General features: G+C 39.6%; 11 protein-coding genes across 11 annotated transcripts in view; 5 read left to right on the top strand and 6 right to left on the bottom strand.

Moving 5' to 3' along the window:
- Positions 1-3,926, bottom strand: part of N7483_001750 (inositol polyphosphate kinase VIP1) — a gene marked incomplete at both ends in the record, with an annotated part of 3,948 nt that extends 22 nt beyond the window's left edge. Inside the window, 4 exons of the mRNA XM_057085187.1 lie at positions 1-78; positions 144-1,458; positions 1,545-3,325; positions 3,370-3,926. The exon at positions 1-78 is cut by the window's left edge and continues 22 nt beyond it. Coding sequence (XP_056951336.1) covers positions 1-78; positions 144-1,458; positions 1,545-3,325; positions 3,370-3,926 — 3,731 coding nt within the window. The remainder of the gene's footprint in view (positions 79-143; positions 1,459-1,544; positions 3,326-3,369) is intronic.
- Positions 3,927-4,636: 710 nt separating this feature from the next.
- Positions 4,637-8,004, top strand: N7483_001749 (rRNA-processing protein UTP21; the record flags this gene model as incomplete). Its single annotated transcript, XM_057085186.1, has 5 exons — positions 4,637-4,759; positions 4,846-6,333; positions 6,396-6,641; positions 6,704-7,342; positions 7,405-8,004. 5 exons carry the CDS (start codon positions 4,637-4,639, stop codon positions 8,002-8,004), a joined length of 3,096 nt encoding a protein of 1,031 aa, XP_056951335.1.
- A 452-nt stretch (positions 8,005-8,456) lies between these two features.
- N7483_001748 (PIN and XPG domain-containing protein) lies at positions 8,457-10,225 on the top strand (the record flags this gene model as incomplete). The annotated part of the gene is made up of 2 exons (XM_057085185.1): positions 8,457-8,719; positions 8,770-10,225. 2 exons carry the CDS (start codon positions 8,457-8,459, stop codon positions 10,223-10,225), a joined length of 1,719 nt encoding a protein of 572 aa, XP_056951334.1.
- A 588-nt stretch (positions 10,226-10,813) lies between these two features.
- On the bottom strand, positions 10,814-11,617 carry N7483_001747 (rRNA-processing FCF1 family protein; the record flags this gene model as incomplete). Its single annotated transcript, XM_057085184.1, has 3 exons — positions 10,814-10,895; positions 11,005-11,367; positions 11,433-11,617. 3 exons carry the CDS (start codon positions 11,615-11,617, stop codon positions 10,814-10,816), a joined length of 630 nt encoding a protein of 209 aa, XP_056951333.1.
- A 1,077-nt stretch (positions 11,618-12,694) lies between these two features.
- N7483_001746 (uncharacterized protein) lies at positions 12,695-16,382 on the bottom strand (the record flags this gene model as incomplete). Its single annotated transcript, XM_057085183.1, has 6 exons — positions 12,695-13,362; positions 13,411-14,012; positions 14,077-14,220; positions 15,208-15,302; positions 15,351-15,991; positions 16,052-16,382. 6 exons carry the CDS (start codon positions 16,380-16,382, stop codon positions 12,695-12,697), a joined length of 2,481 nt encoding a protein of 826 aa, XP_056951332.1.
- Positions 16,383-17,236: 854 nt separating this feature from the next.
- N7483_001745 (uncharacterized protein) lies at positions 17,237-17,515 on the bottom strand (the record flags this gene model as incomplete). Its single annotated transcript, XM_057085182.1, has 1 exon — positions 17,237-17,515. One exon carries the CDS (start codon positions 17,513-17,515, stop codon positions 17,237-17,239), a length of 279 nt encoding a protein of 92 aa, XP_056951331.1.
- A 9,044-nt stretch (positions 17,516-26,559) lies between these two features.
- Positions 26,560-29,888, top strand: N7483_001744 (GAG-pre-integrase domain-containing protein; the record flags this gene model as incomplete). The annotated part of the gene is made up of 3 exons (XM_057085181.1): positions 26,560-27,457; positions 27,583-28,485; positions 28,573-29,888. 3 exons carry the CDS (start codon positions 26,560-26,562, stop codon positions 29,886-29,888), a joined length of 3,117 nt encoding a protein of 1,038 aa, XP_056951330.1.
- A 6,691-nt stretch (positions 29,889-36,579) lies between these two features.
- On the top strand, positions 36,580-37,167 carry N7483_001743 (Ty1/Copia family ribonuclease HI; the record flags this gene model as incomplete). The annotated part of the gene is made up of 1 exon (XM_057085180.1): positions 36,580-37,167. One exon carries the CDS (start codon positions 36,580-36,582, stop codon positions 37,165-37,167), a length of 588 nt encoding a protein of 195 aa, XP_056951329.1.
- Positions 37,168-39,683: 2,516 nt separating this feature from the next.
- On the bottom strand, positions 39,684-42,357 carry N7483_001742 (uncharacterized protein; the record flags this gene model as incomplete). Its single annotated transcript, XM_057085179.1, has 2 exons — positions 39,684-41,629; positions 41,700-42,357. 2 exons carry the CDS (start codon positions 42,355-42,357, stop codon positions 39,684-39,686), a joined length of 2,604 nt encoding a protein of 867 aa, XP_056951328.1.
- A 612-nt stretch (positions 42,358-42,969) lies between these two features.
- N7483_001741 (uncharacterized protein) lies at positions 42,970-45,718 on the bottom strand (the record flags this gene model as incomplete). Its single annotated transcript, XM_057085178.1, has 4 exons — positions 42,970-43,481; positions 43,553-44,525; positions 44,634-45,128; positions 45,293-45,718. Coding segments are annotated over 4 exons (2,406 nt in total), but the record flags the coding sequence as incomplete, so codon positions are not given.
- A 1,421-nt stretch (positions 45,719-47,139) lies between these two features.
- On the top strand, positions 47,140-47,421 carry N7483_001740 (uncharacterized protein; the record flags this gene model as incomplete). Its single annotated transcript, XM_057085177.1, has 1 exon — positions 47,140-47,421. One exon carries the CDS (start codon positions 47,140-47,142, stop codon positions 47,419-47,421), a length of 282 nt encoding a protein of 93 aa, XP_056951326.1.
- Between the last annotated feature and the right edge of the window lie 24,668 nt (positions 47,422-72,089).

Genomic DNA, 72,089 nt, shown 5'->3' with positions numbered 1-72,089 from the left:
GGCTGAGGTTCCTCTGGTTGAGGTGCAACATGCTTCTCACTTAGGTTCACAGCAATAAAAGTCTTGGGTAGTTTGACCCTATATGAGACAATTAGAATCGGAATCATCGTCTCCAGAGAGAAAGTCTGTAGGAGAGTACTCACGTGTCAAATTTCGCTTTCAGTGTTTCAATCACCTCTTTCCAATCTTGATGAGCAGTCAAGCTACGGCGAGGAGCGCACCCGATCGCGTGTCGGGAGTCCAGTTGCACATCTAGTGGATCAAATGCATGACAACCGGGACTAATGGAGATGCGAATCGAGTAGGAATTGATCTCCGACTCACTATCCCGGGCCTCATAAAGCTCGAAGCAGATTTGGGACAGGTAGTCAAGCTCGGGAATGGTGCTGCGAGCAATCTTGGTTTGAATACCACCTTCAAGAATGCAGTTCAAAAGGGTGTAGATATGCGACTCCTTCGTGAAGTAGAAGAATGACTTGGCATCGGGGGAAGCCTGCACCTCCTCCAGATCTCGCACAATTTCTTGGAGAAGTGGCAGAGAAGTGAGAAGTCCGATTTCAAGCTTCTCGCTATCTGTGATACCATACTCTTGGGGCGTGACATAATCAAACAAGACCTTGGCCAGTTTGTAGAGCTCCCGCAGTTTTGCAAGGCGCTCATCGACCTTGCATTTGTTGGAACTGGATCCAGGATAGAGCTTGAAGTAATGATCGTAGGAATCGTCTAGTGCACGAAGGTGTTGCAATGATTCGGGGGACTGAAATCGTCGCTTCAAGCCAAAACGCTGTGCAAATGACTGATTTTCGGTCCGTTCCTCATGTTTGTCGTTTCCATTCTCGATGCCATTCTTATGCTCGGAGATTGATTCTGACTTGGTGGAGGGGCTCCAGCCTTTGACACTATCTTCTTTGTCCTCATCCCTGTCGCTGTCAGGTGGCATGAAAACCCATTCCAGGAATTGTCGATTATGAAGGGCATCGAATTTCATGCTATCGTAGAGCTCCGACAATTTACTGGGGTCTACCTTCTCGGTGTCACAGAATTCCGCAAAGAGCTTCTCCCATCGCTCCTTGAAAAGACGCGGGTCTTCGCCAGCACACCATCGGCCTTGCACATTAGATAACTGTGGTTGGTCGGGTGACTCCGACTGACTGGGATTATCAGCCTTCTCTAATGAGCCTTCCAGTTTGCTGAAGTTATGGCGCATCACATTGCGATGGAACTTCATCAGTTCTACCACAGTGGAAAGAACGACAGACGGCTCTGGAATATTGGTATCCTTAGGCCATGCAAATTGCGAAGGAGCTGATCCCTCTCTCAGGAGAAGCTTCAGCTTCTTCTTAACCTTGTCCATCACATCCTTCGCCGCATTCGAATCATCTAGCAAGTCTTTCCGGACTTGAATCAAATCAGCAGGGATCTCCTTCTGGTCCAGGAACGAGCAAGCCCAGATTTGTGCTAAGAGATTGATTAGTGGCGGAGAAAAGATAAAGGAAGAAGATATATGGTTATTGAACAATGAGAATTAGAAAGAGTTCACTTACCACTTGTACTGACGCGACGCTCGGAGCTGGTAAACAGACGAACATTATTGAGAGCCTCTTTATTCATCAACTTGAGATCATCCCGCATATTTAAACCAAGGTCTTGCGACTGATAGCGTGCGGCGTGAGTAGGCTCTCCACCCCATTTGATAATCAGCTGCAGTTTATCCAAGATAAGATCATTCTCCGCCGCAGAGAAGCGAGAAAAGGTAGGACCTGAGATGGAGTCGCTTCGTGTCTGAGACCTGCGCAACGCTTCATCCTTCTCACCCTCACTTGGGCTCGGGACAGGAGAGAGTGGTTTGGAAGGCTCAGTCTCCCCTGGTGGGACTGTAGAGGCTGGGTCTGAACTCTGTTCTCGCATCTCTTCTGGCTTGCGTTTACGGAACATGGGTTTGATTTGCACTTTGGTACCAGGCCAGCCACCCTTCTTCTCCAATGAAGTACGAAGTAGCTTCAACTTATCCATATCTTCAAGCCCTTCATTCATGGCGCGCTTGACCGCATCAGAGACACTGGACAGGGCTGCTGCACCCTTAATGACAACCTCCTCCTGGTGTCCCTTCAAAAGGTCCACAAAAGGCTGGCTGTGAAAGGTGAATTTAAATTTCTGTTTGGGTGTGCGATCGGCATGTCGGATGACTGCTACCATTCCTTTAAGCTTCCAAGAGTGCTTTGAGGCGGGGAGTGGTGGCTGAGCCCCATCACCGCCATGGTGAAGAGAAACGGCTGGTGATTTGGTATTAGACGGACTATAGCCACGAGAATCAGAGTGACCCTCACGTGAGTTTAGGCCACTGATATTCCCCTGGGGGTCAGTACAGTCAATCCCTGAGGATGATGCCAGTGATGGGACGCCTGTGGATGCATCTGAGGCAGGTGCATCATGGGTTTTAGACGCCTGCTGACTGTTGTAGAGACGAGAGGTGCTAGGAGACTTCAGCAATGTCTTCAGAGGATGTCTGTGTGAACCGGCTGTGCTTCTTCTGGATTGACCTAGATCTGGCGAAGGTGGCTCAGAGAGCTCCATTGATCCTTCGCACTTGCGCATCTCAGTCAGGAAGGTTTCCCGCAAGATATAGGCACACTTGTCATAATAATCATTGTTATCCTTGACGAAGCTCCAGCCATTCACGTCGATCACATAGCTCTTGTCCCCAACCCGGAGCATATCGAATCCACAGATCCGTTGTCCAAATCCGTTTGATATCTTCGAGGCGATTGCAGCTTCTTCTTTGCTTAACTGGGTGATATACCGTAACTCCTTGCCATGTGTGTTTCGTCGTACAAGCCCGTCTACTACAGGTGACTTACGTGTCTCAGCGTGACAGAAGTCTGGACCCACGGTATATGCCTTGACATCTTCAGCATTATCCACTCGCAAAAACCGCTCATACAGATAGCTTGTTCCGGTTTCCGTGATCGAGCGAGGTACGGTGAGATTGGGATCGTATTCGGAGCTTTTGTTGCCGACTTTGCGGAATAGTTTACGGCCACCACCGCCGTATTGTTGGTCATTGGGGAAATAAATGTGAATATTATGGTCTTCACCGTTGACTGGTTTCTCCACAAATGGTTTCCGGAAAACTTTGCCATCCACTATCAGGGATTCTCCATCCTCTGACATTGAGACATGCTGGGTTCTTGACGCACCACCTCCTGTGCCATCTTCCGGACCATCTAACTTCACTCCAGTCAAACGATGAATATGTTCAGCAACCTCTGGTGACTCCAGAACCGGTCCACCATCACGATTCACTTCAACTCTCTTTGGGTGGGGACTCCCATATTATCCAAAATCATCAAGCACAAGCGTCGGTCCCACAACACTTTCTGCATCGGCAAGTCATTCACACAGAATGGTTTGCGGAGTTGAGCATAAGCAATGGCTTTGTCCAAAGGGAACCCATCTGAGAAAAAGGCAATCAGGAAATCGCATACAGGCCAATTTTCCACCGCTTCATCCAGAATCACTTTGTCCCCAAACACGATCACCTCAAATTCACCTTTCGCCTGGAGACGAGTAAGGATATTCTGGCTAGGCTTGCTGCGCGCCTTAATATCTAGAGCACAGACACCAATCCGCCATGGTTTAGGACCATTGTGCTCCAACTCACTAATGGAGCTGGCGGCTGTACTCCCACTAAAACGTCGGGGTGCACGACTTGATTCGCGGTTGGAATGACCAATACGGGGTGCTGAACGAGAATCCGATACACTCTCCATTCGATTTGACTTCATTGGTAATTGTTGGCCGGAGAGACGATTTGATGTCAACGGTTCGGAGGAAGGAATTTCTTTCTGCTCAGAATCACCGAGAGCTTGGTGTGGCGGTGAGCCCGAACCTAGGATCTGTTCAAAGACACCCTTGGAGGATTCCATATTGGCAGAAGAGCTATGATTCTGAGAATTATCCTCATCCATTGCACCGAAGGACCGGAACGTAGGAAACGCGGGATTGGGGAAGTAGAGAACGATGTCGAGGCGGTGATAGAGGGGTTTAGTGGGGGGGACTCTATCCAGATAATCAAAAATCTTGCAGTGGGGATAGATAAGCAAGCATGCTTAAGTGGAGCAGAGTAATTTCTTTAAGGAGATGTTTTATCCTTGAGAGGGAGAATGAGGTCAAGAATGAAGGAATTAAAATTTGAAGAGACTGAGGGAAGAATAAGAAACAAGGTTGCAGCACTGACATTGGACGAAAACGATCAGCCCCATTAACCTGCACAAGCTTCAAGTTTTCATACTGTATGGTATGAGAATACTAGTATTAAATATAACCTTGGAAGTATATAGAGTACAATTCTAGGATGATAAGAGAAATATACTCTTTTTTTTCTAAGGAATACATAATATCAAGCTCCTATCTTCTAATTGCTTTTTTTTATTTTTTTTTATTTTTATATCTAAATTTTCTTTTCTTTTTCTTAATCCCGTATTAGAGTAATCACATTATAGTCAACTGGTCAGTACTTCTGTACCCTGGTGTAGATCCCTCTCAAGGCGGTGTGCAGCTCCCAAGGCGGAGAAGAAAAAAAAATCTCCATTCTTCGTACAATTCATCTTGTTGAAGAGGTTGAAGATACTCCAACATGCCAGCTATGGCCAGTGATCCTTTTGATTTGCCTCTGGCAAAAAGGCAGAAGAGAACTCTTGCTGAAAAGGAGAAGGTCATCAATCAACGGGGAGGCTCTAAAGTCTTTGCGCCCTTCCGGGTAAGTTTGCAGTGATATATTATTTTTTTTTGGCTTTTGGCTTCCCTTAGAGAAATGTTTCTTACTGATCAATTTCAATATTTCAGACTCTAGGATTGGTTTCGCCGACTCCTGTCCCATTTACCAGTGTTCGTCTAGGAAAGTCCACTTTTCAAATCACTACTTCCGTGGGCCATACGCTACAAACCTACGATCTGCAACGAGGATTGAATCTGATCTTCTTGAGTCGACCACAAACCCCGGAAATAATTACGGCGACATGCGCGTGGCAGGATAAGGTATTCGCCGCTTGGGGCTCTCTTCGTCCCCGTGCGCCTGGAGGTATTTGGGTGTTCAAACGTGGAAAGCGAGTCGCAGCTTTGGAGGCTCCCGGCTTAGAAGGACCCATTACCCAATTGCTAGTATTTGGATCATGGCTGGTTGGTTGCTGGGCAGGTGGTTTGGAAGTGTGGAAGACTGGGACTTACGAGCACTACACCAGTCTGCGTCCCCAGTCGAACCCTAGCGTATCTGCGGGGGAACAGATCTATGGCGGAATCATGTGTAACATGCCGACGTATGTTAACAAGGTCTTTGTGGGTCGAATGGATGGTGCTGTTGATATCTGGAATGTACGCACTGGCAAATTGGTTTACACCTTGCCTTCCTCTTCGCCTAACGCAGGACCTGTGACTGCAATGCACCCAACTCCTGTCCTATCACTTCTCGCAATCGCCCACAAGAGTGGATCCTTGGCAATCTTGAATATTGAATCCTGTCAATTGGTATTATCACTGCGAACCCCCTCCGCGCGAGCCCTTCCTGTGACATCAATCACCTTCCGAAGCGACGGTCTTGGAGCAGGCCATGATGGCCGACAGGCCGGCGTCATGGCCACAGCCTCGAGCGGCAGTGGTGATATTACCATGTGGGACTTGAATGAGGGTGGCCGCGTGGCCGGAGTCCTACGAGGTGCCCACCGAGTTTCGAATCGTGATAGTAGTATAGGCGTCAGTGGAGTGGAGTTTCTGGATGCGCAGCCTGTGCTCGTTTCTACCGGTGATGACAATACCTTGAAAACATGGATCTTCGACGAGACCCCCTTCTCTACCACTCCTCGGTCGCTCCACTCTCGAGGTGGACACTCTGCAGCCGTCAGCACTCTCGAATTCTTACCAGCAGCTTCTGATGGATCTGATTCGGGCGGGAAGTGGCTGCTCAGCGCAAGCAAGGATTCCAGTCTCTGGGGACTTAGTCTACGCAAGGACAGTCAACATACTGAGATTTCGCAAGGTAGCGTGGAGCGCAAGTCCAAGAAGATGGACCCCTCCGATTCATCTGTGGTAGACTCTCTCAAGGCCCCTGAGGTCACCTGTATCGCATGTTCTCTGAACCGCGATGGCGGCATGGGTGTCGCGACGTCTGGTCCCATTTGGTCCAATCCGAAGTTTACAAACACCGAATCGACGAACTCTACAGGATGGGAAAGTGTTGTCACTGGCCATCGTGGCGATAAATATGCTCGAACTTGGTTCTGGGGCAAGAAGAAGGCCGGTCGCTGGGCATTCCCGACCAGCGATGGAACAGAAGTCAAGGTATGTTTTGTTCTCATATAGGGGAGATGATTTATATCATAGCTAATCATGAGTTACAACAGAGTGTGGCTGTTTCACCTTGTGGAACTTTTGCTGTTGTTGGATCTGCAGGTGGTTTCATTGATATGTTCAATCTCCAATCTGGCTTGCATCGCCAGAGCTTTCCACCACGAGCGAAATCTCGAGCCATGAAAGGACATGCAATTGATCAGACACAAGGCTCAAGGCATACAAAGTCAGTGACTGGCTTAATGGTTGATAATTTGAACCGGACTGTCATTAGCTGTAGTCTGGATGGCAAGGTTAAGGTATGCTTCCAGATTCCTTTATGCTTTCTCTCTCTGTACTGACCTGATTTTTTCTTTTGTAGTTCTGGGATCTTCTCACCGGTTCGTTAATCGATGAACTGGATTGGTACCCCATGGCTGCTCCAACTGGAATCCGATATAGTAAGACGAGCGAGCTGGCTGCCTTTAGCTGCGATGACTTGTCCATTCGCGTTGTTGATCTCGAGACCCGAAAATTGGTCCGTGAATTCTGGGGATGCGTGGGTCAAGTTAACGACTTCATTTTCTCTGACGATGGAAGATGGGTCATTGCGGCATCCATGGATTCGGTAATTCGAGTCTGGGATTTGCCCACTGGGCATCTGATCGATATCTTCCGGGTGTCTAAAACTTGTGTTTCTCTTGCCATGTCATCCACTGGCGAGTTTCTCGCTACAGCACATGCAGGAAGCATCGGCATTAGCCTGTGGAGCAACCGCAGCCTATTCATGCCCGTGTCCACCAAGAACCTTGATGAGGACCTTATTGAGGATGTTGGTGTTCCCACTACATCTGGGGAGAGTGGTGCAGGCCTTGTTGAGGCGGCCTTCATGGAAGTCGACGATTCGGACGAGACAGACGGTCCCGTCTTGATGAATGAGCAACTGCAAAAGGACATGGTCACTCTCAGTCTGGTCCCGAAGAGCAAGTGGCAAGCCCTTGTGCATCTGGATTCGATCAAGGTACGTAATAATTAGCCTCGTCCATCTATTCTCGTTTGGAAAATCTTACTGACACCACCTAGGAACGCAATCGTCCCAAGGAAGCCCCCAAGGCCCCCGAGAAGGCTCCGTTCTTCCTCCCCTCTATGCTGCAACCTCAGTCAGCTCAGGACTCTGCCGCCAGTTCCCTTGCTGCTGAAAACGGTTCTCTCACTCAGAACATGGAGGCAGAACGATCTCGACTATCTAAGACATCCACCGGGATCAGTGGATTCGATTCCACTACAAGCCGACACCTGCTATCTGGTCATGAATCCGGTGATTTCGACCCACTCGTCGAGCATCTCAAGACTCTTTCGCCTGCTCTGGCCGATCTAGAGATTCGCTCTCTTGATCCTCGGGCGCGTAATGGCTTCTCGGAATTGTCAGCCTTTGTTAACGCTCTCACTATTCGCCTCAAATTGCGAAGGGATTTCGAGCTAGTCAATGCCTGGATGGCAGTCTTCTTGAAGATTCATGCTGACACAGTCGCGCTGTGTTCCCACCAGGAAGAGCCTGAAAACCGCCTCCTCCGTGACGCTCTGACGTCTTGGGCTCATGAACAACAGCAGGAAGGCAAGCGTCTTGCTGAGCTTGTCGGATACTGCCGTGGAGTTGTTGGATTTTTGAGATCTGCCCGGTAAATGAAACTTGCAAGATTTTCAAATGTTCTACTGTAATGTATATATTTAACAAATTTGTATACTCGTTCAAAATTTTGGGTTAGCGAGTAGATATGGAAAGATTATGTCCCCTGAACCTTCGACAGTGCACAAGTAGCATTCACCACATGAGGCGGTAATAACAGTAGTTTCAAAAAATTCCAAGGTTGAAGTGAAAATTAGATCTGTACACAGCTGAATGGATAGAAATTCAATTATATGGGTTATCACCCGGGCAGCCCTGGAGGCGATGATATGTTCTGACTAAGGAGGGGAGAAATTCCCAACCTGGAGGTCACAACCTCACCTAGGCAAATATTTGAAGAACTACACTCCCGTCATCTCAGGCTACTTTGGCAAACATTTGAACTTTTACCCCCTTCTCTTTCTCCCTCATATTTTTTCTCCAAATTTCCCTAAAATCACACTCAGCAATGGGAATCCCATCTCTGACCAAACATCTCTTTCCTTATGGGGAAACCGTGGTGCTTGGCGACAGTTCATCTCAGGAAGATGGTCCACCCACCGTACGATCTGTGGTTATTGACGGACCCAGTCTAGTCTATCACGTAAACTATCGACTACTGGCATCTACGAGGATATCGAATGGCACACTTGACCCTCAACCCACCTGTGACGAGGTCAGTCGGGGGTTTGCCAGCTGTCTGTTACAGCTCGTCCAGCGCGGTGTTCAAATGTAAACTCCCTTCAAGCTCTTACTTTGAGCAATTCTGACTAAACTTATAGTCAACGAATATGCTTTGATGGTGCATTGCCAGTTGCCAAACGAGAGACACGCCTGGGCCGAATTGAAAGGTCTAGACAGCGCTTGGAGATTTCCCGACGTCAACCACTCGTTGCACCATCAAGTGAGCAGCGCCAAAGAAGTCCCATGAGGCCAGCCCAGTTCTGGTCAACCCGAAACCTCCCGTCATGCTTCAGGAACTTACCTGAAAACCCATTTATGGTTTCGGCGGTATTCGAGGACCTCAAGCGTCGGTGGACCAAGCCCCAGCTGGCCACAGAGCTCGAGCAAGAAGTCGATTCCCTTGAACTGGGAGCTGGCGAATATCCCTGGGCTGATATCACTGTTATGGTAGCCGGAGAAGCGGATCCCGAGTGTGCTAGAGTTGCAAACCTCACTGGTGCTGCGGTGTTGACAAACGACTCAGACCTAGTCGTCCATGACTTAGGTTCCCACGGAGCGGTTGTTATGCTCAATTCCCTACACTTAATTGAGGGTGCTGTTGATAAAGATAAGTCGGAGATTCGAGGCTTGCAACTATTCCCAAAAAAGATCTGTGAAAGAATTGGAATCCCAAATATACAACGGTTTGCTTATGAGTTGGAGCAAGACCCCCAGCTTGGCTTATCGGATCTTATACGACGGGCAAAAAAGAGTTTCGAGACCGAGGGAAATAATGACTATGACCGATTCTTGAATGAATATCGTACTCGTACAGAGGAAGAATTAAAGTCACAGGATCGATTCCGCAATCTAGTGTTAGACCCCAGAGTGTCTGAACTAGTTTGGCAATATGAGCTGCCTGGTATCTACTTTTCAGATCAACCACACATCTACCTGGGAATTTTGCACGAGGATCCTTCTCGGCGGTGTGCTTGGGAACGAGGCCGCGTATTCAGGACTACAGCGTACTCTCTTCTCAACTTATCATACCCTACTGAGCGTCAATCCCCTTCTGTTTATGAGTTTGTTCGCAGAGGTAGACGCATTGTCGCGGGGGAAGTCTTTCTCTATGAGCCCCTTCAATCCCCCAAAGCCTTAAAACTCATCGGCGCGCGTCTTAAACTTGCATCATTAGTCCTGGGGAACCCGTCGCAGCATTACTTTTGGGTCATGTTTGCTTTAGCTGAGATCTTCCAAGAAGATCACGACAGTCCCATGTTTCCCGGGTTTACAGGGTTGAAGCAATTTCTGGAAAGTGGTAGGATGGGGGAAATGGGTGACTGGGTTGATATTCATTTCCTAGCTTCCATACACGCGGTGCTCTACTCGCTTCGAATTCTGAAGCAAGTTTTGCCTATGATCGATGAAAAAATTTGGAAGGAGCACTTATCCCTTCTTGATGAGCTCCCCCCTGCACATATACTTCTAGGTTCTCGACATGACTTGACACAGGGATTCCAAGGAGAGTTTTTTGCTCACCAATCGCTGTGCCAATTGTTTCAGACTTACGAATGATATGGATTATGCTATCAAGCTCTGTCCTATCCACTTTAGAGACTTAAGGAATACAGAAATAAATCCATCTCGATGCTGAAAAACGGCTATAACAAAAATAAATTTCGTAGTGAAGCCAGATAGACCAGAATTGGACACTTGTTCTTAAAAGGAATCTTGCCCTAACTTTTATATTCTTAGAAGGCAATAAAACAATTCAAGGTATCTCCGAACCATGAAAATCAATATCAAAATCAGTAGTTCAACGCCTGTATCGCTATTTCACAGCCTAGAACCTTGGAACCAGTATCCGTTTCACCGAATATACCTGTTGCCAGGTATCATGAATGTCATTGCATGGATGCTTGTTTGGTCCCACGAGGCCTGTGGGGATCAATGAGAGCGAGGCAAAGACAGGTTAAATTCGGAGACTAAGAGGGCAAATTGTTGGTGACTCCAGTTCAAGCAGCTCCTGGAAAAGTGTCGTTCGGGGTATTTTGTTGCTCAACCTTGGCAATACTTGGCAATTTCAAAGAGCCGTGTCGAAACAAGAGGGTATAGATGAGGAATTATGAATATCGGGAGGCATTGAAAATCCATATTATGCCCTCACTTCTCGGGGGCATCTGGCAACCTTTCAATGACATATTTTCCACGGGCGACACTCATGATAGGGGCACCAGGAATTTTTCTAGGCTTGAGTTAGACTTGGATAAAAAAAAGACCAGTGATTTGTGCTCCTATTTCCTCAGAGGAAGAAAAGAGAGAAAGCGGCAAATTGTAGAAGGAGGAGCACGTACCGAATTCGCCTCTTGAGGTCACGATCGTTGGTTGCCACAATATACACACGATGCTTTATGAGACGATCCACCAGGCAATCATCGGCATATGTTCCTTTGTGATCACATTTGATGCGCTCAAACCGAGGATCTTTAGCAACCCGCAAGGCTAGTCGGTATTTCTGGCCCAACTTCTCTAACTCTGCCAAGACACAGTCCGTAATAACAGGGATACATTTCGCATACAGACAGTCCATCATGGTGGGGATAATGTCGAGCTTGTGCTGAATGGTATGGGATATGAAGTTGGTGTCAACGAGAACGGAGTACGGAGGTGTAAGCGCAGTGTTGTACTGGAAGAACATAGATGAAGGAGCTTGAGGCCTATATTTTTTTTGTTGTCAGCCCACCAAATTTTATTGGGGTTCGCTAGTCAAGGAGAAACATACGCTTCTCGAATCACATCATCCTTGGGTTTGGGCTTATCTTTCTGGTCATTTTCTTTGCTGGAGAGAGGGATCTGGTTAGTATGGTAACTGAAAACAAGGGAAGGGGAAACAAACAGGCGATTATCGCGGAGCGTGATTGCTCTTTTTGTTTGCGCAAATTTGCGCGTTCTTCTTTGGACACCCATGGCGAAGAGAATATGGTGATGGAATAGTTGGTGGATGAGATGAAGAAATTTGGATTCCGATAACCAGATAATGCGGCTTATCTGGGATGACTCAGCATGTATAACACGTGACTAACTATATATCGATCTATAAACCAGATGAAACTCCATTCTGTTAATATACTAGAATATGTAGTAGAAAGATATCAGAAATTTACGAAAGAATCATTAAAATTTAGTAATATCACCTTCATATATCATCTTGCAGGTGTAATTGATCATATTCCATGGAAATTGTGTCGTTTCCAAGGATCTGCGGAGTCTCAGAGTTTCGGAGCCAGCACTTGAGTTGCTGTATACTTCACGGATACTTGAAGTCTTGAACAATGATCTTGGAATGCAATCATGACGGAACACTTTCAATATCAATTAAAGCAGACAATTTATAACATTAATCACACCTTAGTTTAGCCTGATGCGTCATCATGATGGGCGCTCACTCTGACTTCACGCATAGTACAATTTCTCCAGAAATCTAGGTAACAAGACAGTGGAGGAACGCGCAGCTGTTACGGTACCTAGGTAGCTCGCATGGCAGTTATCCGGCCTCAGGCCCTACAAATGTCAAATGGTTTGGTCTCTCGCCTTTTACGTGGGCGCTCATGGTGGGAAACTCAATCCTAGCGTCATCGCTCGCTGCCAGGCTGAAGTTGAGCAGGAAATGGTTTCGTAGCATTAGGCCGTCTCACCATTGCGGACTTCATCCTCTCCTCAGCACCTACTCTCCGAAGCTGGATATTTTGCGTGAGGTGCGGGCTGCTTCCAGGGTTATAACCTTGGGAAAAGGCCGTTCCGCCTAGGCAAGAACGATTTACGATATTCCTTATAGACCAGGGGAGTCAAGAGAGTTAAAATAGTGGGTTTTCCCATTTTTCTTTTTATTCTTATCTTGTTTTTTAATTTTCTTTCTCTTTCTTTACTAATTTATCATGAAAATGATCTTAATTTCCCACGACGAAAGGCTCGAGTGAATAGTATTTAAACCAAGAATTCTATTACTTCATGGCTCTTAATATACACCTAGATTCATCTGAGTACTTAGTTCTCGAGTAAATAGTCATCTAGCATCCCGTCATGGAGAATATCAGTGTCATTTGCCATGACATCTAAAAAGTCAACAGATGCAAAAGCATCAGCGCTTAAAGGGGTCATCGTAGAGCCCAACGTAGGCTCGAGTCCCAGAGAAGATGGTGATTTGTTTGTCAAAAGTGTTTCTGATAGATTGTTGCTTTGGCTGGTATATAATGTATTGGTAAGCCCGGTACACCCGTGAGGGTCTCCAACCATAGGCAAGAGAATCTCCTTCTCTGCATCTTCTGGTAGCTGGAAGTCCAGAAAGTCCCACAGATTAGGACTCAGCTGATTGGAAACAATGGGCATGACATCTAGATCAGAGACATTATATGAGGTAGATATAGAGAGAGCCAGAGGATTGTTCCTCATAGTTAAAGGCCTCAATATCGATGAATCAGCCTGGGCGATTGGATTATTCAGAGTCTTCAGGACTTCTACCACCTGAGAGTGGATAGATCGATTCTTGTTTGATTGTTCAGAAAGCCCATTCTCTTCCAATTTCATGAGTGCCTCAAGAGCCAAAACACTACGTGACGCCGAGCTTTGATGCGGATCTTGGGAGGTAGTGCCCTCAATGGATGGACCAAGTGATATCTTTGAGCGCAATAGTTCAATAGCCTCCCGAATATGATCTCGCGTCATGAGTCAACTTAATTGAGAACTTGACTGCTCAGTTTCACTTGGTGGGGAATCAAATAGGAGTCCCAAGACCAGCACAACGGTAGCGTTGAAGAGTTGCGTTTCGTTGATGGACAATGAGTCACAAACCGTGCATCGAGCTTGAATTTGGGCTTGTGTGTTGATTATATTATGAGCCAACTGTTGACAAGACGCCCGTCCCATGGGAGAGGAGAGAGTAGCTCGGTGCAGACGAAGCAGTAGACTCCATAGCTGCTGATGTACCATAAACCGCTGCACCGGAATGGCGGCCATGGGACCCATAGCTGTGAGCTCAACAGCACTTCCCAGCCTAAAGTAAGATGGCAAGTCTGCCACGTACTTTTCGTACCTTTCATTTAGATGCTGGCGCCGTAGAGAAGCTTCGTTGCCACTATCCTCAATATCAATCGATTCTCGCACAATGATAGATAGTTCCAGCGCATGTATTGTACAGGAGAGCATGGTGAATTCGGATCGTGGACGCTCGGAAATCTTGGAGCATGCTTGGATCAGGTCGTCATCATTGATGTGTAACGGCATCCGGGTATTGAAATGGGAGTGACGGACAGTATAGTAGCCAAGAGCTTGGCCACGCGACCAATCCCTCAAGACAAGAGTCCACCTGATAGTTCAAAGTCATTAGTTTCTTGTTCTTAAAAAAATGCAAAATATGGAGTGGGGCGAACCAAATGCGAATTCCAATATCAGTGCGAATGTGCGATGGCTCTGTGGCAGCAAAGCCATATGGAGAAGTGGAAGCATTCAAAGGAGCATCCCCCAGGCGATGTAATCCGAGTCTTCGTGCACCCGTAATAACAGTGGCCAGTACACTATCAAGTTAAGCTTGAATAAAGAGCTCATATCCCTGTGTTACCAGTTATAAGTCCGAGTCAATAAACCAACTCATAATATAGTCACTAACTTAATTTGAAAGCCGCTAGCTGAAGTTATATGCGTTTAATCAATACAACAGAGTGCGATTCTGGCAACTTCAGTATTGAAGAATTCACTGATTACAATACCCCACTATATGCTATTGTGTCACACACCTGGGGGCAAGATGAGGTTTCACTGCAAGATATGGATGCAGGTCGAATCAAAAAAAGAGGATTTGACAAGATAAGCAAATCTTGCTCTCTCGCTCTGGCTAGTAGTTTTAAGTATGTCTGGATAGACATATGCTGTATTGATAAGACAAGCAGCGCAGAACTTTCTGAAGCGATCAACTCCATGTATCGATGGTATGAAGAAGCTGAAATATGCTATATGTACCTTGCGGATGTACCATCTGAATGTCAATTTAAGGACAGCAGATGGTTTACCAGAGGCTGGACTCTTCAATATTTTATTGCGCCCACAAACCTCATATTCCTTGATGAAACATGGACATAGAGCGGGAGTAAGAACAACTCAGAGATTCAAAAAATTGTATCTGACTGTACTCAAATACCTATTGGTGTTCTCTCTGGAGAAGAGGATCTTGACATTTTCAGTGTTGCCCAAAAGATGTCTTGGGCTGTAAAGATAGTAACTTCAAGAGTTGAAGATCGGGCATATAGTCGTATGGGGTTATTTGGTGTTAATATGCCATTGATATACCTAGGTAGATATGTTTAATATATTTTTCTATGGTCTTTAAGTAGACTAAAATATTATCTAGGTATATTACTATGAATATATCTAGGTATCCTTGTAATATAATATTTATAAATTATTAGAATAATACTAGTACATTAGTTAGTCCAAAGGATATAACTGTTACGAGCCGTCTGTTAAGCAACGTGAGTATACACTGCCGTAGTGTCAATAGTACTCACCGCAAGCCGTTATCCTGCAGCTGTACCGTCGCCTGCCAGGCCTTATACGGGCTCGAGTATTTAGGGATCCTAGTGTGGGAAACACAGAATGACAGCTAAATTAATGCGTTTGAGGAAACTCCTCCACCTGTCGCGTCTTCCACCTCCTTGACCTGCATTTGAGTATCCTCCGTGATCAACTCAGCCCACAGACTGTCCACTGCGTACATACCCTGCGCCATGGCCACGACGATCTGCTTGGCATGGGTTCCGGCATCACCGATCACGTAGAGACCAGGAATATTAGTTTCGCCGCACGGTTCCCGGCGTTTGATGGTGGTGCCGAACTGCGGCGAGTGCTCTAGCTCAAGTCCCAGCTCCGTTGCTAGATCCTTGGAGACAATGTCGCTTTTGGGCTTGTTGATCAGAAAGGCGAATTTGTCCCAGCTCCCATCTGCAAATTTGACGGTCACCGAGCTTGTGTCCTGGGGGACCTGGGACTGAGACTGCGCCGTGGCCGGGGGCAGGAGCCGACCGATCGGTCGGTCGTTGATGGTGCATCCCATCGCACAGGCCAGTTTCAATGTTTCCCTTTGCTGGTCCGTCACAGGGACACCGTTGGTCAAGATCACCACCCGTGCGGGCTTAAATGAGGCGGCCTGTAGCGCCAGATAGCCGTAGATCGGTTTCCAGGGGTATGCCAGGACGGCGACTCCGGCGTCCAGTTGCATCCTCTCCAACCCATCGCAGAATAGGCAGTGGTAAATATGGGACGGCCAACAAGCCTGAAATCCCTCCAGATCCTCTGGGAAGCAATCGCGTCCCCCGGCGGCCTAGACCAGCTTTCGCCCGTAGAATACCTGACCCTGGGCCGATTGGAGTCGGAAGCCAGCCGCTTCGCCACCATGAAGAGGGAGCTTTTCCCGGCTCGCGTGAACGATCGTATGCCCCTCTGCCACATTGATGGTTGGATACTTCCGTAACAACTGTTCTCGGGCCCCGGCGCGAAACTGAGCGGGACTCTCCCCGTCATGTCCGATAACATTATGGAGGGCAGTCACTCCATGGTTACGATAGGATCCCGAGGTCAGGAAGATCGCTGAATGGCCACCACGAGCCAAAGCCAGGCCTGCAGACAGTCCAGCAGGACCATCGCCAAGGATTAGAACGTCATAGCAGGTAGAAGGAGAGCCCATTGTCCTGTTATGGATTTTGAATGGTTGGAAAGGCAGAAAGGAAGGCAAAAGAGCGAAAGAGGGAAATGGGGATAGCGCTAAGTTAAGCTGTGAATAGAACTTGAGGCCTGATGAAAGAAAAGATGTAATTTTGTATCGGTAGGAGAAATACAAGAGCGGAGTAGAAACGCTAGCGGTATATAAGTAATATAATGCTATAAATGTCTAGTTATGCACAGTGCTATCAGGCCACTACGTATAACTAATGATTCTTTCACTAGTGGTATGACGCTTCCTGTAATTGGACTATGCTAGTCCTAAGTGGGAAACTATATCCGCCCTTTGGATACATAGCTGTAGAACTCCCTCTATGTTACGAAAGCACTCAGACCCACGCTGATTCCTTTACATCTGTAACCTTCGATCAGGTAAATAATTCAGATCCCCAAACCACAATAAAATATGACACAGTGCCGAGGAACGAAACCAACTAGGAGGGTAAGCCATTTAGCGAGCTAAAGTGTTAGCTGGGTAGGGATATATTTTGTCTATTTTTCACCTAATCTGCTACATACCGCCAGCACTTCACTCCGACACCTTCACCAGGAATCCAGGATCGATACCTCCTCCTAAATACAAGAAATGATATGGCCCAAGGTGCACACCTGTTCTAGATCGAGCGGGAGGCAGGAATGAGAATGGATTCTACTCACTAGGGCATTCGACATGGACGGTTTCGCACGGCTTCGATGATTGATTTATTGATGCTATGAGGGATTGGATGAGGGAGGAGCGGTACTAGATGAATCAGATGTGAAGGATGTAAAGCGTCCTCTAACCATCGAGCTGTCCGCATATGGATCCAGTAGGCTTGTCTAATGGAAGAGAAAATGCAAAGAATTGGCAATTTCCTTCTTAGCCTCTAATACGCGTTGCTTCTTCTGCTGCTCACCTTCTAGCCACGTGATGTAGGCAATCGCTTTCTCCAACACCATCGATTTGGAGTTCTCCGTGGTGAGAGTTGTCGGGTCGGAGTGTGACCATCCCGGGATGACCTCCGCCAGGTTTTTGATCTTTTCGTTCAGTCGTTTGCGATAATTCCTCTCAACCTGATAATGGCGTTTCTGGTTGTGGGAGATGGGTTGGTCTGTCATTATAGCGGGTGTCGTTAGGACCCTGGGACATCAGTCGTCTATTTAGATACCAGATCTCTTACCTGGTGGAGCAAGATTTTCAAGGCTTCCCACACTATTAGAAGGGTTTGGACCTGGATGTGACGGAATTATTGACGCTCTTCTTTGAACACATGCTGATGGTTCGTTGGGCGAGCATCCATCACTAAGCAAGTCTGAGGATAAGCGAGAAGACGCCTTGACGTTAGCTTATGTTCGATAGACCTAAGGGTTTTTTTGCACCAGAACGGGAAGAAGAACACACACTGGTGATGATCAAACGTTGTCTCCTCTATTATAATCTATTATATATAGAATATATATTTTTATATTCCTATAGATATTCTAATACTATTATAATATAGTCTATATAGCTTTCTATATTCTTTAAAAAGATTAAAATAAACTGTGATATTCGCCCCAAGATTACCATGTATCTTTCCTTGCTTACATCATGTTACTGTTATGATCGCACATCACCTGATGTCATTATGTTTGATTGTATATAAACTACTGTTATTCTATACTTAATCAAACATGCACTTTTACCTCCTAAGATCTCATATGGTAGCATGTCCTAACTGAACATGCCTTCTACGGCTGTTCGGGGAGGATATGTCGGAGACAGATCCGTACACTCCCTTAAACGATCGAATTCGAACGATCGGTACTGGATGTGTGTATACGAGACAGAAAGTGTCATTCTTGATGCGTTAGACGACGTCTTTATGTTCTAGGAAGTGTGAAGTCACAACAACCCCGAAAAAGGGCGGATGGAGGAAAACCCTGAGAATCAGGGACTATCCGGGGACCATTCCCTTTGTTCGGACAAACCTGGATACGGAAGAGACCGAACACCGACGCTAATATATAATTACCTCTTGTTTATACTGAATTAAGGTATATCCTTCTATCTCTAAGGATAAGATCTATGATCTACGATCCCTGATCTATACTATAAAATAAGATAGAAGTAAAAGAATAAGATGCTGGGTGTAAAAAGGGTATAAGAACCTCTGATTCTTTTAGAATATTAAAAAGAACTTAATTAAACCCTATTATATCAAAGAGAAAAATAATACTACCTATAGACCATGATGGAGTATTATTATAAATAACCACTTATAGATAAGAATATTATCTATTATCCAATAAGAGAAGAGATTATCTATCAGCCTATAGATAAAGATACTTACTAAGTATTAGTGGTACTTTCTTAAGACCTAGCTAAGATATATATAAACATATAGAAGATAGGCTAAGAGTTAGAATAAACTTATGATATTATTATTAATAGCCAATACTATTATAGTAGAATAAAACCAACCGGCCCCTACTATGGCAGAATTAGCACCAGCTCCTCTGACTATATGTCACGGTACTTGTCAGGTTGATCCTGTAATCACAGGAGCACCTTAGGCAACGAACTGCGGGGTATCCAGTACTTAATCGGACCCCAGTGAGCCAGGGTTCCAAGTTCTTTAAGTATTAGTTCTTATTGTATTGGAAAGTACTAAATACTACCTGACTTATCACCGATATCTTCCTGATTCACCTAACCACCAGATGCCACCCTAATCTGGCACTTTCTCTCACAATTTCTAATACTTCTACCCCTGGTTACCTGAATTAAGATGTCGGCCCGACGAGCCACCCGCCGTTCCTCTCGAATCCCTCGCGACTTAACATCGAATGCTCCTCTTCTGTGTCAAGGAAGACAAAGGAAACACTACATTGAGGATCATGCAGATCTATTGCCGTAGTGGCTATGGGATTCGGCACCAAGTCCGGCCGCACATAGAGGGGAATTCCTCTAGGGCCCGACTTACACTCCTCAAGTGTTAGTCGCTGTATCAAAGTGAACCAACTCCTCGTGCTCTCTCCTTAGTATATCTCGCCTAGTCCACAGGTGTTACCCTAATCTGACAAGTTCATTACAATTCTAACACTTCTCCCCTGGCTACCCGAGTAACCTAAGGATGAGTCAATGAATCACCCGCCAATCCGTCCGAAGGGCCTCTTCGCGTGGAACCCCGGACCTCGCTAAAGGCGAGATTCCGATCCCTATGCCACCAACTGGAACCTTAGAGACCCAGGAGGGTCCCCTGCTCACTACCGAGAACCTCAAGGACACCCCGCGAACTCTCACCCCTTCCGAGGCTGAACTCCAGGCTCTCCAAGACGAAATCGCCCGCCGGACTTAACATGCGGAGCTTCTACAGCGGATCCGTGAGCTGGAAGACCAAGTCCATGTGTAAGCAAGACCCCTACAACGCTCCCAATCCCCGGAGTCGCGACACACCTGAATCAAGGTGGACACCCTCCACACGTTTTACCTTAACTTTAGCATTCAAGAAAGATCGGAATGGCTGAAGGACCTTAATTACTATTTTAATACGAACAGTCGGGACTTCCCCGATGGTCGTTCCCGGGTGGATACCGCGGTATTCAAGATGGATTCCAAATGTCGCCAGCGGTGGTTTAGTTATCTCGAACTATAAACCGAGAGAGATGCTGAAGATCTCTATTAAGATTGGGGAAGGTTCGAGAAATAGACTATGACCCTCTTAGGGAACGCCGCCACAGTAGTAGCAGATATGGCCCGCTCTTTCCAGAAGGCCTTCCAATATGATCGAAACCCTAACAAGTTCCACTCATATCTGGCCGCAATTAAATAACACCTCCCGAGAAAAGACAAACAGACCAGCGCTCTAGATTTCTTTATCCGGCTTACCCTAGCCTTATAACAGGAAATTGAATCCCATATTAAGCTACCGCAGACCTAAGACCGGATGGTGGCCTAAGCGAATCACTATTAGTCCCTGATGACCCAGAGACACCGAAATCTGAAGCAAAGTTATCCAAACGAGTATAAACAACTAAAGAAAGAACCTAAACTTAATGAAGAATCAAGACCATTGGGTCGAAATCATCTCTCCCCCTATGGATCAACTCCATACCACGCCTAAGGCCGTGGTGATTTCCCTTGGACTCAAACCCGGAGATACAACAATACAAGCCATACACGTGATCTTGCAACCATTCGATGCTTTAAATACAGTAACGTATCCCGTAAGCGAGCCGCACATTCAAGCGGGCCGCACACCTACCCATCAACTAACATATATTATATACAATCATTCAACCAACAACAGAGATATTTAATTAGAACGACTTCTATCTTAGTTAGTACATGTGTTTCTCTTATGTCCAATATTGCCGCAATTTGTACACTTTGGCAGCGCTCTCCCAGTAGCCGATTTCCGCGCTTCCCGCCGCTCTACATCCACCACCTGCTCTGCTTCTACTACCTCTCTCTCTCTGTCTGTATACGCTAGCTTGCCTCGCTCACAGTCATTCCACCCTTATTAGCCATCTGCCTATGAGGTAGGGCACGCTTACGTGCCTGCCGCCCATTCTCAGCGCGTAATTGCTCAATTTCATGAGCGAGAAATGCGCCGTTATGCATAGCAATCTCACATCCCTTAATCAGCTGCTCAAGCGCTTCTTTAGCTGGGCTGGGAGGTGTATATGACCTCTGTTTTAACAGCCTTTTGATTGATGAAGCCTGTCGTCGGATATCGGTAGGCTTATATGGTGTATGGGGGGTAAAGTTGCTGCTTCCACTGCTAGGGGGTGGTGTAGGTGTACGTAGCTTTATATCAAGCTTCTCAAGCACCCGCTGTGAGCTAAGCGGGATTAAGCCAGCTGCTAAGAAGCTATTTGAAATTGTAGCTGGCTTATAAGCTTAGTCCCGGGTAGATAGGTATATAGCAAGAAAATCAAGCTTATCAATATGGTGTATGCTATATCGAAGCTTCTGCTGGATAGCCTGCCCATAGATATACTTTATTATACCAAAACACCTAACATTAAGAGGTTGAAGAAGATGGGAAGAATAGGCTGGTATATATAATGGTAGAATATGGTTTTCCTCGTATATTTGATCAAATTCAGGTGTTAAGTGGCTGCCATAACCATCCATAATTAAAAGCCGCCACTTTCCATATATACGTGTATTTATATATGGTAAAAAGTGATTCCGGAGCTAATTCAATATGATTTGATTAGTAGTCCAGCCATTATCACTAACATATAATTGCCAATCAGATGGTAGGTTTTCAGCCGAAAACCAGGCTTGGTTAAACATCTTTGCTTTAAAGATGATATATGGTGGCAGTGCCCATCCATAACTGTTGATTATCTCAATAGCAGTAACCTATTTACGATTTCCAGATGTAAGAAGGTGTCTTCTTCCATAGTACTTAGCATGTGTAACAATATGGGATGTACTTGTCATATTTATAGCAAAGCCAGTCTCATCAAAGTTATAAATATCCTCATTAAGGATACTATATATAAGAATAGCTTACTGCACACGGTTAAACCACTCCGTTATAGTAGCTGGATCTTTACATAAAGCACGCTTATATTCATATCGACGTGATAGACGTGTCGTAAGCTCAGGTGTCCGTTGGATATAATTATATACCCATTTGGTCCCAACTGTCTGCAGGGTGGTCTCTCCACGCTTTGCAAGTAATAAATTTGCCATCTCTCGTACCATAGACTGTGTAGGTGCTGCCCCACGTGTATCCATAGAGAGTATCTATTTCTAAAGTGATTCCTCTTCTAATTGGGTCAATTTATGACTATTTGCGCGTGTGGTTGATCGGGGTGTCGCGCCGTTACAGCGGTCGCGTAGGGTAGATACAGCGACGTCATATAGGCGCGCAGCACGTCTGAGCGTCAAATTTTTGTCATTTTTCATAGCTTGTATAGCAAGTAAAAGCTTTCCTTCTCGGCTATCTGATTTTTCGGCCAAGACAGCGTGCTTTGGTGGCATGGTTGCTGGTTGAAGATCGCGAGTTGTGTTTCGCGGCCGGAAATTTGGTAGGTGTGCGGCCCGCTTACATGTGCGGCTCGCTTACGGGATACGTTAACTATAACGTGTTCCACGGTCACCCGAACAACACGGTCACCCGAACAACCCCACCAAAATCCAAAAAACCTTTAATTTTCAATAACAATTAAAACAACAAAAATAATGAATTATTGACTATTAAACACGTCCAGGGCACTTAGAATAAGCATGAACTTTAATCCCACACGCAGAACAGGTTATTTGTCGTCGAACCAAGGGCACAGAGGGTAAATTTGGCTCAATTGTTGGTTCTGCCTGCACCTGTGGTAAAGATATATCTCTGCTTTGATCCTTATCCTCGACCACCACATCGTCCTGACCACCTTCTAGGCCTCCAAATAGGCCTTTTTGAAGGGTAAATTTATGCTTAATAGCACGTTTTTTGACTTGTTTTTTGTTGGTCGCCTCCAATTGGCTACAACGATCTTGGAGAAAAATGTGGTTGTGGACTATCTTTATAGTCATATTGTAGGACCGTTTAATCTCTTGTTTAATCGGTGACGATATGATTGAAGACAAGGATTCTAGGCCTTTTTTGACCAAAGATTGCGATTTTGTAAATTTTGAAAGCGTCCAAAGCGTATTTTGATCGCTATCACTGCCTGACGATATTGGTTGTTGATCGAGAGGGGGAAGAGAATCTAGGCAGATATTCAATTTTTCTAGGACCCTATTAGCATTAAATGGTGCTAGTCTAGTAGCTAAAAAGCTATTTTGGATAGTAGGGCCCTTGAAAGTATTAAGTCTTGCTTCAGCTATTATCTTAAGGAAATCTTCCTTGTCAATAGAATTGACTCCATTCCGTATTAAAGTTGATACTGTACTACTATATAACCTTTTCAACACCGAAAAAACAACCTATATCCAAAGGCTGTAAAAGATATGAAGCATATGGTGCTAGTCTAGTAGCTAAAAAGCTATTTTGGATAGTAGGGCCCTTGAAAGTATTAAGTCTTGCTTCAGCTATTATCTTAAGGAAATCTTCCTTGTCAATAGAATTGACTCCATTCCGTATTAAAGTTGATACTGCACTACTATATAACCTTTTCAACACCGAAAAACAACCTATATCCAAAGGCTGTAAAAGATGTGAAGCATATGGAGGTATATAGATTGCAATGATCTGGTTTTCCTTATAAAGTTGGTTAAATTCAGGGGTTAAATGACTCCCATAACCATCAAGGACTATTAGGTAATATTTCCTAACTCTTGCACCAATATTTGGAATAAAATAATGTTTTAACCACCATAAACCAATTGTATTTGTAGTCCAACCATTCTCACTTAAAGTTAAGCAAGATCCTTTTTGGTTTTGAAGGAGAAAAGGACGTAAATGTTCTGGAAACATTTTACCCTTGAAAATAAAGAGTGGAGGTAACACACTTCCAGAAGCTTGAATACATTCAATAATCGTTACCTATTCACGATTTCTAGATTGTAGAAGATGTCGTTTTCTATGGTATTCTGCTGAAGTGATGATTTTTTGTGTTGAGCTAATACCTATTGCAAAACCACTCTCATCAAAGTTGAAAATATCATCCGAAACGATACCCCACTTTTCAATTGTTTTTTGAACCAAATCAAACCATGGCGCAATGATTCGAGGATCTTCTGATAAAGCTCTCTGATAGTCATATCGTCTTGAGAATCGACTAGCAAGATTTTCACGTCGTTTGATAAATTGGGATGGCCAATTTATACCAACAGTAGAGGGTGTTGTTGAAGATGTAGTTTTCCGCGCTTGAAGAAGAAGATTGGCCATATCTCGTAACATAGACTGATTGAGAGCTGCACCTCTAGAATCCATATCCAGTAGCCAATTTTCTATTGATTTTTCTTCAATCTGAGAGAAAATATGACGTCCATTCCTCCTATCATTCAAAGAGTCACGACCGTTAAGCCGGGCCCGTAAAGTTGAGACCGGTACTTGAAACGATCGGGCAGCACCAAGAACAGAGGGATATTGACCATCTTTTATAGCTTTTATAGCTAATAAAAGGCGACCCTCCTGCTCTATTAGCTTTTTTTTTGATCAGAGCGTTGGGGTGGCATGTTTATTGTGCTTAAGAAAGAGGGTTTGTTTTTTAAGTGGATTTTTGGTGGGGTTGTTCGGGTGACCGTGTTGTTCGGGTGACCGTGGAACACGTTAGGATATTACGTAAGTAGTTGCCCAGATGGCAGGAAAGGCCAGGCAAACCCTAATACCTACCCAGAGGCATAGGTGCAGGAAGTAGAAGGCTATTCGGAAATCTAGCTAGAGCTGTAGAAAACCCTGTCTACCGCTCTACCTCCACTTGTGGGAACCACCTATCAGTTATATCACCCAATCCAGGTCCTAGATAACCTCGATACCCACGCTGATCTCGATACTAGTGCTAAGATCGACCTTATCAGTTTGACCTTCGCATAATAATATAAGCTCTAACAAGCCCCTTTATCGGCCCTAAGGATCAAAGCTATATCTAATCTCTCCGCGCCTACCTACAGCGTCTTTAAAGTCCCTTTCACTATCACTAACTCCTGGGGTACCACCTGCTGACTTATCTATAACTGTGTGGCCGTTGATTATGATCCCTAGCTTGGAGGCAGCCCGATCCTGCTGTTAATGACATTCTTTGAAGATTTTCCTATTTATCTACTCCCTGCCACCCGGAACTAGTGGTTCGAAGTAGGTACCCCCTAGCTTGAAATTATTAATCCCTATTGTTTTATAAAGAAATATTAGAACAAAGCCTATGTCTATACTGTGATCTAGATGCCTAAGGGTACCCTCTTACAAACCCCTCTAAATCCCACCAAGACCTAATTAAGGGCAAAAGTGTAATAAACTAGTCAGATTAGGGTGACACCTGTGGGCTAGGCGAGATATACTAAGGAGAGAGCACAAGGAGTTGGTTCACTTTGATACAGCGACTAACACTTAAGGAGTGTAAGTCGGGCCCTAGAGGAATCCCCCTCTATATACGGCCGGACTTGGTGCCGAATCCCATAGCCAATACGGCAATAGATCTGCATGATCCTCAATATAGTGTTTCCTTTGTCTTCCTTGACAAAAAGAGTTACCCCTAGAATTCCAAGAATTCTAAGATATTTTTGATTCCTCTGCCGTAACTACACTACCCCTAATCAAAGATATAGACCACTCTATTAATATCCTCCCGGGCGAAACGCCCCCCTATAGGCCTATATATCTACTGTCCTAGAATAAACTTATAGTACTCCGTGACTATATTAACAATAATCTTAAAAATAAGAGGATCTGCTTATCCAAGAGCCCTGCCGGGGTATCTATCTTATTTATACCTAAAAAGGATAGTAGCCTCCGGCTCTATATGGATTATCAAGGACTTAACTACATATCTGTCAGCAATTCAGGCAGATTGTGTGCCTGGATTCCTGGGATGAAAAGTGGCCCTTTTTGATCCAAAGGTTATGCTGACTAATTCATCCCGCGATCAAACATTTCCGTTGCGAAATGAATGATATGGTTTTGATCTGATCTATCAGATCAAAGATGATCTTCTCTCGTCCGAGAAGATCCGCAACCCGAGCCCCGTTGTTAGGATCAATGGTTGCAAGATGAGATGAAAGGACTCGATTATTTCGGATTCCGTAGCCCTTTCGTCCCATATCCTGAGACCTTTGGTCTCATGTTTGTTTAGTCTAAAGTTCTATAAAACCTGATCTTACCCCTTAGCTAGTTTAGCATCGAATTCAATCGTTTTTGGATCAGTTGTATCTTTGTTTGATTCTTTCCTTCCATTCCATCCTAAGTTCGGATCCAGCTTGGTCGTATGTCATTCCATCTGATCCGTGTTGTCTGATCTTTTGGTCTTATCTTTACCCTTTCCTCCGAAGGGTTCCCTGTAGCTTGGTGCCCCTGTTCAGCTGACATCCTCTGCGTGACGTCATCACCTTTGGTCCTGTCTTCCCCACGCTGAAAGTTATGAGCCCGGTTACGCTACCAAGCTAGAATTAAGACGAAACGTTTTTTTTTTCCGTCTGATATCCCCCGTTTGATCTGAAAGATCATCTTGTTTTATCCTGTTTTACACCATCTTGTTACCCCTTATTTGTTGTTCCTTAATCTTGTCTTTTCATAATGTCTTCCAAACCTGCGACCGTACAGCTTCGAGTTCAGACCATTCTCACTACATCAGACCAATGGATCACGTGGTTATCAAACATTCAGGCAATTGCCAATTTGTCTGATGTCTGGAAATATATTGATCCGGAAGTTGCTTATCCCCCTCAATTGGGACCAAAGCCACAACTTCTTTCCGTACGAGATGTTTACCCGAACTACGACAAACCTTCAGACCAAAAACTTGGGACGAAAAGCGCCAGTGATCAGACGAAATCCTTTCTGTCTGAAGATGCATACCTTGCGGCGAATCCCGAGCAAGCCCGAACCTTCTTTGGCCTGGAAGGTCGAAGCAAACGTACTATCGATGATTGGAAAGAGACCAAACTTGCCCTCGATAATATTTTCATCACAATTCTGAACACCGTTTCATCTGATATCCGGAAGCTCTTTGGATCAGAGTCAAACAGTCATGTGATTATGAGATCACTATATGAGCGTTTTAATCCCGACTCTATCCTCCGAAGTCAGCGGATGGCTGATAGATGGATTGGTCTTCGTACCATCCCAAGATCAAACATCATGAAATGGTTGGACCAATGGGAATCGACCTATGTTGAGGCGAAAACCCTACAAATTGTTGAAATGGGAACTGAAAAGAAAGTTTGTCTTGATTTTCTCCGAACTATTACTGTTTTATCTGATTCTTTTGCTACACATTGGAAGTTTTCTCTGATGAATCTCCCTGATTCATCCGATCAAATCTCTTTTCTCCGATTATTGAGGATCTACCGAGATCATATCTTATCTTCGACTATTCGTCTGAACAAGTTCTTGTCTAATGCTACATTCAAGGGCGAAGATGACTCATCCCAGACATCGGACGAAAAGGAGAAGAAAAAGGGACCAAACAGAGGTTTTCTGGTTCCTGCCCATGTGGAGAAGGCAAACATTCATTTGTTAATTGTCCTGTCCTAAATCCTGCCAAGAGACCAGATGGATGGAAGCTATCAGATGAAACTAAGACTAAGTTTGACACAGCGATGGAGAAGAGCTCGACCCTGAGAGCTGCGATGAAAAGAGCCAAAGAACGAATTTCTTCGGACCAAAAGTCAGCTGACCCTGTTGGATCAGCTGAAACATCGGACGAAAAGGGACATATGGTTGGGATGACTCTTTCATCTAAAAAGTCACCACTTGATGAGATGAAAACCCTTGCAGCGAGTCTGCCGATTTCGAACGCCACGAATCATGTGATTAGACCAAATGAGGTCTGGGCGTACGATACTGGATCAACATTGCATATCTGCAATAATATTGATCTTTTCTCCGACATTCAGCCTTATGCAGCTGATGTTTGCGTTGGAGATACGACGACACCGATAGTTGGGATCGGAACTGTTTTGGTCCGACCTACTGAATCTTTGGATGGAAAGCCACTAACCCTTCTGAAAGTGGGTTATTCCCCTGGTTTTCATCTGAACCTGATATCTGCATCGATTGCAGAACGTTCGAAATTGTTCCTGAATGGACGAAAGCGAACCCTTGAGACATCGGATGGAACGCCTGTTTGCCGTTTGAACCGAAGATCCGGTGTCTACCTGATAAGATGGGATGGAACAGCTGATGGTCTACCGTCTGACCTTTCTGCCAGCACACGAGTTGCTGTCAAACAGCTGACATGCCCTATATCCTCTGAAAAGCCCTTTCATCCGATGGAAGGCAAGAAAGACCCCATTGGTCTTAAAATTTCACATCAAAAATCGGAGGGTGCAACGATCCATGCACTTTCATCCTATTCTCGACCTGAAAAACCTACGTCACGTGATGTTTGGCACCAAAGACTTGGCCACATCGGACAAGAGACCCTTGACAAGCTTATCGGATCAACCACTGGAGTCCGGATCGATCAGAACTTGACATCAGATGAAACATGTGAAACATGTAAGTTATCTGATTCTTACCGACAGTTGTCACGTGTTCCGATCGAACGCCATGGCTATCCATTCGAAGCTATACACTGGGACTTAGTGTTTGTCAAACAAGGAATTGATGGGATGAAATATTTGTCACACTGTGTTTGCCCTGTGACGAAATACCAATTTGCGAAGGCAATCAGACGAAAGGTTGCATCACCTGACACTTTACATGAGATGATTGCACACATTGAGTTGCAATATGGGACGAAAATCAGACGAATCCACATCGACAATGATACGACGTTACCTAATTTCATCAAACACATGTCACGTGATGGGAGGGTGGTTGAATCTACCCCAATAGATCAGCCCGAACAGAACCCATATGCAGAACGCTATGGAGGCCTTATCGTCCAATTATCACGCCGTTTCATCCAATGTTCTGGGTTACCAATATCTCTTTGGCCCTATGCTGCCGCCTGCGCAGTATATGTGATGAACAGAACCCCGCGCCGCACTTTGGGATGGAAGACCCCTCATCAAACTTTGTGGGACCGATTGGACCAAAAGCCTGGTCATATGACTGAATTACCGGATTTATCCAATATCCGAGTGTTTGGGTGCAAGTGCTATGTACGGATCATCAATATTCCGCGCCTGGATAAGATGAAAGTACGAGCTCAAATTGGCTATTTGGTTGGATATGTTTCATCCAATATTTGGTTGATCTGGTTACCTCGAGGAAAAGTGATTAAAGCCCGTGATGTGGAATTCGACGAAACCTCTTTCTACAAACATCATGAAAGATGGGATGAAAAGGGTGCGCCCTTGTATGATGATTCGATGAAAGTGGTCGATTACCTGGATATCTCCGAATACACAACATTCCGGGATCAATTGGACCAAAGCGAAACATCAGATGAAAATGTGTTTGACACATTTCCAGAGAACCATGACGTTATGGGAGATCTGGACGAAAATGAGCAAGTATTGGATGAAAACAGTTCATCCGAAGAAGAGACTTGCGACGAAAAAGAAGAAGATCAGATTATTGGAGATCAACCGGATACTCCCCCGCAATCTGATAAAGAAGGATCACCTGACCCTAAGGATCCTTCTTACCCGAACTTACATCAGGCAGATAACAATTCATCTGATCTTAGACCTATGGGACGAATCGAGGTTCAGATCAATAACAATGGGATAAATCAAGATGAATATCCATTGTACGAACCACCTTATCATGACCGAGACTATGATATTGAGATGATTGACCCTGGTGCCCTGAAGAGATCTTTGGATGAAAGCCCTGATGATACACCGGATGAAAAGCGTGCTCGAATAGCAAACTTTTTACATGCCTACAATGTTGCGATGAAAAGCCAGCCAAAGAAAGTCCACGTGACAAGTGTCCCCCCCGCCGCCTGAATTTTGGCATTTGGTCGCAAGTCACCCTCATAAACGTGACTTCGAAGATGCGATGAAAGTTGAATTTGCCAAAATGAATCAGATGGAAGCCTGGGAACCAGTCAAAATTGAGATGATTACAGCCCAATGTTCAGATGAATGTGCTGAATCTGATGGACCAAAACGCTGTGCACGACATCAGATGATACCTTTGCGATGGGTCTTTGACTATAAATTGGATGAAAAAGGCTTTATTATCCGATTTAAAGCCCGATTATGCGTCCGAGGCGACATGCAACGATTGGATGATCAAGACTCAAGCACATCAACCCTTACATCCCGTTCTTTCCGATGTTTGATGGCAATCACTGCTGCGTTTGACCTGGAAACTTTTCAGATGGATGCTGTCAATGCATTCCTAAACAGCAAATTGGACGAAAAGGTTTTTGTCCAATACCCACCGATGTTCGGACGAAAAGGTTACTGTTTACGTCTGAAAAGAGCTGTCTATGGTCTGAGAATTGCAGGGAAGAAGTGGGAAGATGATGTCAAGAAGATGCTTTCCGCACTTGGCTTCATCCCATCTCCAGAGGATCCTGCACTATATTCGGATGAAAAGATGGTTATTCTTGTGTTTGTTGACGACTTTCTTGGCATTTATCCCAAGTCTGCTGCTCCACATGCAGAAAAGATGAGACGAAAGCTTAAAGAGGCTTTTGAGATGAAAGACTGTGGAGAACTCACCCAATTCATCGGAATTCGTGTGACACGTGATCGACCTACCAGACGACTTTGGATCGATCAAACATCTTACATCGAACGAATGGCTGCCCGATATGATATCCCGCAACCAAAACGACCCGCGTCGGCTCCGCTTCCGACAAACTTCAAACTTGATATTCTTCCATCTGATGTTGTTCGGTCTGATATCTCATATTGTCAGTGGTCCGGCGCGTTACGCGTGTAGATATTGGACCACTGCGGCCATATACTCTAGCTCTCACTTGCACGTGGAGATCCTTCCCTCCTCACGCTTCCTTCAATACGTGTTTCTGGCCTTCTTCACTCGTAGACATCCAAATCCAAATCCTCCAACAGGTTATGAGCCCGGCAGCACATACCTGACACCTGATACTTGATCACCGTCACGAGCGAATACAACAGAAAACACCTCGCCGGCCCTGAGCGTCGGGCCGGATCTCTTACTTTACTTCATATCACCCACCACCAAAGACACACACTCTCCGGCACGCCGACATGGCGGATCGCCACAATTTTGATGGAGACGATGATGATGCAGATGGATGGGGTGCAGAACTATTTCGGACAGCAGAAAACAGGACACAAGCGGATCGGTTGCCGACGAAGACAATCACTTATCCGAAGCTGACCACCTGTCTAAATAGCGATGAGAACTTCGAAGAATGGGACAAAGATCTTCGGCTGATTCTAGCAAAGGATGGTCTATTAGACCTGATTGACGTGAATATTCCCAGACCGACAAAAGACATTGAAAATGAGAATGCTATGAGATGGAGGGATATCTCTGCCGACATGGCTGTGTGGTTGAAAGACAACATCATCCCCGAACTATGGCAAGAACTCGAAATATTGACTACCCGTGTGAAGAGAGGCTACGCAGATACACTCTACAAAGAGATTGTGAAGCTAGTGGAGAAACATAACACACTGGCAAGAGCGAAAAGAATTAGAGCCTGCCGCCTGATGTCAAGTTCTGACTTCCCCCTAAAGTCTCACTATGTCCGTGCATACATACACAACGTTATTGAGCTCCGGAAACAAGGAATGGGGCCATCCCCATACTGGGCGTTTATTACTATGCTTGACGAGGTACCGGATAAGGTTAGAGAGAAGTGGTATGAGAAGCTAGACCAAGAGGATATCAACCCGAACGATTTCACCGATACAATGTTAATCCAACACTCAAAGAGCATTCGACAGCAGCTAAGGCTGAATGATGAAGATGGCGCTGTTCCCGCGATGCAGGCAACCGGCCGAGACCGCAAAGACAAGAATAAGGACAAGGAAAAGGATTCTAAGCCATACAGAACACCTCCAAAGGACAAGACAGAAAAAGAATGGGTCGAAATCGTCAGAAAGAGAAAAGACAACAGATCTAGAGGGTGTGGACATTGCAATCTCAAAGGCCATAAGGCCAAAACATGCTGGTATCTATATCCGTGGCTACGACGTAAAGGATGGACTCTATTGGATAAATACTGGGCTTACAAACCTGGTCTGGACTGCGAGATATGTAAACCTCTATCAGAGACTAAGTCTACAGAAGAAACTTCTCTACCACCACCCCCTACAGCAGCAACAGCCGTAGCTGCGATAGCTACAGACGCCTATCTTGATAATGTCTATAACCGCCACTACCATGCGATAGCTATTGAAACAGCTAATTTGATGATCCCTGATGATCCCTATGATGAATACATACAGTCAGTTTACAATCGTGCATGCATCTCTCAGAACGAAGAGATGTTCGATCAACAGGATGAGATTCTGGATGAAATTGCAGATATGGCTGTGGACCAAACATCCCCTTTAAAACAAGGCTTATCAAGTGATCCGGACACCGAAGAAACTCTTATTAAGATCCTAAATGAATTGGGAGCACAGCAATGGCTCCTAGACACGGGCTCAGGCAATCATTTGTGCACAAAAAGAGATTGGATATTCGATTACGTCGAGTTCAAGGATGGTATTAAATATGAATGGGAAACCTCCTGTCCGGGAAACAAAGGGACTGCATGCGGATATGGCAAAGTTAAAATCACCTTATTACAGGATGATAACAGCCTACTGGATGTCATAATTCCAGTTATGTACTCTCCAGGTATGAAATATAACCTGTTGGGAGCTTGTAAACTACGCCGTGACATGCAATTCGCCTACAACGATGACACTTACGCCCTACATGACAGAGCCTCAAAGGCAGTAGTGGGACGCGTTTTCTTTCACTCAGGAGTGCCGTTTCTCAAACACAAAGACTGTGGCTTACAACAAATTGGCCTCTCCATGGCAAGTATTTCAGCCGAAATAGCCCACCGCCGTCTTGGACATGCTGGTGCCCCGAAAATAAAGGCCACTGAGAAGGATCTTGACGTCGAAGTGGACCATTCAGAACCATTTAATTGCACCGCATGCAAGCTTGGAAAATCAAAGAAAAGAATCTCTCGCATACCACAGGTCCGTGCAACACGCCCAGGACAGATGATCCATGCAGATCTACAACAAATCCGCCCACAGGCTCTTGGTGGCTACAATTATGCTCTAATCATGACAGATGACGCTACCAGATGTCGATTTACGTGTCTTTTAAAACATAAGGATGAAGCTTCTCACGAGATGATTAAATTCGCTACGCAAATCAAGAATGACACTACCGCCTATCCGCAGGTGTGGAGATGTGATGGTGGATCAGAGTTCTATAAGTTCACAACATGGGCAAAAGAAAATGGACAACGAATTGAGCCTTCCGCCCCCTATGCACAGCAGCAGAATGGTCTTAGCGAGATATCAGGTGGCTACATCGTACAGACTGGACGGACAATGGTTATCGACGCCGAAGCCCCAGAATACATGTGGGGAGAGGCTATTTTGACAGCAACCTACATCATTAACCGGCTACGCCAAGCCCCTGGCTCACCATCTCCGGCAGAGCTATGGAATAAAGGCATAAATTGCAGAGAGCAGCCAACGTCACTAGCTCATCTCTGTGTCTGGTATTGCAAAGCTTATGTGAATATCCCTCCAGAGCGGCGTGTGAAGAGCCAAAAGATACGTCCACGTGCATGGCTAGGCCACCTCGTAGGCTATATTGGAGAGAATAGTCACCAATTCCGTATCTATGACCCCTACACAAAGAAAGTGTCAATCCACCGAGATGTTATGTTCTGGGAGACCAAATCTGATACCCTGGTAGCTGGTGTTGAGGAGATCAAGATCTCTCAGCTAGGAAATGAGCAAATCAACCGTCAAATTGTAACAGGAGCAGTGAAAGACATAGACAGAGAAGATATTGCCCGCCTGACAGAGCTCTTGAAAGGTGCTCGCAATACATACAAGTCTCTACACCGTGAGATAAGCCGCTTTTATAACAATCAAAACAAAACAAATAAGGATCTCGAAGCCGTAGCTCACATACATCAGCAACGTACAGATATGTTGGAAAGACGAATTAAAGACCTTACTAAATAGCTATAGCAGTACTATAAGGAGACACCAGCGATAGTGACATTAGAGTCCTTAACACCTGAAGTAATTGGACAATTCCCCCAAACAAATACGCCTCTTAGAGAAAAGAAAAAATTCCATAACGAAATCTCTGGAGGATTTAACGCAGACGAATATAATGATGATGACCAGACACCAACACCAACTCCACAAACAACGACTAGTCGGTCTCAGTCAACAACTAGTCAGACCCAATCAGAAACTGAGCAAGCTCCAAGACGTTCCGGACGTGTCACAAGGGAACCGAAGCGCTTTGGAAACTTCGAAAATTGGAAGGATCTTGGCAGAAGCGTCTCTCAACCACCGCAAACTGATGGTGCAGACGATTTCGACTACATTGCAGGCCTTGAAAGTGCAATTGCGATGGCAGCTTTTACAGATAATGATGATGATTATGGCGAATCAAGACCTGAGACGGCAAAGAAAAAGGACTGGCAGATTAAGCGACCTACCACCTATAAGCAGGCTATCACCACTCCAGAAGCCTCATTTTGGTAAGCTGTAATGGATGAACAAGTGTCGAAATTGGAAGCTGCAGGTGCCTGGATCGAGGTGGATGAGATAACAAAGCCAAAACATTTGCAAGTTCTACCAGGGAAATGGGTCTTTAACACCAAGACAGACAAAGATGGCTATATCACACGCTATCGAGCCAGATGGGTAATCTGTGGCAACAGACAACGTCCCAGCATTGATTTCGATGAGAATTTCGCGCCAGTAGCTGCTGACCAGACCGTGAAATTGTTGTATGCACTGATCGCTGAGAAAGGTTGGAAAGCTCGCCAATTCGACGTGATAACCGCTTATTTGAATGCGGAAATTGATAATCGACGTGTCTACATGCGCCTACCGACAGGCTTTGCGAAAGAAGGAAAAATATGCCTGATTCAGCGTGCGCTGTATGGTCTGCGACAGGCTGCACATCTCTGGTGGACGAAATTTAGCGAAATACTATGCAAATTGCAGTTCTGACGATCACAGAGCGATCCATGTCTCTATGTCCGCGGGAATTCGGCCGAAAAGACCCTTTGTATGATTGTAATCTATATGGACGACGCAAAGATGGCCAGTATGAGTGACAAGATCAATTCTAGTGTGATCAAAGAGATTGAAAGACACATCAAGATCAAAGACCTCGGTCTACCAACGAGGTTCCTAGGCTGCGACATCAGCTTCGAAAACAATGACATCTTGTTCTCTCAACATCAGTACATTGACGGTGTTATACACACTGAACATATGGCCAGTGCAAATTCAAATACAATTCCGATCGCCACAGGCTCCGACACAAGCTTACCAATGGAAAAGACTCTATCCAAGCAAGACGCTCAATCCCTTGCAGAGATCACTGGAAAGATTGGATGGATTGCAAAGAAAACACGTCCTGATATTGTATACGCTACAGGCGTCTTACAGAGGTGTAGTGCTTATCCATCCACTGAAGCCACTGCGCTTGCGAAACATATTATTCGATATCTCACAGGGACACCAAGACTAGGATTGAAATTCAGAAAGAAGGCCCCTATTGCAGTGAGTGAAAAGGTGCCGCTGAAAGGTCTAGTAGGCTTCGTCGACAGCTCTTTTAGCAATGACCCTTGGACAAAGAAATCTGTGCAAGGCTGGATATTCATGTACAACGGGACACCGATCTCTTGGTCTACAAAGCGACAATCCCTCATTGCGCCGTCGAGTATGGCAGCCGAATACATTGCATACAAACATGCATCGCAAGAGGCTTTATTGTTGAAGAATTTGCTGGTGGACATGCAGCAACTCGATCAATCCCCCGTGATAATCTACACTGATAGCGACAATGCATACACTCTTGCACACGGTATCGGCTTTAAGCCAGCGACAAAGTGGTTAGATCTACGCTATCACATCATCAAAGAGAGAATCGAACTCGGCAAGATCAAATTGGTGCTGATCGACAGCGAGGACAACGTCGCCGATGGCCTGACAAAGGCCCTGGACACCACCAAGTTCAAAGCTTTCCGGAAAGGACTATGGATGGTGGATGCATAAAGAAGAACAAAGAAAGGAAGGCAAATCATGTGATCTATTATTTCCTAATTGGGTAACTACACCTGATTTTATTTTATTGCAGAAATGGACATTTCAGGAGGTCTCGGAGGTCTCCGTGCTGCGAGAGCTACGGGGGGTGTGTCAGTGGTCCGGCGCGTTACGCGTGTAGATATTGGACCACTGCGGCCATATACTCTAGCTCTCACTTGCACGTGGAGATCCTTCCCTCCTCACGCTTCCTTCAATACGTGTTTCTGGCCTTCTTCACTCGTAGACATCCAAATCCAAATCCTCCAACACATATATTAGACAATATCAGGGGAAGAATGGATCAACCCTTTTTCCGGGTGTTTGGACGAGACCAGATATTTCTTGGTCTAACCAAGCCCTTGCCCGTGTTCTGACGAAACCAACCGAACGTCACATGACCGCTGTTGACCATTTGATCTCATATCTTGTTGCGACCAAAGATCTTGCAATTTGCTACGACGGACGAACCGATCCATCCCAACTTTTCAAGGTTTTCTCTGATGCCAGCTTTGCCGATAATTCGGACCGAAAGAGCACATCAGGATATCTTTTCACCCTGTACGGTGGCCCGTTTGATTGGTCGGCCCGGAAGCAACGAACGGTCTCAACATCAACTACCGAAGCTGAGCTTTTAGCCCTAGCTGCAGCAGGGAAACAACTTCTTTGGATCAAACGTTTCTTCCGATCAATCACCTTTGATCCGATGGTTCAGATGGAAATCTTTTGCGACAACAAGCCTACAGTTGACTTGATGATCAGATCAAAGTCTGTTTACACAACAAAATTGCGTCATGTTGACATTCATCGGCACTGGTTACGACAAGAAGTTCAGACCAAAGCACTTCGGATCAATTGGATCCCTTCATCTGAAATGCTAGCTGATGGTCTGACGAAACAATTCCTCCCACAGAAACACAGAGATTTCGTCCAAAGGTTGAACATGGAGGTTCCGCCTAGTTCTCTGACATCTATCACGGTGTGAAAGATGGGAGGGTGTGTCAGCAATTCAGGCAGATTGTGTGCCTGGATTCCTGGGATGAAAAGTGGCCCTTTTTGATCCAAAGGTTATGCTGACTAATTCATCCCGCGATCAAACATTTCCGTTGCGAAATGAATGATATGGTTTTGATCTGATCTATCAGATCAAAGATGATCTTCTCTCGTCCGAGAAGATCCGCAACCCGAGCCCCGTTGTTGGGATCAATGGTTGCAAGATGAGATGAAAGGACTCGATTATTTCGGATTCCGTAGCCCTTTCGTCCCATATCCTGAGACCTTTGGTCTCATGTTTGTTTAGTCTAAAGTTCTATAAAACCTGATCTTACCCCTTAGCTAGTTTAGCATCGAATTCAATCGTTTTTGGATCAGTTGTATCTTTGTTTGATTCTTTCCTTCCATTCCATCCTAAGTTCGGATCCAGCTTGGTCGTATGTCATTCCATCTGATCCGTGTTGTCTGATCTTTTGGTCTTATCTTTACCCTTTCCTCCGAAGGGTTCCCTGTAGCTTGGTGCCCCTGTTCAGCTGACATCCTCTGCGTGACGTCATCACCTTTGGTCCTGTCTTCCCCACGCTGAAAATATCAGTTAAGAACCGCTACCCACTCCCCCTTATCTCCGAAATCCTTAACCGACTCTAAGGGGCAAAATTCTTCTCTAAGATAGATATCCAGGATATATATTACTGTATTCATATAAAAGAGAGAGATAAATAGAAAACTACCTTCTACACCCGATATAGCCACTTTGAATATACTATAATACCTTTTGGACTCACCAATACTCCCACTACGCTCCAGAGCTATATCTATACCGCCCTCAAGGGATTACTAGATATTATCTGTATCGCCTATCTTGATAATATCCTGATTTTCTCTTATAACCGATCCTCCTATATAACGTATATCTAATAGGTCCTACAGCGTATAAGAACCACACAGCTATACACAAAACCTTCAAAATATATCTTCTTCTAATCAGAAGTTGAATTCCTTAGATTTATTATCGGTACTAAAGGTATCTCTATAGATCCAGGCCGGGTTCGGGATATATGTTACGAACTGGCTGTCAAGCAACGTGAGTATGCACTTCCAAAGCGTTACTTACCGCAAGCCGTTATCCTGCAACTGTACCGTCGCCGTCCGGGCCTTACACGGGCTAGAGTCTTTAGGGATCCTTGCACGGTAATGCTTGAATCAGGGTGTCCGCTAGCAAGTCAGTCACGAGTGAGGCTATCACGAGTGAGCTCCCAAGCTAGTTGAGGTTTGTCTTCAAGGGTCCGATTGTGATCAAGTAAACTGTCAATCTGATTCGTACTGTAGGTCTCAATAACAATAGAGTAATAATCGCGAAGAACTAAATACATGATGGGTAAAGAGTGTCCTTATATATCCAGTCCTTCCTATCATCCTGTCCTCTGACAGGACAGGTCCGTTCCTGCTGTCAGGTCCGTTCCGTCTGAACGGACAGGATCTATTGTTGGAATAGATCCGCGGTCACGTGTCATGGGGCCGGAAGTGGCCTCTCATGCACCGTCCTTCCCGTATGTGGAGTATATGTTGTAACGGTGAGTAACAGGCCATATTTGGCTCCCGTTGGCGCCTCAGGCACTATCGTAGCCCTGCGCCCCTTTTGGCCGTGCGTCCGTTATGGCTGGTCGTCCGTACTTAGCCCGACCGCCAACTGATTGGGTCATAACTGCTCCTGGGAGACCTCCCCGTAGTGGGTCCGTAACAGTAGGTCCTTGATCTATCTAGCCTGTTCTTAGAGCTTCTTATCCGATATTAAGTATAAATTAATATTAACAGACAGGGTATCTCCGGTATAGATATTATAAGAGATAGCCTATTCTGGCGGTAATTCTTTAGATAGTAATATCTTAAATATATTACTATATTTATAGATAATATTATAAATCTTCGGATCCTTATAGTCCGGTAACTCTTCTGGTAGTGCCTTTTACTTAGACTTCTCCAAAACCCAATGGACCCAAGACCCAACCCAACCCAACCCAACATTGGGTTGGGTTTGGCTCCAAAACTTAGACCCAAGCCTGGGTTTTGGGTTTTTTCCTTGGACCCAACCCAACCCATAGGTACCCAATTGGGTCCCAAACATAGCAAACATGCCAAGATTTTGCTGTAGCATAAATTATGCATCTTGGCGTTGTATTTTTGGGTATTCCCCTTACAGACCTTTGGGTACTGCGGCTACAGCTTTTTAGAAACTAGCAAAGAAAAGCGTTTTTTAACTAGCTCAATCAATTCTTAACTCAATCTCCTTAATCTACCATTCTATCCATTTTCTCGTCCTGCCTGGTCTGTCCTTTCTCTTCTACCTCCTACAAAGTAAGGTAGGATTCGTCTGAAGCATAGGGTTTTGTGCACAAAAAATAGTTTGTGGGCTGCCAATACTAGCTGTCTCCTAGGCTCCTATTAAAAACTAACAGGCTTTTGTGCACAAAATTTACCTCTGTAGCATCTGACCCTCATCCTCATTCCTCATTCTTCATGCTCATGCTCGTGCTCGTGCTCGTGCTCATCCTGAAACCTAGACCAGTAAAAACCACCCTTAATAAACACAGGGGTAACATCAAGGCCAAGCTGGGTACGCTCGAAGAAGGAGTTAGCCCCAAACGCAGCACGTTCTGTTAGAACTAGCTTCTCAAAGGCAGCAATGTATAGCTGCTGAGCGTGTTTCCGCCACCTCTGTATAAAACCCCAAGCAGCCACATCGTCATCTCCAAATAAAATGTCAAGCTCTTCTCGTACATCCACCTCGTCCCAGCGCACCTGCCCAACTAGTGCATCTGAAATTGCACCCAGCCGCCCAAGGCGTACAGTTGCTGGGAAAATCTGGTCCATACGCCCTCCAAAAGTGCTATTGGGCAAGCCTGAAGGGGTCTTAGTGCCAGAGTAAAAACTGCGGTGGCAGTGAGATAGGTCACCCCAAGTTCCTGACTCAGCCACATCTAATGTCTGGTGGTCTTCTCCAATACCCACAAACCAAGGTAGGATATTGAGGCGACGTGAAGTAGCAGGGCCAGTAGAGCCGTGTGGCAGGCCAGGTAGGCTAAGGCGCACATCTCCAATAGTACACTTCTGTTTAGACCACGTGTAGCCAAAGTGGTCCTCATCATCTTTAGTCCACATTGTAGGCTGAATCTGTTGTACATAGCCATCTTTTGTATAGCCTCGGAGACGAAGGCGGTCATTCCATTCTCTGATATCCCGATGCATACCAAGGAGCATCTCTGTACAGTTGTTGTCATCCTCCACAGATAGTGCAAGACTACCTTGTAAAGCATTCTGACCACGTCCAGTACGTACGAAATCAGCGATATTCACATCAATATGACGAAAAAACGTAGATTCCCCAGGATAGGTGCTCTTGGTGTAATAAGGAAAGGAGATTAGTCGCCAAGCATGGTCTGGCCGAAAGAACACATAGAATGCATAATAAGCAGGGTCTTGCCGGACAAGCTGCTGGACCAAGCTAAACCACATGTTCCGGGCCCAGCCAATTCGAGGTTTTCCAGGACGGGCACGGTAATGCCAGTCATACATATCAAACTCCTGTAAGATCATAGGCAGGATACCACCAGGATGCTGGCCGTCAAGGTCTTCTGTTAGCCAACTAAAGAGCCCAGTGACTACCACACTACCATCCTTCTTCATTTGCTGGTCCATATGCATAGCTTCAGGGGGCGGGGCCTTGCCAAAGCATCGTTTATATAGCTTCATAAAGGTAAAGGATGACATCTGGGTTGGTTTGGAAACCTTTGGCCTTAGTGGTAGGGCAGTGGCCTCAAAGCGCCAGCCAGACTGAAGATTTCCAATGCTGCCTTTGAACCAAGAAGGGTGCTGCTGCCTCACGGAGTCCCATGAATCTAGCTTCTTGTAAAGGTAGAGAAGCCGTCTATGAGCCTGAGTAATAGCAAAACGATGGTAGATACCTAGCTGCCTGCAGAGAGCATGTGTATGTTCGGGGCATAAGCGTAAGGTGTGGGATTCGTTAGGGCTGCTAGTTTCTCGGCCAATTTTTCTGAGAGCCTGTTTCTTCAATGTATCTGTGGGAAGTACAACATTTTTCTTAGCTGGTATTAAACGCTGGAGAGCAGCCTTTGTGAGAGGACAGCCACATGTAGACATAGGTGGTGTTGTGTGCTTAGCTCGTTTCCGTGGGTGAGGTTGAAAATCATCATCGGCATCACCACTACCTTCACTATCACCATCGCTGTTGCTATCACTATTGCTATTGCTGTCGCTGTCGCCATTTTCATCATTGCTGTTGCCACTGCTGCTGTTGTTGTGATCTTCCTTATCCTTAGCCTGGCTGCTAGAATGGCCTTCTTCTTCTTCATCATCATCATCTTCTTCTTGGCAGCTATTCTTTTGTTGTTTCTTAGGAGTAGGTGGCTGGGTAGTAGGCGCCTCAGAGACCAAGCCTAGTAAAGATTAAAGGTTAAAGGTTAAAACCACATCTTTTAGACTAGGCTCATAGGTAAGAATACATACCTATACTTGGACACACAAACCCATCTATGTCAATTCCTAGCTCCAAGCCTTGTAAGACACTATGGTCTAAGGGCGTAGTGTCTTGGCTTAAGAAGGCATTGGTTAGATCAGCCTGCATGATTCGGCTTTCTTGCCGAATTCCACGTTTGCGAGTAGACCTCCGTGCCACATATGCATTGTTGATGGATGCTCGTGTATGCTCATAGGATATGCCGCTTGTGAGGAATTTGCTGATTTTTCGCTTCATTGTGTCACCTTTGATGCGGAGAAAAAGAGCATTCGCCTGGCCCTCACCCCACTGTGTCTTCGCACGTAGCAGGAGGTTGTCGTTGAATCGGGCCACACCCTGCTGGCTTCTAACCGCGTCACGCGTGATTTTCCATGAGTCGTGGAATGCCTCCACATTCTCTTCATGCTCTCTCCAAAACTCGCCTTGTTCGATGAAATCGTGCAGCTTCTCTAGAGACTTAACTGCTTCGCTAAGGAATGAGTGGGCGTGGTCCTGGATTCTAAGCGCAGCTGGATAGACCTCTTCTGGGGCAAGCGTCTTCATTACCTCAAGAGCTTCTTCCATAGACCTTACTGGCTGTCCACAAAGATCAAGTGTGCTCTTGAATGAGACTTGGAGGGTCCCAGTTCCCTCAGCTAGGGTGTCCATTATGATAGACACAGCAGACACGATTAATATGTCCATTATGATAGACACAGCAGACACGATTAATATGATAAATGTTGAATGATAAGTGATGGAAACTGAGTAGTTAAGGAGGATGAAAAGAAAAAGAAGGGATGAGGGGTGAGGGGGAGAAGAGACTAGGAAATAACAAAGAAAGTAGACAAAGAAAGTAGTCTTTGTAAAAAGGCTAGCTAGTAGAGTAGTTAGCAAGCGGATTAAATAGATGGAATAGATGAAATAGATGAAACATTAATTAAAAAAGATCAAATGAAAGATGATTGAATGTACTTCTAAGTTAGCTTTGTGCACAAAAACATATCTCTACCATATCGTAGGTAGCTGCTTTTAGGCATAGGGGGGGGGAGGGAGCTGAGGCTCAGATGGAGAGGTGAGGTTTTGTGCACAAAGATAGCTCTACCATATCGTAGGTAGCTGCTTTTAGGCATAGGGGGGGGGGAGGGAGGTGAGGCTCAGATGGAGAGGTGAGGTTTTGTGCACAAAGATAGCTTGTAGGTGGCTTGTAGATGTAAACTTACATGTTGGTTTCATCCTCATGATGATTTATATCCTCATCCTCATGGTTGTTTTTTAAACTTAGTAATGCTCATATCCATCATCCTCCCTGTTCTTTCGCTTCCTTCCCGATGTTCGTAGCTGAGTACTCATCTCTGGTAGCTGTAGTACCTCCTCCTCCTCAGCCTCCTCCTCAGCCTCCTCCTCAGCCTCCTCCTCAGCCTCCTCCTCAGCCTCCTCCTCAGCCTCCTCACGATCACTTATACCATCTCCATCAAGCTCATCTAGCCTCTCGTCACATTGCTCCCTTTCTGCTTCAATCTCATCTAAGGAAAAGAATAGCTGAAGTTCTTTCCTCTGCTGCCCTTCAAGGTCAAACCTTGAAGCACAGAGAAACAGCATCAGCTCCTCAATTGTTTCAGACTTCATACGACCACGGCGATAATGGCAGATATCCCGGGCAGTGTTGAATAGCCGCTCTACACCAGCACCTGTTGCTGGGATTGAGAGAACATCCCGTGCAAGTGCAGAGATTATAGGGAAACGTCCTTGGTGCTCTCTCCAGAATTGAAGAGGCTCAGTCTCAACAGTGTCTAAGGTAGGGGTAGTTAGTATGTATAGATATAGGTATTATGATATTAGAATACTGATAATTCAAACATACCACCATCAAGATATTGTGTCATTTCATCTTTAGCTAGCCTTGTCTTCGGTTTGCTTTTGTTTAATATCTTATTAAGCTTTAAGCTTAGCTTTGGTGTAGGTAGGGAGCTTCCTGTGTCTGACGTATGAGAAAGATGCTCTTGGTGCTCTTGGTAGGGAGTAAGAGCTGTCTGGAATGCACTCCGGTACTTAAGTCGCCAGGACCCATCCCAGTCATCTGATTGGAAAAACTGGAACCGGCTGTCAGGAGCTAGCATTGTACCAACTGCATATATGTGCCCTGGAATACTATCTGTCTGTGTGTAGTACTCATCAAGCTTTAATCGGCTAGCTTCAAGGCACTGAAGTATGTGCCTTTTCCATGGAACCCGCTTCTGCCTAAGCTGCGCCATGGACTTTTCAAGATGCAAAAATAATGCATTATAAAGCTTGAATATAAGATGTATGGTTATATCTCGTGTCTTCGATAGCTCAGTCGTATATTCAAAGAAGGGCTCAGTAAGATAGAGCAGGTAATCGATTTGGCGCCACTCCTCTGGAGTTAAAAGCATTTCTTTACAGTCATATTCCAGGCAAAATGGGAGGAAAAAATCACGAAGCCTCTTAGCTCGGCGAAGCATTAGGAAGGTTGAATTCCACCGAGTCCGTACATCTTGTATTGGAATAACCTTTGGTTCCTCTGTTTGAAGATTGATGAATGTTTCACGGCGTTGGGGGCTTGCATGAATGTAGATTGCAAGATAGCGTACCTTATTCAAGGTAACAGAGATCTCACACTTCTGGCGCTTTAAATTATCCTTAGCAAGGGTTGATTGTTTCTCAGTCCATTTAGTTTGGGTAGTCTCATTTAAAGGGGCTGCCTTTAGGCGATCCAGAAGCTGGTTAAGGCTAAGCTGAATAACATGGGCAAGGCAAGGTATCCGGGTAATGCTAAGATTCTCAGGTAGGGCTTGTTGAATTGCATCAATCATAGTCTAATTATATAGTATATTATTAGTAGTAGCCTTAAGGATAGAGATGGAGATGGAGATGGAGATGGAGATGGAGATGGAGATGGAGATGGAGATGGAGATGGAGGGTACCTTATTATTTGATGCATTATCAGTTGTAACTCCAAGAACTCTGTCTGTAATCTGATGCTCTTGGAGTATGTTGAGAAGAACACTACTAAGACTTATACCAGAGTGTGACCCAGAGAGTGGTTTAAAACCAAGAAGCACCTCCCGATAGGTCCAATCTGCATCAATAAAATAGCCAGTAACGGCCATAAATGCTTGCGAAAACGGAGAAGTCCAGCAGTCCAGCGTAATTGAAACTTTTGAGCTGGGCGGTAGGAGGTTAAGAATGGATCTCTGGCGGTCTGCAACTAGATCTTGTAGTCGCCGACGAATTGTATTTGCAGACGGGATGGTTGGAGGTAATGGTGAAGAGCGAGCCTTATGAATCAGACTATGAAAGGTTGGATGCTCAATAAGGTGGAATGGAAGCCGGTTGATAGTAAGAAATTGTAAGATTTCTTCCTCCCAGCCTAGCTGTGAGAAAGGAGCAAGAGCAGGAGTAGTAGATGGCTCATCTTCCTAGTGAAATAAAATTAATTAAATAGTTAGTTACTGTCTTAGTAGTTAAGCTAGTTTCCTACTGCTTAAGCTTCTCTTTTGTGCACAAAATGCTATCTCAGCTAGAGTTTTTTTTTTGCGCCCAAAACACCAACTCTGTGTATCTCACCACCATTAAAACGTACCTTGCTTATAAGGAAACCAGTAATATTCTCCTTCCGCCTCATAGAGTTTTGGCATTTTGCAGTTTTTAGGTGTTTAGCCATGGTTGATGTGCCTTGGTAGCCATTTTGACAGGCAGAGTGAGCATGTTCAAGAACCTTGCTACACCGCTTACACATAACCTTTGGTGCACCATCTGTGATTTGGGCAACCTGATGGAAGTTATTCCAAATTGGGGCCTGGCGGGCTGCTTCCCAGTGGATCTTACTTTTCCTCCCATAGTCAGTTTGTAGCCACCAGTCAACCCACTCAGTATGCTCTACCATATTGTAGAGGAAATAGGATTTTCTTCGGTCGGGTCCAACGCGGATAAACGGTAGAGGAGGAGGAGGAGGTGTATCTGGCCGGAGGAATGTATGCCTATCAAAGCTTGGGAGTGTGGTCTGGGTACTAGGTAGTTAAATAGTAAGAGAGTTAGGTGGGCTTGAGATAGTCTAAAAAAAAGGGAGAATAGTAGTCTCTAACTCTTCTTCATCATAACCTAATGATGATGATAGGTAGAGAGGTGATTGGAAACTGGAATTTTGGCTTTGGGACATGAGGTTAAATGAAAATCATGAAAGAATAATAAGTGTAAGGGTAGGGTGGGAAATGTAGAAGAAGAATAGTAAGTAAGTATCAAGGGTAGGTAAATCATAAAAGAATGATAAGTGTAAGGATGAGGGTATAAAGGAGAAGGTAGGAAATATAGAAGATTAAAGATTAGAAATAAATAAATACCTAATAACACATATCTTTAATTTTAAACCTATAAAAACCCACAAAAACCCAAGAAGAGCCCAAGAAGAGCCCAAGAAGAGCCCAAGAAGAGCCCAAGAAAACCCATGAAAAACCCATGAAAACCCATGAAAACCCATGAAAACCCACAAAAACCCACGAAAGACCCACGAAAACCCATGAAAACCCAAGAATTACCCATGAAAACCCAAGAAGTACCCAATCCCAACCCAAGTCTACTAAAAGTCTTCTAAAAAATTTTACCCAGGCTTCCAGCTGCTTCCTTAGAATCCCTACTTTACCCGTTTATTTTATGAATACTATCTTCTTCAATTTAGTAAATATTAAGTTAAAATACTATAGAACTAAAGATTCAATTTAATATTAAGAAATACTAAATTAGCTTAAAAATAAAAAGTAACACTTTTGTAGGGCATACATGTAAAAGATGCACTACCTCTGCAGCATGTAAATATATATTTCCTACAACATTTACTAAATATCAATTTCTACACCCTACATCCTCCATCCATATAATATAATATTTTATAATAATTTTTCCTTCTGAATGTTAATATTATTTTCAAATAAGAAATCTATTATTATTACTAGTAATCAACTTACTCTCTAACATCTATTTCTAAGATGTAATGCTGCTACATGTAAAGGTATAGTAGCTACATGCAAGGGTATAGACTCATAGAGACTCTAACATATAAACTAAAACGAATGCAAAACACATGTAAAAAACAGTATTTTAAATTGATGACTGAGCAGAGTTATACATGCCAAGACCTCTTTTTTATGCAAAATTGGGTTTTCCTGGGTACCCAATGGGTACCCAGCTTGGGTCTTGGGTCGGGTTGGGTTTTTAGGTGCTGGACCCAAGACCCAGGTGGGTTGGGTCTTGGGTCCAACCCTTGGACCCAAATTGGGTTTTGGAGAAGTCTACCTATAGTGGGTCTGTAATACCATCCCCCTCTTTCAGGTCTTTAGTCCCTAAAGTCCTTTTAATTTATTTTTAAATGTTAAACCCCCCTTAGGTAGGTGAGGTCTTTACTTTTTCTGTATTTTCCCATGATTATTGCTGATCATGCCTTCCTCTAAGCCAGGGTCCTCTGGCATTCGTAAAATTCACCAATTAATCGAAAACAAAGGTTTCGAATCCCTTATCCCCTGCCTACGCTGCTCTTCCTTAGACAAGATCTGTGTGTTCTCTGAGCGTTCGAAACATTGCTCTGAGTATAATTGTGCAAAGGGTACTGTGCGGTGCGAGATGCTGCGGGAGACTTTTACCGATGCCGAGTGGCGTCGTCTCCTAAAGTCTCAATCCTCCCTCGATGCGGAGGAGGAGGCTTTAATCAAGGCCCAATAGGAAATATTGGCCAAATTATCTTGTCTTTACAAGCAGAAGAAATCGTTAAAGAAGCGTGCGGGTGATTTCATCGCTCGTGAGTATGAGGAAATAGCCCAACTCGAAGAGCTTAAGCGTCGTGAAAAAGAGGAGATCGAGCGTCTTAAGAAAGAACGTGTCGAGGTCGATCATTGTAAAGAATATAAAGCAGAGTCTTCTAGTGCTACTACTAGATCCGATAAGGCTGCTCTTCCGGTCATTAATAACCAGGTTCTGGCGGTAACATATGCTAGTGATGATCCTACTCTAACGCAGATGATTGTATTAGTGAATCCCGATTTTTCTTTGGACAGTATTGATTTCGACACTTTCTTGTGTTCTGTCCTGTAGGGGTTCTCTTCGCCTGTGCGTAGTACTGTCTCACTAGTTAGTAATAGCTAGTTAAGTTCTTGATAGGTTCCTATATATTTTCTGAGGTAGGATAACCTTGCTATTTCACTAGGAGTTGTTGCCAATTGTTGTGCCATCGGTCCGCTAGGATTTCTTTAACTTTATACTCTTCTTCGCTAGCGTTCTCGATTTCAACTTCTATGGTGTTTTCTACATTTTCTGGTGCTGGTTCTAATAATAAGATATAAAATACTGGGTAAACTTATTTTATACTTTCCGGTAGTTATAGTCAGTAGTTCACGAGTCCAGTTTTTTTCGTTGATGGTAAATGGTCCTAGACGTTTATAGTCCAGTTTCTTACTTAGTTGTTTTGTCTTGATATTTTGTTGTAGTAAATAGGCCTTATCACCTGGCTTTATGTCTGGTCCGGGTATATATCTCCGGTCAACATATATCTTTATCCGGTGATTAAAGAACTTGATATCTCTAACCATCTGTTGGTGTAGGTTTTTGATGTTTTCTACCTGTTCTTACGCCCCTGGCGCCACTGTGTGTTCCCTAATGGGTTCACCGATAAGTGTTGGGTTTCTCCTGTAATTTACGAAGAATAGTAATAATCCGGTAGTTGTGTATATAGTGTTGTTGTATGTGAATTGTGCGATAGGTAATAGTTCTGCCTAGTTATCTTGCTAGTAGTTCATATAGTGTCTTAAATACTGTTCCAGTGTTTGGTTAACTTGTTCGGTCTGTCTGTCAGTCTGTAGGTAGTAGGCTGTTAAAAGTCTATGATTAATACCAAGTTAGTCCGCCACTGATTACCAGAATTTTGATATAAACAGCTTGTCTTGGTCCGAGGTGATCTTTTAAGGTGTTCTGTGGTTTATAAAGATATAGTATATTAGTATCTTTGTAATCCCTTCTACTGTTATGGTTTCTGACGCGGGTAATATATATATATATATATCTAGTGAGTCGGTTAATAATAATAATAATAATCATATTATGTTACTCTCCTATCTCTGGTAGCTTAGTGATAAAGTCTATTATAATCCATTCCTATAGCTATATAGGTATTTCCTTATTTTATATTTCTCTGTACGGTAAGTATCAAGTAGGTTTGTTTTATAAATATATATTATAGTTTCTGATATAATTTCTAACCTTTTGATATATATTCGATAGATAGTAATTTCGCGAAATATATTTAATTGTTTTCTTAATACCTAGGTGTCTGTATGTCGGTAAGTTATGGTGTTTCCAGATGACTTCCTTCTATAGATCTTTTGGAATATATATAAGTCTGTGGATCTATATAAGTCTATCTTTTTGCGTTTATTTGTCTTCTGCTAACTGTATGATATTCTGTAGTTATTTATTATCTTCTGTTGATTTTCTGATTTTCTTAAGCCATTTGTTATTAATACTATATGTTATTACTATAAGTATCTAATGGTTATATATAAGGTTTCCTTCTCTATCTCTTTTTAGGATAGCTAGTATAGCTTTCTTAGTATCTTTTTTATAGTTAGGTCTTCTGCTAAGTATATCTACTATTATATTTTTTATATCTTTAGTGTGTTTAATTCTATAATCAATCTGTGATAATATTTCTGTCTATCTAACTTATTATCTTTCAGCGTGTCGGGGACAGACCAAAGGTGATGACGTCACGCAGAGGATGTCAGCTGAACAGGGGATACCAAGTTACAGGGGACTTGGGAGGAAAGGGTAAAGATAAGACCAAAAGATCAGACAACACGGATCAGATGGAATGACATACGACCAAGCTAGATCCAAACTTAGGATGGAATGGAAGGAAAGAATCAAACAAAGATACTACTGATCCCAAAAAGATTGAATTCGATGCCCAACTAACTAAGGGGTAAGATCAGGTTTTATAGAACATTAGACTAAACAGATAAACATAAGACCAAAGGTCTCAGAACATGGGATGAAAGATCCACGGAATCCGAAATGATCAAGTCTTTCATCTCATCTTGTAACCATTGGTCTCAACAACGGGGTTCGGGTTGCGAATCTTCTCGGACGAGAGACGATGATCTTTGATCTGATGGATCAGATCAAAACAATAGCCATTCATTCCGCAACAAAATGTTTGATCGCGGGATGAATTAGTCAGCACAATCTTTAGACCGAAAGAGCCACTTTTGGTCCCAGGAATTCAGGCAGAGAATCAGCCTGAATTGCTGACAAGAGTAGATATACTCTGGCTGATAACCGGATCCTAGATTTGGATAGTGTTATTGTTGGACCCTAATATAAGTTGGCTTCTATCTAGCGACCAGATAACTGACCGGACCTAACCACTATGCCCCTTAAGAATAGACACACTCTGGCCAGTTACTAGATCCTAGATCTGGACTATCTTATCATCTGACCCTAATATAAGTTAGCTTCTATCTAGCAATTATATAACCAACCGGACCTAACTACTATATCTCTTAAGAGTAGATATACTCTGGCTAGTTACTAGATCCTAGATCTAAATAGTGCTATTATTGGACCCTAATATAAGTTGGCTTCTATCTAACAACCAGATAACCAACCATACCTAACCATTATATCTTTTAAGAGTAGATATACTCTGGCCAGTAGCTAGATCCTAGATCTGGACTATCTTATTAAATAACCCTGATGTAAGTTGGCTTCTATTGTTACGAACCGGCTGTCAAGCAACGTGAGTATGCACTTCCAAAGTGTTACTTACCGCAAGCCGTTATCCTGCAACTGTACCGTCGCCGTCCGGGCCTTACACGGGCTCGAGTCTTTAGGGATCCTTGCACGGTAATGCTTGATCAGGGTGTCCGCTAGCAAGTCAGTCACGAGTGATGAAATCACGAGTGAGCTCCCAAGCTAGTTTGAGGTTGGCCTTCAAAGGTTCGACTATGATCAAAGTATCTGAATTGCTGTACTGTAGGTCTCAATAACAATAGAGTAATAATCGCGAAGAACTAAATACATGATGGGTAAAGAGTGTCCTTATATATCCAGTCCTCCTAGCCATCCTGTCCTCTCATTAGGACAGGTCCGTTCCGTCTGAACGGACAGGATCTATTGTTGGAATAGATCCGCGGTCACGTGTCATGGGGCCGGAAATGGCCTCTCATGCACCGTCCTTCCCGTATAGCCAGTATATGTTGCAATGGTAAGCAACAGGCCATATTCGGCTTCCTGTTGGTGCCTCAGGCACCACTGTAGCCCTGCGCCCCTTTGGGCCGTGTGTCCGTTATGGCTGGTCGTCCGTACTTGGCCCGACCGCCAACTGATTGGGTCATAGTTGCTCCTGGGAGATCCCTCCGTAGTGGGTCCGTAACATCTATCTAGTGACCAGATAATTAAATTAACTTATTACTATAACCCTTAAGAGTAGATATACTCTGGTTAATAGCTGGATCCTAGATCTAAATAGTGCTATTATTGGACCCTAATATAAGTCGGCTTCTATCTAGTAACTAGATAACCAACCGGATCTAGCTACTATACCCCTTAAGAGTAGATATACTCTGGCCAGTTACTAGATCCTAGATCTGGACTATCTTATTAAGTGACCCTAATATAAGTTGGCTTCTATCTGGTGACTAGGTAACCGACCAGGCCCTACTACTATACCCCTTAAGAATAGACACACTCTAGCTAATAGCTGGATCCTAGATCTAAATAGTGCTATTATTAGACCCTATTATAAGTTGGCTTCCATCTAGTAACCAGGTAATTAAATTAACTAAATCACTATACCCTATAAGAGTAGACACACTCTGGCCAGTGGCTGGATCCCAGATCCGGACAGTCTTATCAAGTAACCCTGATATAAGTTGGCTTCTATCTAGCGACTAGGTAATCAAATTAACCCAATGACTATGCCCCTTAAGGATTTAAAGAGAAGCATTCCAGTTTTCCTCTACTATCGGATGGTTTAAAACCTAATCGGGTCTATTATTTTAGAAAGCTATTCTAGTAAGGCTCTTTAATAGGCTAAAGATAAGAGGTAAGTGATATACTTATAGTGGGTTACTCTTAACTCCTGTTTTATGATATTAAATAAATCTAGTAGTATCTTTAGTTTACTCTAAGAGGCTATCCGATTTACTTTCCTCCTATTAGAAGAGAATATTATATTAGCAGTCCTCTCTATGTTAGTACTAATTTAGCGACTTACTTGTTACGGGCTGGCTGTCAAGCAACGTGAGTATGCTCTGTCCGTTGAGTTACTTACCGCAAGCCGTTATCCTGCAACTGTACCGTCGCCGTCACTGGGCCTTACACGGGCTCAAGTCTTTAGGGATCCTTGCACGGTAATGCTTGAATCAGGGAATCCGCTAGCAAGTCAGTCATGAGTGAGGCTATCACGAGTGAGCTCCCAGGCTAGTTGAGGTTTGTCTTCAAGGGTTCGATTATGATCAAGTAAACTGTCAATCTGATTCGTACTGTAGGTCTCAATAACAATAGAGTAGTAATCGCGAAGAACTAAATACATGATGGGTAAAGAGTGTCCTTATATATCCAGTCCTTCCTATTATCCTGTCCTCTGACAGGATAGGTCCGTACTTGGCTCGACCGCCAACTGATTGGGTCATAGTTGTTCCTGGGAGGCCCCCCGTGGTGGGTCCGTAACATTACTATAATCAAACTATATAGCTTTTTTATAGTATTTATACTATCTGAAAGGCTTTTGAATATACTTAGAGCCTTAAGCCAGTGAAGATATTTCTGTTATAGAAATATATCTATAGTCTTCTTATCCTTTAAACTTAATCTATATATTGTGCTATCCTTATAAGCGTTAAGATAGTTAACCTAATAGATATATATATACTCTGTGGATGCTAGAGGATTTAAGCTAGGGACGCTGATATCCTTTGTGGATATACCTAGTAATTTAATTCCAAATACATCCCGTCGAAGTATCTTAAAAAGTATGTCCAGATATTACAAGAAGATGGTGTGGTATTTACTATTAAGATGCCTAGCTTGCTCAGAGTGATAGGGTGGTAGATTAATAATATAATACTCAGAATTTACTTACAAATATTAGCATCCTGTATTCCACAAATCTGATCAAGTATTTAGTAGTAGAGGGTAATAAGTCTAGGAGGAAACGTTCGAACAATTTCTTCGGCATACCACCACTCTGTTTCCTCGAGTTCTTGGCAGACCAGGGCTACCTATAGAAAAGTACCCTATAAGTTTAACAGTAAATAATCTCTAACTATTTCGTACATTTCTGGGTTATATTCTTCTATACCTACAATATTATTTACCCTTTAATTAATAAATAATTTCACAGCCTAAGATACTGATATCTTATTTAGTTCTAATAGGATTAGAACTATCTAAGTGGCAGGATTAAGACGCTTGGTAATATTGGTATGGTTTTGGCTAGATATAACCTATTTGATATATGGATATACTATGGCCTTCTGGATAATCAACTTAAGAAGTATATTAAGACCGCTTATATACTTGTCCAGTATATTAACCATAATATTAGTATCTTCTAAGGGTAAGTTTTCGAGGATACTTATAAAGATACTAGTTAGTATACTCTATGTGTTTATATCCTTAAAGAGGGCCTTTCTAGTATTTTCGTACTAAGACTATATATATGATAGAAGGGATAGGCTTCTCTCGATAAGTAAATATATCAGCCTATATATAACAGATATAGCGTTATTAATTCATGGATTAGTAGCTTAGTAGAAGAAAAAAGAGATTATTATAGTGTTCCTATATAATTATTATAACTCTTTAATAATTCTATACAGAAGTATTATCTTGCCTTTACTAGGATTACCCCTGATCTATAGTAGACAATTGCTTTGGCTATTTTTCTATTATTTAAATACCTGATTATCAAGAATCTATTAATAGCAATCTTTAAGTAGCCTACCCTTACTCTCCTTAATACACTCTTTATCGCGACGAGGATCGGTCATTCGTAAGGCCCGCAGACATTCTTGATCCAGGGATACCGTTTGAGCTAGGGGGTTTCACAGTTAAGTTATATTCTCTGGTGATAATCAAGTTGCTTACTAAATATCACACTCCCAATATTGCCATTCACCACTCTTGCTTAGAATCTATTATTAATACCGTTATGGGAGATGTTGGTCGTCGTCATTGTTGTCCGATAAAATTAAGAAGGCTCAATTCGGAGATTGATCCCTAAGGTTCCAGTCTATCCCGCTCTTAGGTGATGGATCTAAAGAACTAGACAACTTTAAGTAGATATACCCCCCCCCCCTTTTTTTCTAGATTATGGGGATAAGATGACTGGTTTCTTAGGTGTTACTTTCCAGAGTAATTAGATATGCTAATACACCGCGATAGCTTCCTTTGCCTCTAGCGGGAGGAAAAAACCTTGGGATAAGCCTGTCAAACTAGTTGTATTTAACTTTCAGGAAAATTACAGACCTACCAAGTAATTATTTAACAATTACGAAATGTTTTAAGTGCTTAAAGTAGGCTAGATAAAATAGGGGATAGCACGTTTCAGAATTAAGTTTAAGAATAAAATAAAAGAAAATAAGAGGTAAATCTGATTTTGAGCGGCCCTGTATTTTAATAATAGTATAAAGATTATTATTATTAAGTTTATTTTTATAATAAATACTAAATGATTATATATAGAAAAATATATTTTTTATTATTAGACTACTAATATTTAAGAAATATAGTTAAAAGATTAAATTTGAATATAGGATGATTAGATATAATATTTTCTAATATTCTATATAATCTAATAATTAGCTTTTTAGCTTATTTATATTAATCTATTAGAGTATATAGTAATATATAGAATACTTGAAGAAGATTGATAGTTTGAAAGGTTGATTATAATAGTAGTTAGTAGTTATTGAAGTTTATTTAGAGTAACTTTAGAGTTATCTATCAATCAAAGAATTAAGATATTTAATAATTTATTTAGAGATATTTCTATATATAGATAATTATATAAAGCTATAGAGATATATAGGGTGACAAAAGTATTGGGACACCTGTAATTTCCGACTATGTGAGAAATCGTAAACTTCTACCCATCCCTACCATAATTCGACCACGTCAATTTGGATCGGAAATTAATCCAAATCGAACCGAAAATGGCGATTTATCTGAGAAGCTACATACAGCAATCGTATACGCAGCTAAGAAGGGCGTTCCTAAGGCTTAGATTGCTCGCGATATTAGATACAGCCCAAGCACAGTCTATAGAACAATCAATCACTTTCAAACCTATCACACACTTTAATCCCTTCCCTGATATAGCCGACCAAAAAGGCTGACGTTATCAGCTATTTGATATATCTATCGGATTATTCGAAAATTCCCTACAATTCCTTGGAAAGAGCTTGTTCAATAAGTTCCAACCAACGTTTCAAAACAACGAGCTTTGAAGCATTGCCATATCCGAAAATAGGTATCTAAGAAGCGGATTTGGTTAAAGCCGAAAGATATAAAGCTTTGTTGGAGATGGATTTTGTCTTGGGAAAAAAGACTTGATCTAGATTATACTATCTTTTCTGATAAATACTTAGTCCAACAAGATCCGAATTTACATATCCAATATGTCTTTTATCTTAAAAATAAGTAATATTTCTCTCGATTTATAAATCTCCAAAACCATAGAAAATAGATTTTACAATTGATTTAGGGTTCTATCTGGATTAAAGGAAGATCAGATCTAGTTATGATAAAAAAAACTAGGTAAAGTGTTTAATGCTAAAACCTATATAAAAACTCTTAAGGTTGGTCTTCTCCTAATCTATATTAAGGATTTAACCTTCTAATAAGATAATACACCAATCCATATAGCAAAGTTAACAAAAGAATGGATTCCGGATCAGAGTATCCAAGTAATGGATTAGCCACCATATTCACCTGATCTCAACCTAATTAAACCAGTCTGGTTTCTACTAAAAAAGAAATTACAAGAGCTTTATCCAGAACTCTCTAAGGAGGGAAAATCTTAAATAGATTGGGCCAGGTTTCGAATAGCTATTCTTAAGGCGTAGCAGGCGATTGACCAGGCTATGATTGATAGAATTATTGAATCTCTACTATACAGAATTGCCGCTGTTAAAAAGGCTAAGGGCTGGTATATAAAATATTGATTATAATCAATATTTCTAAGATGTATTTTAAAAGATATTATTTAATTAATTATAAGTAGGCTAGGACCCTACTTTTTATAAGACTGAATTTTTTGGCAGGGAAAATTAGAGTATCCTAATACTTTTGTCACCCTATGTACTCCGTAGTTATAATAAATTATCTAAATTTGAAATTCTTATACAGATTAGAAAATATTTTAAGAATTTGGTAATAGATCTTATTAAATATTATAGATATTACTTAACCTATATATTATAATAATTCATCAATAAGAGGAATAAGTAAAAATTGATATATATATATATATATATATATATATAAATATAAATATAAATTATAAAATCCTTTCCTAATATATTTATAATAAAAATTTTATTTTGTTTTAGTAAAATAATTCTTTAAAAGAAATATATTATTAAGGTTAAGTTTTATGGTTAATAATCTGATTCTTATTATATCTGATTATTTTAAGATTAGAAGAAAGATGATTACTTGAACTTAATAAATATGTTTTAGTAAGTTTATCATTTTTGAAACTTTTGTCTTTCTTATTAAATTAAATAATTTGAATATATTTAATTATAATAAATGTAGATTTTAGTACTTAATAGCTTTTTGAATCAGACTATTACTCTAACTTCCTTATTACAAGTTACTATAAGAAAATATAAAGAATAAAAAAGATTTTACAATTTTTTTATAGATAGTATATTATTAAGGAGGATGAGGGAATACTATATTAAGAATTAAAACTACCTAAAGATCACCACATTCCTAAACCAGACACTAAGCCTACCTATATCCCATAGGAAATCCATATTATGCCTTATTTATACTTCTTAAGTATTAGTCACTATACTAAAGTAAACCTCTTTTATATTCTATCCTTAGTATACTTACCTAGCAACTACATACCACCCTAATCTAAGAGGTTTATTATATAGATATTTTTTAGTAAGTAAATAGACTTATACTATATAATATAATAGTTAAGTAATATCTTTAGGTTATAAAGTAGGGACTATTAGTAGAAATATACAACAACTAAAGATCTATATCTATTAAAATATCAAGTAATTAATTAAATTAGTTACTTACGAAAGATCTTACATCATAAGTAGATATTATATTATATTATTATAGTTATTTAAATATTACATAAATACTAATAAAAATTATATTTCATATTAAAAAATTCAATAATTTTAATATAATTAGTATAAAGGGCTGTATAAAGACTAAAGCAGAATAATATAGTTTAATATATAGTTTATATTTATACTTAGAGAGGAGGAAGCCATATATATAATTAAGGAGTTATATATCCTTCCATAGGTTATATATAAGACTATATAATTATAGTTATATAGAGAGAGAGAGAGAGAGAGAGAGAGAGAGAGAGAGATACCTATAGGGGTTTATCAGAAGGATCTAATAACCTCTTATCTTTCATCCTCTATATAATAAAGTTATCTATTAAATATAATTATATAACGTGATTCCCGGTCGAGCTGCGCACCCGGCCGAGCTGCGCACCCGGCCGAGCTGCGCACCCACCACCATTAGACAAATTCAAATTCAAATATTTCAACCCAATGCGAATAAACTCAGTTATTAATACGATTTTTACATACATTGATCCGATGGCCAACCTCTCGACATCCACTACACCTAGGCTGAGCCCTGGGGGCTGGCTGATTCGGCTGAATAGGCAATTCAACCTGGGTGTGTGGTTCGACCGCAGGTGCTTCTACTGGCAATTCTAGCTGCGTGAATAGCTGCAGGCCTTCTTCAACAGTCAAGCCCTGTTCACATGGCACCTGCCTAGTTGATCGACTACGCTTCTGTCGTTTCTTCTCGTTCGCTGCACGTAAATTGGCGTTTTCTTGTGCTAGTAACGCTGTGTTATGTAGCGATATATAGTGGCCCTTAATGATTTGATCTAGCATCAATTTCGATGGGCTTGGAGGGCTATTAGATCGCTGTTTGAGAAGATCTTTAAGCATTGAAGCTTGCCTTTGAAGCTGAACCACAGTTCTAGGTGTCTTAGGTGAAAATTGACTGCTTCGGCTGCCTGGTCGAGTACCTGGTGGTGTAGGTGTTCGTAGCGAAAATTTCAATTTAGAAAGAACTTTTTTAGCATCAATTGGTACTAATCCTGTAGCTATAAAGCTATTCTGGATAGTAGCTGGTTAAAAAGCTTCAAGCCGGGCACGTTGAAAATCAGCTAAGAAATCAAGCTTATCGATATGGTTATAGCCTGTACATGCAAGATCACTTATAAAGCGACCATAGGTACGTTTCAATACCGCAAAACAGCCAATATCCAATAGCTGTGATAGATGTGATGAATATATAGGTATATAGAGCGGAATGATATTGTTTTTAGCGTAGATTCGGTCAAATTGAGGTGTAAGATAGCTTCTATGGCCATCAAGAATCAACAGCCGAAAGCGACCACAGACACGTGAATTTGTTGATGGGATGAATAGCTTTTCTAGCCATCGTAAACCAATCTCATCAGTAGTCCAGCCATTAGCTGAGACCTCGAATCTCCAGTCTTTTGGGAGGTTATTGAACCAACTAGCAACAGCAACCTTTCCCTTAAAAATCACATATAGTGGTAATAAATAGCCATCTACACAGATAGCTTCAATTGCCGTCACCCATTCACGGTTCCCAGGCTGTAAAATAGCTCGCCGACCGTAGTATTCTTGCCGTGTCACAACCGTCTGTGTTGAAATAAGGCCCATCGCAAAGCCTGTCTCATCCAAGTTGTAAATATCCTCAGGTTGGATCCCATTCTTATCGATAACTTGTTGTACAGTTGTAAACCATGCTTGGATTGATTTAGGGTCTTCGTTTAGAGCACGTTGGTAGTCATATCGCCTAGAGACGCGTGTTCGAATCTCTTCGCGTCGATTTATAAAGGTTGATGGCCAATTCTTGCTAACTGTTGGTGGGGGGTGGCTACCACGCGCAGCTAGTAGAATATTGGCCATATCTCGTACAGTAGCTGGCCTAGGCGCCGCTCCACGGGAGTCCATAGAAATAATCCATTCAATAAGCGAATCCTCTTCCAACTGGGTCAATTAGTGGCCATTTGGGCGTGTATCGACGCGAGATTGAATGCCGTGCGCGCGACTGCGTAGTGTGGACTCAGGCACGCTAAATAGCCTGGCCGCTGCGCGAAGAGACTTGATTTGGCCCTTTTGAATAGCCTGTAAGGCTAATAAAACCTTGCGCTCTTGTTCGACATTTTTTTTCGGCCGAAATATTACGAATTGGTGGCATGGTAGGTGTTTGAATTAGGTAGGGTGGTAGAAAGACGCGATTTTAGATGGGGTGCGCAGCTCGGCCGGGTGCGCAGCTCGACCGGGAATCACGTTAGGATAAATACCTTAGGCTTATTAAGACTTAATAAGCCCTTATCAAATTTAACCTATTAAATTTTTATTCTTCTTTAGCTTGAGCTTCTTTTAAGATCTTATAGATATAATATATATTCTTCTATCTATGATCTATACTTCTTATATATATTTAGAACTAAATAGCTTTTAATATTTATAGTTAGTTCCTATAATCCCTTTGAATAACTAATCTATTTTATCTAATACTCTAGTCTTATTCTTTATCTAATCCTCTTTATATATTATGTTAGGATTATTTTAACTTTATATTTTATATTTTCTCTATTTATTAATATTAATTAAAAATAGCTATATATTATTAACTTTCTATAATAGTGAAAAATCTTTTATAAATAATTATATAAGATTGATTTAAAAGACTATATAAATAAATATCTTTAAGAATATCTAAGACTTTATAATATATATAATCTAATTAAACTTCTTTAAGAATTTTTCTAATTAAGTATTCTATATACTTCACTTTATTAGATTATCTTTTTAATATATTAATATAACCTATCTTATATAATTAATATAACTGTCTTATTATTCCTATATAACTATAATTACAACATATATCTAAGTTATGACTTCTTCTATTTATATAATAAAATCTAAACACTTTTATATTTTATTATTGTTTATTATTATACTTATATCTATATAAATATTATATGTAAAGAAAAATAAAATAAGATTTATGAAGAGAATATCTTAATAATCAATTAATATTGTTATAACTAATAATATCTATTTTTAATGATCTTATATATATCTTATAGATATATAATCAATATTTATAAAGCTTTTTGAACTTTTTAGTTAATTTATTTTATAAAATTATTATATAATATAAAGTCTTTTATAACTACCATAGGCTACATAGGCGCTGCACCATATATCTATAGAAAGTATCTATCTGCAGAGCGAATCCTCTTCTACTTCGGTCAATTTATAGCCATTTACATATATAGTAGACTGAGATAGGTGGCCTGCTAGGTGTTACTAGAGTGTGGTCCTTGGTATATCAAATCGCCTTGCTACCTCGCGAATTATGGATATTTCACCATTTTGAAAAGCCTGGATTGCAAGTAGGACCTTGCCTTCTTGGCTGTCTGATTTTTTGGCTGAACTAGTGCATTTGGGTGGCATAGTTGCTGGTTAAAGATTGACAGTCGCGTCTCGTGGCTAGAAATTTGGTAGGTGGCCCGCTTGCTTACGGGATATATTATAGTATAGAATACTTAAAGTAGTGATCAAAAAGTGATTAAGTAGATTTATTATATAATATTAAGAAATTAAAGTTTAAATACTATTTAATAAAATATTTAGAATTTATTATAAAAATAATATATATATATATATATATATATACATATATCTATCTAAATAAGATTAAAATTATTAGATTCTAAGAAATCTTAAAGACCATATAAGATATATAAAGCTTTTTAGGATTTATCAATTTTTATTACTTTTTTATTCTTTATTTTATAATATTATTAATATCTTTAATAAAATTAAACAAAAGAATATAGTGTTTAATAGTTAAATAAATATAAATAGATGTTCTTAAGATATTCTTAAAAATTAAAAAAATCTTTATTAATATTTTAATTTTAATATATATAGATAAAGATAAGGATATAATAATTAAAATAGATATTTTAGTATAGATAATAGATATAATATTATTATAATAACAAGAAAATAAATAATTAGTATCTTATATATATTTTATAAAGGTTATTATTTATTAAGATTAATTATAAAATTTATAATAAAGAACTATTAGTTATTATATAAATTCTAAAATTTTTTTTAAAAATTATCTTTTATTTTATAATTATAATAGATTATTAGTTAGAGCTAGATATTTATTAGATCCCTAGTTATAATATTTATAATCTAGTAGTAGGGTTTATTTAAATATTTATAATAGCTAGCTAAATATAAGAGAATTTAGTATTAAGTTTAGTATTTAATCTAAAGATTTAGGCCTTATAATATATCTTTATTATTGATTTTAATCTTTTAATATCTTTAAGATCTAAAGAGTCTACTATCTCTTTAGATCCTCTATAGAGGATTAATAATAGTATATTTATATTATATCTTTTGATACTCCTAGAGGGTTACTATCCCTTTAGATCCCCCACTATATATATACTAAAATTTTCTTTCCCTTTTTTTAAATTTTTTTTTTAAAATTTTTTTTATGCTACTTTATTTATATTATACTAATCTAATATAGTAGATAGTACTATTATAAAATATTTTATTTTAGTCTTATAGTTAGATTCTGCTAAAAAAAATAAATAATAGTATCTAATACTTATCTTCTTATCTATTCAGATTTTATTATAATGAACTTGTCAGATTAGGGTGACACCTATAGGCTAGGCGAGATATACTAAGGAGAGAGCACGAGGAGTTGGTTCACTTTGATACAGCGACTAACACTTAAGGAGTGTAAGTCGGGCCCTAGAGGAATCCCCCTCTATGTGCGGCCGGACTTAGTGCCAAATCCCATAGCCAATATGGTAATAGATCTGTATGATCCTTAATATAATGTTTCCTTTGTCTTCCTTGATATTTATATATACCACGATGCGGAATAGATAATAAGTTTATTATGTATAGAATAAAGGATAAAGGTTTATTAGGTTTTTCTAATAAACCCTTATAGATACCTTTATGTATATGTGATTATGATTATATGACCCTATTATGTATTACCTATAGAAGGGTATATAACTCCCTAACTATATAGCTTCCTCTTCTCTAAGTATGAATATAAACTATATATTGGTTTATATTATTCTGCTTTAGTCTTTATAGAGGTCTTTATATTATATTAAGGATTAATAGTAAGATATACTAATAATATCTTTATAATAGCTTTAGTAATTATTTAATATATAAATTTATTAAATTTTATAAAGATAAAAATATTGATTATATATCTTATACTTATATTAGAATTATATACTATAATGCTTAGATACTATGATATTTAAAAAATATAACTATTATTCAATATAACGTATTCGGTAAGTGAGCGGCGCATATAAGCGAGTGGCGTACCCAACCTAAAACGTGTCTGTGAATTAGCACTTAATTAATTCAACCACCCACCATGCCACCAATTCGCTCTCAAACTTTGAAAAATTTAATCAAATAAGAGGGTAGGATCTTACTAGCTATTCAGGCTATAAAGAATCAAGAAATCAGCGCTACCCGGAAAGCAGCCTATCGTTTTAATATACCGGAGACCTCTTTACGCCGCCGCCTCTGTGGTGTCCAAAATCGCATGACTTCTCGCGCCAATTCGTATAAATTGACCGAACTCGAAGAGGAAACTCTTCAAAAATGGATCACATCTCTTAATGATCGTAGAGCAGCACCCTGGCCTACTACTGTACGAGAGACTGCAAATCTTCTTCTCGAGGCCCGTGGAACTACCCCTGTTCAAACTATTGGGGAAAAATGGGTTTATAACTTCGTGAAAAGACATCCTGAACTATTAAACCGGTTCTTAAGGCGCTATAATTATAAGCGTGCTAAATATGAAGATCTAAAAATCATTAGTGAATGGTTTAATCTTGTTTAACAAACCATATCTTAATATACTATTGACCCTAATAATATTTATAACTTTGATAAGACTGGTTTTGTAATAGGATTAATAGTAACTATGAAGGTTGTTATAAGGGCTAAATACTATAGTCGGAGATCACTCTTATAACCTAGAAATTATAAGTAGGTGACTGTAATTGAATGTATAAATGCTTTAGGATAGGTGCTGTCTCTATGTGTGATTTTTAAAGGTAAAGTTTTTATTAAGTCTTGGTTTGATAACCTCCTAGATGATTGGCGATAAGTAAGTCTAAATAGCTGGATATCTGATGAAATTAGTATTTATTGGCTTCAAAATCTCTTTATTCTATTAACTTTTTTATAGTTAAAAGGCTAATATTAACTTTTAATTCTTGATGGCTATGGAAGTCATTTAACACCAAAGTTTGATAAAATTTATAAAGAAAATAATATTATACTAATTTATATACCTATATATTCATTATACCTTTTATGGCTATTTAATATTGGTTATTTTATAGTATCAAAATGCTTATATAGTCAAATAGTTAAAATAAAAATATAGCTTAGGATCAACTATATCAATAAACTTGATTTCCTCAAAGTATATCCCCTTACCCAAATTAAGATATTTAAATCGGAGACTATTAAAAATAGCTTTATAGCTACTGGTTTAATACCTTTTTTGTCCTAATCAGGTTTTATTAAAGCTTAATATTTATCTTTATATACCAATACCTCCACCAAGCTAGGATATTAATTCAAGCTAGAACTTCACACCAAAAACTCCTTTTACCGAAAAACAACTACGTCGGCAAGCTTCATCAATTAAAGCTTTGCTTCATAAAGGATCTCAAAGTCCCCCAAGCTAATCAGATCGCGCAATAAATCAACTTGTCAAATGCTGCCATCTCGTGTTATAAGGCGCTGCAATCTTAAAAAAGGAAAACAGCGAATTATGCGCCGCCAACGAAAAACAAAAGCAAAAACGGACTCGATCAACTAGGCAGATTGCCCACAAAGGGGATCTCTCAGTTCAAGAGGTTCGTGAGCTACGTTCAGAGCCATTTGAGGCCTAAGTAGCCTGTATCAATACCTATCGTGAGCAGGTTTCGGAGGGTTTACAGCCACATACACAGGGCCAGCGAGGATGTGGAATATGTAGACGTCTAGGGTATAGAAGGGAGACATGTCCAGATAGACCTAATTAGTTTATTGAATTAATCTTATCACGTTTTGGTTAAGAAAAATACATTTAAAATTTATAACTTTGGTTGGGTGCGCCACTTGCTTACATGCGCCGCTCGCTTACTGAATACGTTATCAAGTTTATCAAGACTTAATTTCTTATAGGAATTGATTTAATTTAGATAAAGATATCTATCTAGATTAGAGATAACTTAATATAATTTTAAAATATAAGAGATTTAGCTAATTAATCTTAATCTAATCTATAATTATCGACTAAATAGAATTTATTTCAATATAAGTCTTATATAATAAATGAGTTATCTTAATTATCTATAATATGAAAGAAACTATACTTATTATAGCCTGATAAAGGAAAAAGATTTAAAGAAATAAATATATTTCGAAGTTTTATTACAAAAAACAATAAGAAATATAACCCATATTTTTAAAATATTATAAAAGAATAATCTTATTTTTTATTATAAAAATTAAATCATCTAAAGAGATAAAAGTTAAAGTAAAAAGTGGATTAGATATAAGAAAAATAGTTAAAAGTTACTAGAAAATTTTCTATTCTAAAAGAAATTATCTCTTCTAATCTTAGAAAAGATTAGCTATGACAAAAAATACTATTAATAATAAGACTAAAATCTAATAATAAACATATATATTTTTTTTTACTTTAATTTTTACTATTTTTATTAAGCTATTATTATATAATTGAAAAAATAAAGGAATTTATTATATTTTTTATTTTTTATGAATAGTACATATTTCTATTAGTAGATAGATCTATATTATTATAGGTTAAGAAAATAATAAATAGATATTTGAAATATTATTTTGATTTATTATATATTGAATTTCATTTTAGGTTTATATTACTATAATAAAAAGAAATTAATATATTAGGTCTTTTTGTTTATTATAAAGAGTCTTCTAGTATTTAGTACATAAATATTATCTCTAGATTAAGTATTAGCTATAAGATATAAAGGAGAAAGACTAAAATATAAGAATATATGATTTTATTTTTAATTATAAAAAATATAAATAGGGATAGATTATTATTAGAATATCTATATAATAATAGGATATCATTTTCTATTAATATTAAATATATAGAATTTATATTTTGAAATATTTTATAGAGTGGGAAGGGCTCAGGTCAAGTCTTAAATTCAGAACGAGCTAGGCCAACATGCTGTCTATAATCAAGCTTGGAGAAGAAGAAAACAGAGTGTGCGTAGGTATGTGAATATATCAGGGGCAGGCGGTGTAGCGGAGCGGGATGTGGCAGAATCTGAAAAGATACACTCAGGGCTATGGCCGCAGGCTATAGATCATGTAACGGGTGTAACCTGTTACATAGAGAGAGGATTGTGGTAATATATATTTATAATTATTTTTATAAGTTATACTATTCTAGTAAAGTATAAGATAAGTAAAGAAAATATATATTTATTGATTTAAATATAGATATTTATAGATATTACTTAGATAAGTTTTGAGTAATATTATGAAAGAAGAAAGTAATAATATTCTTTTAGACAATTCGGAATAAATTATAATATTATTTATATATTAATTGATAAATAATATTAAAATGTTTTTAATGAGAAAAGAACGAAGATTTGACTAATTGTAAGAAATCAGAAAATAAAATATATTTTGGAAAGTCTTTTATAAAGACTAAAATAGAATAATATAAACTACTAGTAATATGTAGTTTATATTTATATTTAAAGAATAGAACTATATTTATATAAATAATAAGTTATAATTATTATAGATTATTTAGAGCTCTTTTTATAGTTAAATATATATGAAGGTTATAATATATACGCTATACTAAATAGGGCTTATCCTAATAAGCCTAATCTTTTCATTAGATTATGATGATAAATCTTATAGATATCCTTATATAAATAACTATATAGATATCTATAATTCTCTATTTATATATATATATATATATATATATATATATATATAGAGTCCTTTCTTTTTTACATATAGATATTAATTATATATTAGTCTATATTATTCTATTTTAGTCTTTATAGAGGTGATTATATCTATTTATATTTCCTACTTTTATATAATATTTAATTATATTACTAGAAACCAGGAAATACTAGATTTAACTAGAAGATAAATCCTATCCTTAAAGTTTATATATATATTAAATAATAATATAGTATATTAGATATCATATAGGCTTATATATAATCTTTAGAAATAGTATTTATTTACATTTATATATATAGCGATAATATTAAAGAAAGGATACTTATCTTTTTTAGTATTGATTTATAAATTAAAATATCTAAGTTTAGATAATTTATACTAATAATAAGATATAAAATCTATTATATTAATATTTTAGAATAATTATAAGTTACAGAAAGAAGTATACTGATATACCTTAATATTTATAGCTATAGGGAAATAAGGAAAAGTTACTTCAAAAGCTAAAGGTTAGCTTTTTCTATTTTTAAGAATTTAAAGAATTAAAAGGATCTATAAAAGTACCTTATAAGTTTCTTTATCCAAAGATATTATAATAAAATAAATCTAAGTATAATTATCATATATATAACTTAAAAGAAAGGAATAAAAGTTATTTTATATAATATAATGTTATAAATAAAATTATATATAGATCTTAACTAAGTAATGAAAAAATAGTTAAGAAAAAGAAAATATATATATATTATAAAAGAGCTTTGAATACTAATATTAATATTAGTAAGATCCTTTAGGTAAGAAGTAAATATATAAGTAAATCTAAAGCCTTCTAAATAAGGTTAAAAGAATAATTTTTATAAGATTTCTATATATTTAAACATAAGATTATAGATATAAATATAATAGAATAGATAGATAAAACTAAATAATAAATAACATTTTATTTATCTATAAGAATGTAAGAATTTTCTTTATTTATTCTATGGACTTCTCTTTAATTTTAGTAAAGCCTAATAACTATTATATATACTTATTTTCTTTAAGCTTAAAGAAGAGCTTCGAATAATTTATATTAATAATTATATAGAAAAAAGTTCTATTATAATATTAATAATAGTGGGAAATATTATATCTATTAGGATTATATCTTTTATAAATCTACTAATGATTATCAATAACTATATATAGTAATTTACTTATATAAATGATAGTCTTATAATAAGATCTATAAGTATCTCTAACTAGATCTAATTAATAATTAATAATAATTATAATAATCTATATTGATATTTTATTATGTTATAGTCTATATAAAAAGGCTCTATAAGGACTGAAGCAGAATAATATAGACTAATATATAGTTTATATTTATATTTAGGGAAGAGGAAGCTATATATATGATTAGGGAGTTCCATATCCTTCTAAAGGTTATATCCCAGACTATATAATCTTAATTAGATATAGAGATACCTATAGAGGTTCATAAGAAGAATCTAATAAACCCTTATCTTTATTATCTAGTAAATATAATTATATTGGATAAATAGCTTAGGCTTATTAAGATTTAATAAGTCCTTATTAGGTTTAATCTATTATATTATACTTTTTCTTTAGCTTAAGTCTTTTTTTAAGATTCTTATGAATATAATATATATCCTTCCATCTATTATCTATTCTTTTTATTTATAGATATCTAGTACTAAATAGCTCTTAATATTTATAGCTAGTTCTTATAATATCCTTATATAGCTAATCTATTTTATCTAGTACTCTAATTTTATCTCTTTTCTAACCTTTTTTATATATTACTCTAGGATTATTTTAATTTTATATTCTATCTATCTATTAATATTAATTAAACATAACTACATATTATTAATCTTTTATGATAACAAAAGATCTATTATAGATAGTTATATAAGATTAATATAAAAGATTGAATAAATGTCTTTAAGAATATCTAACTTTGTATTATATAGATTAAAGATATCTAGGATTTTATAATATATACATATTTAATTAGACTTTTTAAAAAATGTTTCTAATTATATATTATATAGATTTAACTATATTAGATTATATGTCTGATATATTAGTATAACCTATTTTATATAATTAATATGATTTTCTTATTATTCTTATAACTATAATTATAACTTATATCTCAGTTATAGCTTTTTCTATTTATATAGGAAAGTTCTATCTAATTTTAAGAAACCTTAAAGATTTCTATATCTTATTATTTTTTTTATTATTATAAGTATATTTATATGATAACTATATATAAAAAAATTAAAATAATATCTCTTAATATGATATCTTAGTTATTAATTATTATAGTTATAATTAAGAATATCTATTTATATTTATCTAACTATTAGAGAACTATATTCTTTTTTATTAATTTTATGAATAATATTAATATTATTATTAAATAAAAAATAAAAAATAAAAAATAAAAAATAATAAAAATTTATAAATCCTAGGAAACCTGATATATCTTATATAATCTTTATGATTTCCTATAATCTAATTTTTTAACCTTTTTTAGATCTATCTATATCCCCCCTTTAATTTTTATAATAAATCTTAGATATTTTCCTAAATACTATTTAAACTTTGATTTTTTAATATTATATTATAGATCTATTATATATAGCTTATTAAATAACTACTTAGCCTTTTATTAATAATTATCTAAAATCCTAACATGATTCCCGGCCGCCCAAGCGACACATTAAAAAAAGCACTTCTGTAGCAATCTATGTTTTTAATCATTCACCATACTACCAATTCGCTCTTAAAGGTCTCAAAAATTAGTACAGCAGGAGGGTGCTCTCTTATTAGCTATCAAAGCTATAAAAGACGGCCAATATCCCTCTGCTGCTGCTTCTGCCCGTGCTTTTAGCGTACCGGTCTCAACTTTAAAGCACCGAATCAAAGGACGACAATTTTGGGATGATTCTCGCCACTGTGGTCATAGATTTAATATTTTAGAAGAGAAATCTATGGAAAAATGGCTACTTTCAATGAATTCTCAAGGAGCAGCTCTTACACATGCTATGTTATAAGATATAGCTAATTTATTACTCCGATCGTGTGAATTATCACCTCATGGTACCCCTCCAAAAGTTGGTAAAAATTGGAGTATAGAATTTGTCAAAAGACACCAATCTCTTTCTACTTGTCTTTCTTGTAAATATAATTATGAAAGAGCCCTTTCCGAAGATCCTATAGTGATCCTACCTTGGTTTAAGCTTGTTGAAAACACTATCAAAAATATGGTATTACTTCTGATCATATCTATAATTTTGATAAGTCTGGTTTTGTAATAGGAATTAATTCTACTTAAAGAATTATTACTTCTGCTAAATACCATGGAAAAAGAGGTATTCTATAGCCTGGTAATTGAGAATGGGTTATTGTGATTGAATATATTAGGTCTAATGATATTATGCTTCTCCTATATATTATTTTTTAAGAGAAAGGTCTTTTTGGAACACTGGTTTTAAAAGCCACTGCTCTAGGGTATGAATAAGAGTCCTAATAGATGAATAAATAATGAGATTGGTATTGATTGGCTATAAGAGTTCTTTTTACCTTATCTTCCTATATGGAAAGGGAAATATATATTACTGATTCTGGATAGACACTTATCATATTTGACACCTCAGTTTAATAAAATCTATAAAGAGAATAATATTATTTCTCTTTATATACCTGTTTATATATCTTATTTATTATAGCCTCTTGATATTAGATGTTTTGAAGTCCTAAAAAGGGTATATAGAGGAGCACTTTTTATGGAAGAGATATATCTTAGTTTTAATTCTATTGATAAAGATGATTTCCTTAAACTCTACCCTATTACCTAAGAAGCTGCTTTTAAAGCTTAGACTATACAGAAAAGCTTTAAAAGTACTGGTCTAGTACCTTTAGATACTAATTTATATACTAGATAAGCTTAATATTCAGCTTGAATCACTTCTATCTTCTAAGCCACTTAAGCCACACCCAACATCTTCTAGCAGCACTAGTGATCAAGATACACTTTGGAGTCTCACAAAACTACAAAAGTCGAATTCTAAGATCAAGAAAGGACTTAAACTTTTATCAGAGACTATGACTTTGCCATTAAAACAAGCTATTGATCGATCATATCATATGGCTATTCGGCTAGCTTATAAGCTTATCTTTATCCAACATCGTTGCGCCAAGTTAGAGACTACCAATAAGAAGCAGGTGAAAAAGAGGGCTACTAGTAGAAAGCAGATCTCACATGAAGGCAGTCTGCGAAGTTTGGAAGAGATTGAATGTAATGTGGTGGAAAGAAAAGATGGTGGAGGGTAATATATATCTACAACAGAGGGTGCTATGGAGCCACTAGTAGAGCCTCTATTACCCCCTGTACCTATCATACGGCGCCAGGTCACTTGTTCTGGTTGTAGAACTAAAGGATATACCTATTCTGGATGTCCTACTAAAGTTATTTAATTATATAATTATGTTTTGGTGTTGAAATTTGAAATTGAAAATGTAGGAAATTTGGAGTTCTTAGACCAGCGCTTAAGCGGCCGGGACGCTTGGGTGGCCAGGAATTACGTTAAATATTTAGATAGATTATTAATAATATTATCTATATATATTAAAATAAAATTATCTAAAAACTTCTATAATACTTAATTAATATACTTTTAGAATATTATTATAATATTTATTAAACTAAATAATATTAGATTGTATTTATATAATCTATAATATATATGAAAAACTATCTTCTATTCTTCTTTTTATACTATATAGATCTTATCAAGAATTATAATAATATCTAACTTAGTAAACTATTATATATTCAATATATTTCTTAGTATCTTATAAATTAAAAGGAGTAGATAATAATCTATTATAATTAACTTATTAAATCCTTAGCAATCTATATAGATATATGTATCTCTATTAAACTTCTATATAAATAATACTAAAACTATAACAGATAAATTACTTATATATATAAAATCCTTTCTAAAAAGATCTATTAATATCTTCTATAAATATAGTAGTTTTTTTTATTCATACTATGTAATAAACTATATAAAAAGGTTTTTTTATTCTATTTATACTTTTTTAAAGATATTTTATAATTAATATCTAAATAATAAAGTAATAACTAATCTATTAGTTATTAGCTAAATATATCCTTCTTGTTATAATAATATATAGATAACTATTCTTTTATATCTATTTCTTTTTTTAAATATAGTGATTTATTAATAAATAAAACTATTTCTCTATTAATAGTTAGAATAATAATTTTTATATATTTAATCTTAATCTATCTTTAAATATAACTAGTTAAGTTTCTTATAGGTAGTTAATTATATTTAGAAATAAAATAACTATCATAACTATAATAAAAATATAAATAATCCTTCTTCTAATATTTAAGCTTTTTTTTTCTAATATCTATTTAGTATATTAAGATATTTAAAATACTTAATTAACTTATATACTCGATAGATCTATATCTATGGGATTATAATAATTATATAAAATATATTTCTATCTATAAGATATCTTTTACTAAAAAGTTAATTACTTTATTAATAATAATTATATCTATATTTATACTAATCTTATCAAATTATTTAATTATATCTTCATAAATAGATAAAATCTCTTAATAAAATAATATATCATTTATAGTTAATAGCTTTTCATAAGATTTATTATCTTATTTTATCTATTCAATCTATAATACTAATATCAATAAATTTATATTCTAATATTAATAAAAACTTAATAAATATTATCTTCTTTAACTATTATAATATATCAAGATATTCTACTATATATATCTTAAGATTAAAATCTTTCTATATATCTTCTGAATATTGAAATACCTTTTTAGATATTCCCTATATTTGTTATAATATTCTTATTTGTACTATTTTTTAAATAAAAAAAGATATATATAAACTAATCTTAAAAATTACT

This window comes from Penicillium malachiteum (assembly GCF_028827825.1).
Source record: "Penicillium malachiteum strain IBT 17515 chromosome Unknown utg000001l:1.0-8184562.0:1.0-8186909.0, whole genome shotgun sequence".
Taxonomy (NCBI): Eukaryota; Fungi; Ascomycota; class Eurotiomycetes; order Eurotiales; family Aspergillaceae; genus Penicillium; species Penicillium malachiteum.
Note: the sequence above shows the minus strand (reverse complement) of the source record. Positions and strands in the feature narration are given on the sequence as shown.